Genomic DNA, 67773 nt, shown 5'->3' on the forward strand with positions numbered 1-67773 from the left:
TAGTTAAGGCACGCTGATGGTCTGGTTAAGGCACCCAGCTGGTCTAGTTAAGGCACCTCTGGCTAGTTAAGGCACACTGATGGTCTGGTTAAGGCACACGATGGTCTGGTTAAGGCACTCAGCTGGTCTAGTTAAGGCACCTCTGGCTAGTTAAGGCACACTGATGGTCTGGTTAAGGCACTCAGCTGGTCTAGTTAAGGCACCTCTGGCTAGTTAAGGCACGCTGATGGTCTGGTTAAGACACTCAGCTGGTCTAGTTAAGGCACCTCTGGCTAGTTAAGGCACACTGATGGTCTGGTTAAGGCTCTCAGCTGGTCTAGTTAAGGCACCTCTGGCTAGTTAAGGCACGCTGATGGTCTGGTTAAGGCACTCAGTTGGTCTAGTTAAGGCACCTCTGGCTAGTTAAGGCACACTGATGGTCTGGTTAAGGCACCCAGCTGGTCTAGTTAAGGCACCTCTGGCTAGTTAAGGCACGCTGATGGTCTGGTTAAGGCACCCAGCTGGTCTAGTTAAGGCACCTCTGGCTAGTTAAGGCACACTGATGGTCTGGTTAAGGCACACGATGGTCTGGTTAAGGCACTCAGCTGGTCTAGTTAAGGCACCTCTGGCTAGTTAAGGCACGCTGATGGTCTGGTTAAGACACTCAGCTGGTCTAGTTAAGGCACCTCTGGCTAGTTAAGGCACACTGATGGTCTGGTTAAGGCTCTCAGCTGGTCTAGTTAAGGCACCTCTGGCTAGTTAAGGCACGCTGATGGTCTGGTTAAGGCACTCAGTTGGTCTAGTTAAGGCACCTCTGGCTAGTTAAGGCACACTGATGGTCTGGTTAAGGCACCCAGCTGGTCTAGTTAAGGCACCTCTGGCTAGTTAAGGCACACTGATGGTCTGGTTAAGACACCCAGCTGGTCTAGTTAAGGCACCTCTGGTTAGTTAAGGCACGCTGATGGTCTGGTTAAGGCACTCAGCTGGTCTAGTTAAGGCACCTCTGGCTAGTTAAGGCACACTGATGGTCTGGTTAAGGCACCTCTGGCTAGTTAAGGCACACTGATGGTCTGGTTAAGGCACCTCTGGCTAGGTAAGGCACCACAAAGGTCCCTGGGAAATCATGGAGACCAGGACAGGTCACACAGGTGGCCGGAGCGCGGGGAGGGAGCCCTGATGTCCACCCTCTCTTGATAATTGCATCCTTTCGAAGACATTTAAATTATTTAGGCGGTTGTAACCGAGGCATCTTTAATAATGCACCGAACAGCGGGCACCAGGTGGAAATCAATTAGACTCCACGGCTAAATTACAAGGTAGAAATTTACAAGAGGGCGGCCGGGATGGGGCTGCAGGTGCACAGGCCTGCCAGAGACAATTAGATCAGCAGCCAGATGGGGCCTGCCTCTTCATGGAAACGGCAGAACACCGGCCTAACGCTCCCAAATACAGGGCGATCGTCAGCAATGAAAATGAGGAGGCCCACCCTCTGATCGGGGCTCTGGGTGGTCCAGAGACGTGGTGGCAGAGCAAATCCCTGTGCAAAGACAAGACGGCGAGCGGCTGCGGCCCCGGTGGGGCTATTTGGGAAGCGGGTGCACCCCGCCCTGGGAGCCGGTTAGGCAGACGGGGAGGTCCTGCCGGGGCCTGTCTCCGCGGCGCCCAGAGGGTGACCACCACCTCCTGCGGCTGCAAAGTCTCCCTTTCCGGCCCAGCACGTGGCGGGGCCCCAGGCGCCGTTCCCGCCCTCGGCCGCGAGGGGGCGCAGGGCGCAGGCGCGCTGCTCTCCGGCGCGGGCGGCGGCGACGCGCCTCCGGGCCGCCAGGGGCCGCTGTGGCGCCGCCGGGGCCGCCGGGGCGCCGCCGCCGCCGGGCCCTCTTGAGCGCGGCCTGCCGGTTTGGCGGGGTGAAAGGTTGCGAAGATGGCGACGGCCTTGAGCGAGGAGGAGCTGGACAATGAAGACTATTACTCGTTGCTGAACGTGCGCCGGGAGGTGAGGCCTGCGGCGGGGCGCCGGCAGGGCTGAGGCCGGGCCCTGCCGTCCGGGGGGGCCGGGCCGGCGGCGGCGCCCGGTTCCCGCCCCGGAGGCCGCGGCCGGCGAGGAGGCCGCGTGACCCCGCCTGACGTGCGCGGCCGCCGGCGATCGGGCGGCCCCACCGCCCGGGCCTCGCGCGGGGGTGTCCCGCGGCCTGTGCCCCGCGCTCGGCGGCCGAGGCGCGCGATGCCGTCCGGGGCGGCCGGGGCCCCGCACCCGCGGGAGGCGCAGGGCCCGGGGAGGAGGCGCGGGGGGAGCCCGGCCCCCAGGACCCGGGGCCACGCGCGCCCCCACAGCCGCCCGGCGGAGGGGCCGGGGGGTGTCCTCGCCCCCGGCCGGCGGGATGGGGACAGAGTCCCGGGCACCAAGGTCAAAGCCGCCCGGGCCTCCGCACGGTCTGGGGGCCCTGGAGTGGCCCGGCCCCGGGGACAACCCGCCCGGCTCCTCCCCAGAAGCGGAGGGAGGCCTCCCGGCCCCGCAGCCTCGGTTCGGGGGCTGCAGGTCAGGAGGCAGCGCCGTGGCCGGGAAGGAAGCGGAGCCCCATTCCCACCCCGGTGCCCGCGCCCGGTGCCCGAACAACAGACAGAGCGGGGCCCGGGGGCAGCGCCCAGGAGCGGCCTCGTGGCCCCGGCCCGCGGGCCCGGCCTGGAGGCGGAGGAGCGTTTGTCTGCGGCCCCGCCCGCGGGCTCCTCCTGCCGGGCCAGGGTTTGGAGGGATGGGAAGCGGCAGGGCTGGCCGTCTGGGCAGAGCTGGTCCGCGTGGTGCCCCCGATGCCCAGTGCGCAGGACCACCTGCTGAGCGAACACGCTGCCTCCCGTCATTCTCCGAGCCCTGGAGGGAGGGGGGTGATCCTCTGGGCTCCCGGCGGGGGACACGGAGGCAGACGGAGAGGAAGGCCCGGCCGCAGGCCCGCCTCTGGGAAGAGCGGAGCCCGTGCTGTCACCCTCGCTGCCCCGCCCCCGGACCACAGAGCTGCGGGCCCCCGGACTGTGTTCTGGGGGACCCCGCGTGAAAACCCCTCCGGTGTTAGCCGCTTTGAAACCCCAGGGAAATGCTTTTGGGGATTGGAAGTCATGTCAGGCTGCCATAGGCACCTGGAGCTGAGTGTGACTTAACAGCGAGGCTTTGGGCAAATCACTTCGGCCTTTGGTTTCTTCCCTCAGCGCCTTCCCCCCCCCCCCCCCCATCCTCACCCAAGGACATGTTCATTGTTTGAAAGAGAGACGTGGATGTGAGCATCCGCTGTCCCCCATATTGGCTCCAACCGGGCACTAAACCGTAGCCTGGGTATGTGCCCTGACCAGGAACCGAACCCAGGACCTTTCATTGTTCAGGGCGACCCTCCTGAACTGAGCCACAAGGCCAGGGCTCTCTCCCTTTCAATGAAGCTGTCTGGCCAGTTATTCTTTAAGCTTTCTGCAGTTCTTAAAAAACAGGGCAGGTGATGAAACTAGCTTTTCTGAAGTCATCCTTCCTTATCATCCCTTTATAGTCAGTCTGTGTTATCTGTAATTTAGCTGCCACTGACCTGTTTACCACATTTACAGAATACTAGCTGCAAATGATCAGAACTAGCTATACTAGTAGGCTAAGCCAGACTCCTTGGTAAACATTTGTCAAACGTGTATCTTGAAACCTCTGGAATCTGAGGACCTGTCATTGTTCCTGGTCTGATGGGTGAGAGCCAAAGAAATACTTCTTTTAAAAAGCTTTACTACTACCACCCTAGCGGGTGTGGCTCAGTGGATAGAGCATGGGCCTGAGCTGAAGGGTCCCGGGTTCGATGCCTGCCAAGGGCATGCACCTTAGTTGCAGGTTGGATCCCTAGCCCTGCGGTGTCTCTTCACATCGATGTTTCTCTCTGTCTCACCCCCTGCCTCCTACTCTAAAAATCAATGGAAAAACATCCTCGAGTGAGGGTTAATAAAAATCAAATAAAATCCCCCAAAATGTCTTAGGAAGTTTACTACCACCAATGAGTGAAGGCACTTCCCACATTTGTGACGACGGGAAGTCCCTGTGGAACACGTCCTCTTGATTACGTCATTGTGTGTGGCCTTTGTCAACAGACTCCGTGTAGAGGGTGTGCTGTGCCGACTTTACCTCCTGATTCTGTAAGAGACGCTCTGAAGGGTGGTCTCCGGGCTTGACATTCACTAGGACCTTTTTGTGAAATCGGAAGGCAGCCTGAAGGTGAAACGACATCCCGTAGGAGAGTGAGGAAAAATAGAAGTCTTCTTATTTCTTTTTCTTTTTCTTAATTTAGCGATTGGGGGGGGGGGGAGGCGGGAGCCCACCTCAGTGGGAGGACTGCCGCCAGGCTCTGGCCTTGCTGTCCCTTTTATGGAGACTATGGGGCACACCCATGGCCCTTAGGCAGGTTTGGGGTACACCCATAGCCCTTAGGCAGGTTTGGGGTACACCCATAGCCCTTAGGCAGGTAATAGTGGACTATCATATCAGTAAGTTGCCTCAGGTACGCTGTCTCCATTAGATTTGGCTCAGACCTTCAGAGATAGTCCTTACTTCTTACACTTGTGGCTGGAAGTGGCCGGTAACACCTGTCCTGTTTGCTGCCAGTTGTAGATGCCGAGTAGCATTCCCACCGGACATCAGAGCTTCCCTGGTGCTCAGGACGCTCAGGTTTTCCCCGGGAGTCTCAAATGGAAGCAACCTGCGAGTTCTAGTTAGAAATATAAAAATCAGAAAGAATAAATAGCCGAAACCGGTTTGGCTCAGTGGATAGAGCATCAGCCTGCGGACTGAAAGGTCCCAGGTTCATTCTGGTCAAGGGCATGTGCTTTGGTTGCGGGCACATCCCCAGTGGGGGGGTGTGCAGGAGGCAGCTGGTCGATGTTTCTTTCTCATCGATGTTTCTAGCACTCTATCCCTCTCCCTTCCTCTCTGTAAAAAATCAATAAAGTATATTTTTTTAAAGAAGGAATAAATAGATAAATAAAGAGACAAATCAATAAATAAAAATGTAAAAATTAGAATCAGAATACATAGTTACAATTGAAGTAATTAGAAATAGTCAAAAATCAGTTTAAGAATCTTCCTTCCGCCTGGCCAGCTAGCTCAGTGGGTTGGAGCATCATCCCTGTATGTCAGGGTTGCAGGTTTGATCCCCCATCAGCACATACAAGAGACGCCCAATGAACGAATGCACGGATAAGTGGAACAAGTCAGGGTTTCTCTCTCTCTCCCCTCCCTCTAAACTCAATGAATGAGCCCTGACTGGTTTGGCTCAGTGGATAGAGCATCGGCCTGCGGACTAAAGGGTCCCATGTTCGATTCCAGTCTAGGGCATGTACCTTGGTTGTGGGCACATCCCCAGTGGGAGGTGTGCAGGAGGCAGCTGATTGATGTGTTTCTCTCTGTCTTTCCCTCATCCACTCTCTCTCAAAATCAATGGATAAATATCCTTTTGGTGAGGGTTTAAAAAAAAAAAAAAAAAAAAGAGGCTGAGAAGCAGGAGTTGTAGCCCACGATGCCACTTGAGTGACCTTGAACAAGTCATCGCAAAGACTCCATTTACTGACAGCTGTCCTTCATAGAGCTTACTGCTCAGAGAGCTGCTGTGAGGGTACGGGCTCTGCAGGGGCCTGCTGACTCCCCCTTCCCGTTCCGGGAGCTTCGTGCCCCTGGCAGGTTAGCCTTGCCTTGTCTTTGACACTGAGTGTCAGCATCTAATAAAGCATTAACATGCACTTCCTGTGCCGGGATGCTGAGCGTTGCAGCGGAGAGGGAATGTGCACAGTGCCTGACGGAAGCAGATATTCAGATGGGATTCACTGTTAGTTTTGACATTTGGTAAACATGCAGTTTTGCTGATTTTAAAAAGGCTACACGTAGAAAGCGGCGTTAGCTTTGTCCTGGCTGAGTTTGCTGTCCGTCTGTTGTGCTAATGAAAACCTGGTCCCAGAACTTGGGGATAGCAGCGGGCTCTGACTTCCCAAAGCTTTCTTTGCTCTTTCTGTTCATAGTACCAAGTGCTTTTTTTCTTCAAAAGACCGTCTCTCTCTGAACTCTGCTTCCTGCGAGTCATGAGTTTGATTTGGAGGGGAGGGGTCCCAGAAGCTGGGCTGAGCCAGGAGTGGGGTGCAGGCCTGGTCCACACAGGCAGGGTGGGGCCCGGAGCTACAGCTGTGGGCGCGCTCAGCTCTGACGGGCGGGCAGGGAGGAGGACTACCCGGAGGCGGAGGCTCTGCCGGGCCCTGGCTGGACAGCAGAGCTGGTCAGGGGGGCCGGGCCCAGTCCAGAGGGGCGCCTGGTGGGGAGGGGACTGTTGGGAGACCCAGCGGGTTCCGCTGACATCTCATAATGTGATCGGCAAACATCGGGGTTAAACTGAAAATGTGTTTTTGTTGTTGTTGTTTTTTGTTTTATTTTTTTTACAATTTTTTTATTAAATTATTGTTTGTGTACGTATTTTAACATGTTTTTAAATATATATAAATATAAATTTGAATGAAATGAACACATATCTTTTATTTATTTATTTTTAAATATATTTAATTGATTTTTTACAGAGAGGAAGGGAGAGAGATAGAGAGCCAGAAACGTCGATGAGAAACATCAACCAGCCGCCTCCTGCACACCGCCCACCAGGGATGTGCCCGCAACCAACGCACATGCCCTTGACCGGAATCGAACCCAGGACCCTTCAGTCCGCAGGCCGATGCTCTACCACTGAGCCAAACCGGTTTCGGCAAAAATGTGTTTTCTTTAATGAAAGTAAGGGTTAGGGTTAGGGTTAGGGTTAGGGTTAGGGTTAGGGTAGCTAGTTATTACTCTGCTGCTTTGGGCGTTTCAAGCAATTGCCTCTGGAAAGTTTAATGCTCTGCTGCTGCATTATCTACCCAAATACCTTTCTTTCCCCTCCTGCTTTCTTAAAGGGAATTCGGTGGGAAGCTTTTCTCTTTGCCATGCGCTCAGTGAGAAAACAATGGGTCAGAAATATGGGGCATGCAGGCGGCACGTTTTGTGCAACTATGGAATTTTAGTGTTTACTTTTTCATTAAACTTTTCATTTTACTTATGTATTTTACTTATGTCCTGCCTTGTTCATGAAAGGACTTAAAACAACTTACGGATAAATAAAATAGCGTAAACGTTTGCCAGGGCCACACACAAAAGGCCGCTGGGAAGGGGGCTGTTGTCAGCGCTGTGGGCACCGTGTCCTGAGACCCCTCTCCCGGAGGAGCCGGGCTGGAGCGGCCCCTTCTTCCAGACCAGGATCCTGTGTGGCCCCGGGCCTGCAGCGCCCGGGCGGTGCCCCTCGCTGGTGCCAGCCAGAGCACTCCTCAGCGTCAGAAGGCCAGCAGCCGGCTGCCCGCGGGGCAGGTGGGGCAGCTGGACACGGCGAGGGGAGGTCTAAGGCCAGGCTCTCAGGGAGAGAGAAGCCACGCTCTAAATGTGGAGATAGGATCCAGACCGTTCATTTTGACCCAGAAAGGAACTTGAGCTCATTTCTCCAGGCATTGGCCTTTTTTTTTTTTAACTGCTGTGTCTCAGGGCGTGCCAGGAAGAGAAAGAAAACAGAACTGGCCAGTGGCAGGAAAGTACTGCCCAGGCCCTTGGCGTGACCTCTGCTCAGGAATGAGAATTTCTGCGGTTTTGGCCCGGAGTGCTCACGCTGTGGTCAGCAGAGACGTGCACTGGAGGCCAGGGGTCACCTGCTGCCCCTTCACCCTAAAGGTCACGCTTTTTTAGTGTTTACAGAGGTCCGTCATCACTAGTTGCCTAATACTTTTTTTAAAAATATATTTTATTGATTTTTACAGAGAGGAAGGAAAAGGAATAGAGGGTTAGAAACATCGATGAGAGAAAAACATTGATCAGCTGCCTCCTGCACACTCCCTACTGGGGATGTGCCTACAACCAAGGTACAAGCCCTTGTCCGGAATCGAACCTGGGACCCTTCAGTCCCCAGGCTGACTCTATCCACTGAGCCAAACCAGTTAGGGCTGTTGTTGTTTTTTAATTATTTTTATTGATTTTAGAGAGGAAGGGAGAGGGATAGAGGGAGATAGAAACATCAATAATGAGAGAGAATCGCCAAAACCGGTTTGGCTCAGTGGATAGAGCATCAGCCTGCAGACTGAAAGGTCCTGGGTTCGATTCCAGTCAAGGGCATGTACCTTAGTTGCGGGCACATCCCCAGAAGGTGTGCAAGAGGCAGCTGATCGATGATTCTCTCTCATCGATGTTTCTGACTCTCTATCCCTCTCTTTGCCTCTCTGTAAAATATCAATAAAATATATTTTTTTAAAATAAATAAATAATGAGAGAGAATCATTGATCAGCTGCCTCCTGCACACCCCCTACTGGGAATGGAGCCCACAACCCAAGCATGTGCCCTTGGCCAGAATCGAACCTGGGACCCATCAGTCCACAGGCCAACGCTCTATCCACTGAGCCAAACTGACTAGGGCTTTTTGTTGTTTTTGATCCTTACCCGAGGACACGTTCATTGATTTTTAGAGAGAGGGGCAGGGAGAGAGAGAAAGAAACATAAATCATTGCCTCCTGTACGTGCCCTACCCAGGTCAGAACCAAACCTGTTACCTTTCTGTGCATGGGACGACGCTCAACCAACGGCCACACCGGCCAGGGCATCCTGTACCTTTTTGAACTTACGTTACATTTTGAGGGTTAACGCATTCGTAAATTGTGTAATTTTTTTCCTTCTAAGTGGAACTTACTTCAGGTTCAAAGGTTATTCCTGGTTGTAGAAACCTGGAATTGTTTGATCAGCCTCCCGTCTTGCTTTCCTGGCTCATCCATGATGTGATTGTTTATCTCTCACGCCCACCTGTCCCCAGTGAAGAGCCTGCAATGGCTGAGGAGGCAGCTTCCAGCACACTGAGAGGCGGTGTCCGCCGCCCTTACCCGCAGCCGCAGCGTGGGCGCCGGAACCCCAGCCCAGGCCTCGCGTGCGGGGCGCCGTGAGCCATGGGGGTTGGGGGGTGGGCAGTTACCTGGAAAGCCAGAGACCGGCCCGGAGCTGGGAAAGGCAGCCGCGGCTGGCACAGCACAGCCTGGAAGTCACTGTGAGATAGACTTCCTAGCAGCCCTGGCTGGGCGAGTCCCCTCCCCTCTCTGGCCCGTTTCTTTATCTGCCACGGCCAGACCAGATGTCACTGTCGGGCTGTGGGGAAACTGAGCAAGCTGCTTACCATAGCACTGGGCGCATTACTGTGGAAAGTAATGCAGTACCTCTTCATTACCAGCCTGAGCATAAACGGTACAAGGCTTGCTTTTGTTGATTGTTGGAGTTCTTGGTGTAATGTGGGTGTCTGTTGTCTGAGAGGGGGGTGAAACACCTGAGCCCTCTCGGTAGGCTGCCTTTCACTCCCCAAAGGTGACCTGTTTTATGAACCGGAGTTCGGTTTGAGCCGGGCTACACGTTATTAACTTTAGCCAGCTCCTGGGTCAGGGGTCATCATCAGGTGAACTCCTGCATCGTAGACAAGTCATTTAATCCTGTTTGGCCCTCACTGTTTATCTGTACCATGGGGCTCTAACACCGGCCTGCAGACTGCTTGTTAGTCCCGGACGAGGAGCATCAGGGAGGTGCTCTGTGGCTGTCAGTCTGTCCAGGGCACTGTGACCTCATCGGCCCCAGCAGCTCCCGGTGCTCCTGGTCACCCTGCCGGGCCGGACTCACTCTCCGTCCTCAGAATTCCCCAGGTGCACGCCCACATCTGGCTGGTAACCGCCGTAGGCAAACAGCGCCTGTTCCCGGGCCCACGTGTGTTTTGCATGTGGAATGCGTGTGTTCTTGAGGATCACGTTGCAGTTCTGGCCACAAGTCATTCTAGAGGAACTTCCTGGAAGTATTGGTGTGGAGCCGTCTAAATTTTCCCTTTAAAAGATAGTTACAGCCAGTTACAGAGGAGGAGCAAATTCACACACGTCCTTCATGCTGAGCCCAGGTGAGCCAGGCCCGGAGCCTCCGTCCGGGTCCGAGTCCCAGTCCGAGTGGCCTCCCCGCGGGCTGTCCCTGCCCCGCCGGCCAGACGGGCGGTCTGCCCCATGTCCTCCGGGCCACGCGAAGGGCTGCTGTTGGCCGCCTTTGGTGGCGCAGCAGCGATGGCACTGGGAGTGAGTCAGTGTCCGGTGCGCCGGGTTTTGTAGTTTTGGCTTGTGGCAGGTAAGCAGCTGGGTTTTACCCGGAGTCCTGTCCTGCTGGGAAGCTCCAGAGGCGGTCAGGCAGGGTGAGCAGAGGCAGTCTGCCGCCGGGGCTGGGGGTGGGTCTGTCGCAGTGCAGGCCAGAGCCCCCAGTGGACAGCGAGGGTGACCAGGGCAGCTGCGTCCGCGGGCCGGGTTCCGTGTGAGCCTTCCCCAGATGCAGGAGGGCCTGTGCGGGGCCAGGCCAGGGTGCGCGCTAGTGCGTGGCGTGTGGTGGCCTGTCTCCGCACTGACACCTGTGCCCGCTCAGTGACGCCAGGTCATCCCGCACGCCTGCTCCTCGGCCGTGGGGCCTGGGCTCGCTGCTGACTGGAGCGGAGTCCGTGTTTTCTCTTTAAACTGTATGAGTACCAAGCATCATAAAGAAAATTACAGGTTTTATTAGCTGCTGCAGCTCTGTCAGTCTGATTGTCATGGAGCATATGGACAGTAATGAATCTTCAATTGTGGTGATTAGGCAGACGTCCCAAAACCTAATTGAATATAGTTTGGGGGACTTGGTTGCTGAGATGCAGCAATGTGCACACCGCCTGGACACTGGAGCTTCAAACCAGAGGCGTCAGCAGCACAGGTCCCGGCGGCGTTGCTGTTCTGCTCCTCGGGAGGGTGTGGGCTGAGCTACTCCATTGCTGCTCCCTCCTCTGGTGGGTCTTCCTGTCGGAGAGGCGGCAGCCTGTGGCTGTCCGTGTGTCCACCCGCCTGACTGCTCTTCGAGCCCAGCGCGCGGGAGGGCTGTGCTTCCTGGGGCCGTGGCGGTCGCGGGAGGCCTGTGATTAGTTCTGGCAGCGATGGGAGCGGAAGCCGTGTGTCAGCTCAGGCCGGGCATTTAAATGCCGGGTGACCTCGGCCTGTCCTGCTCCTCCCCGGCCTCGGTGACAGCGAGGTCCTAGCGGCCGCAGGTGGACGTGTGCACCAGGAAGAAGTAACGTCGGGGTCTTTGTCCTGAAACCCAGCAATTCTCAGGCGTCTCGCTGTCAAGACCCCGTTACAGTCTTCAATTCCTGTGGACCCTGAAGAGCTCTGTGTACATGCCAACAACATGTAATTAGAAATAAAACTGGTGGTTGGTAAATGTAAAACAAGACAAAGTGTGCTTCTTAGGTGTCAGTATAATAAGCACGGGAAGACTTAAGGATTTCAAAATGCCTGTGTATTGGAAAATAATGTATACAGACATGTGCAACTCCCAGCAGATATGACTAAGCAGCTGAAGAGGGTGCTCCATTTTTTTTTAATTGGTTTTTTTACAGAGAGGAAGAGAGAGGGATAGAGAGTCAGAAACATCGATGAGAGAAACATCAATCAGCTGCCTCCTGCACACCCCCCACCGGGGAGGTGCCCGCAACCAATGTACATGCCCCTGACCGGAACCGAACCTGGGACCTTTCAGTCCGCAGGCCGACGCTGTATCCACTGAGCCAAACCGGCTTTGGTGAGGGTGCTCCATTTTCTCTTAGAATTCTAGTGCAGGGGCCTCTGAATCGATGTGACAACACGTATTCCAAGAATATGCCCCTCTCTGCTCGGACTCACCATCTCCCCAGAGCAAGCTGCAGCCGTGAGCACCGGTAGCCAGTAAGCACCCAGAGACATAATGAGAGCCGGTGAGTTAATCTCTGAAAACTCATTTATACCTACAGCTACCACTTCAGACATTTCTTAGCCCTCAGAACAACGATGTCATTGATCTCATGTGGCCTCGGGAGGAAAGGGCGAACACAGCAAAGTGTTATTGTGAACACAGCTTTGGTCTGAGGGACTCCCAGGGGCCGCACCCCCGGAGAAGCCTGCCCTGCCCTGTCCCATCCTGCCAGTCCCGTCCCATCCCGGTCAGACACGTGCTCAGGCTGCAGCGTGCCCTGGGAGGCAGGTGAGGCATATTCTTGGGATCCGCGTTGTCACATTGATTGCGGAGAGGCCCCTGCACTCGAATTCCAATAAGAGAAGATGGAGCAATCCCTTCGGTGGTTTAATTATTTAGGGAAGCAAACGTGATGAGCTGGGAGTCAGGAGACTTTTCCAAGCATGATGCCACAGCACAAGTCAGAAAAGACACAATTGATAGCTCTGATTCTGTAAAAATGAGGAACTTCTGAGTGAGTTACCAGAAAAACACTAAGACCTTAAAAAAATCCTAAATACAAAAGACTCAAAGGAATCTGCAATGTGTTTATTTGATAAAAGATTCATGTTTCTAATCTCTATAAAGAACTCTTGGAAATCAGAAAGCAAGGTGGGTACCCTGAGGAGCCCAGTTGGAAGGAAACCAATAGCTTCTTTCTGAAGAAGAAATCGAAAATGCAGATAATGTGGAAGGGGCTCAGCCTCCCTAGTGACCACGCAGGGCCGTTCACACTCGTGTCTCTCTCCCCCTCTCTCCCTCCCGCCCTCCCTTCTTTAAAAATCAGTAAGTGAAGCCGAGGGCCCCTTTTTGTCCTTTTCCGTGGTAGTTCTCAGTGTTGAGGAGCCGAGAGGGGAGGGGTGCAGGAGGCGGGCTCTGTGCCCTGGTTAATCCACCCTGAGCCTTTAGAGTAGGGGTGTCGAACTCAATCAGAGAAGGGGCCAAAATCTAAAATCCAGCCTAAATTGCGGGCTGAATGGTTTACTGAACAGTCATAAACTGACAATGTCATAAACTGACAGCAGAGTGCAGTAATGACAGCGCGGTGCGGGCCACATTGCAAGGCCTGGCGGGCTGGATTTGGCCCGCGGGCCTTGTGTTTGACACATGTGCTTTAGAGCCCAGACAGACACAGCAGAGGCACCCAGCGAAGGCAGGCCGCCCCCAGGCCACTAGTTCTCTGGCGCCCCCTGGAGGGACTAGCTGTCACTGAGGAAGCTCCCACTGACCCTCCCAGGCCCTCCGGGCGCTTCCAGAGCAGCTCGGCAGACCAGGCAGCTCCCAGAGCTTCCCATGGCCCTGGAGCACCCCGTTCCTGGAAAGCGCTGGCCAGAGAGCGTGAGATGGCGAGGGAAGGGTCTGGTGGGAAGTTCTGAGCCCGCATGGACAGTGAGGGGAAATGGCAAGGAAGCGGATGGTGGGGGGGAGGGTTTCAAAACGAGATTGTCCTCAGAGAGACAATACATGCAAGACAGAAGAGCATGCTGGTACTTTCAGAAGACATGTATGAAAAGGGAGCACTTGGAAGTTAAAAACAAGATATGCCCTGGCAGGTGCTCAGTGGTTAGAGCAGTGGCCTGCGCACCAAAAAGTCTAGGGTTCGATTCCCAGTCAAGGGCACGTACATTAAATAAAGTAAATAAGTAAGATGATAAACTAAAACGAAGGGGAAGACATTATTCAACTAATAAGAGAAAATTTCTCCGAATTAAAAGATGGGAGACTATGAAAAGGGCAGTCAAGCAACTCGCACCGATAGGTGAAGGGAGACGGGAGGTGAAAGGCCACGGAGGATGGGAGGTTGGAATGAGCTGGAAGCCAGTGGAGCAAGACAATGAGATCCTGAGGGGAAATGCTCCCAGGCCAATCCCACACTCAGCCAAATGCTTCAAGCCTGCCCTGACCGGTGTGGCTCAGTGGATAGAGCATCAGCCTGTGGACTCAAGGTTCCTGGGTTTGATTACGGTCAAGGCAACCCCAGTGTTGTCCTGGGGGGTGTGCAAGAGGCAGCTGATCGATGTTTCTCTCATCCATGTTTCTCTGATTTGAATTTATATGAGCTCTGCTCTGTCGTGTCTCTTGTCGGTGCTGGGATTTCCGTTGGATTGCATTGGATCTGTACATCGCCTGGGAAGATGTGACCTCTTATGATATTAGTCTCTTTGTGGGAACCCCTTTCACGTCCCGCATGGTTCAGGTTCCGGTTCAGGGTGCGGGTTCTGGAGGAGGCCACACACAAATGAAAAGAGACTAGAAAAATATTTAATTTGGCGATATTGGGGGCTACACTCTGCTCTGGCCTTGCCATCCCTTTTATTGAGACTATGGGATACACTCCTTACCCTTAGGTTTGGGATATACCCATAGCCCTTAGGCAGGTAATAAGCGGATTATCATATCATAGGATTTACATGATTACAAGATGGGTAAGGGGCCTCAGTTACCACTGTCTCAGTGAGATAGGGAGCGGGCGGCTCTGACCTTTCAGGCTTCCAGGTTGACCAGCCTTCTACCTCTTCCTGTCAGTGAGACTGTGCTCGGTTTCCGCATCTCCTGTCCGTGAAGATGGCTTTTCTCTGCATTCTCTCCCGGCTTCTCTGATTTCTCAGGGGTGTGTTGTGGTGTGCAGTGAGCACGTTCTGCACTACTTGATAAATTTATTGGGAACTATTGTAGTTTGCTTTGTTAATGATACTCTTAAATGGTATTGTCTTTCTAAATTTCAGTTTTCTGTCTGTGGAAATAAATTGGTGTTTGCTATTAACTCTGTATCCCTCGACCTTGCTAAAATCAGTAGCTTTTTTGTAGACTATGGTTTTCTGTATATATGATGTCTGCAAATACAATTCTGCTTCCCTTTCCAATCTGTATGCCTTTTATTTCTTTCTTGTGCCTTACTGCGGGAATTTTGTTTTTATATTGTATAGCAAATATTTCAGCAATTTTAACAACCCCTCCCCACAAGCTCGATCGTCAGATTACAGAGGGCCTTTTAACTGCGGATTTATGATTGTAGGTTGAATTTATATTTAGTTTTCATTGAAAATGATTGAGATGAAACTTTTCATACTTCAAACATGATGCATCTTGCCAAAACTGGTGTGGCTCAGTGGATAGAGCGTCGGCCTGGTGACTGAAAGGTCCCTGGTTGGATTCCGGTCAAGGACATGTACGTTGGTTGTGGGCACATCCCCAGTAGGAGGTGTGCAAGAGGCAGCTGATCGATGATTCTCTCTCATCGATGTTTCTTTTTTTAAAATATGTTTTTATTGATTTTTTTACAGAGAGGAAGGGAGAGGGATAGAGAGCCAGGAACATCGACCAGCTGCCTCCTGCACAAACCCCACCAGGCATGTACCCACAGCCAATGCACATGCCCTTGACCGGAATCGAACCTGGGACCCCTCAATCCTCAGACCGATGCACTATCCACTGAGCCAAACCGGTTTCGGCAATTCTCATCGATGTTTCTAATGCTCTATCCCTCTCTCTTCCTCTCTGCAAAAAAACAATAAAAATATTTTTTTTTTAAATGATGCATCTTATAATTTTTTACAGAATTTTAGAAGTATATAATTTAGGTATCATTTTTACTGATAGCACATGTTTTGAAATGATATAGTTATTTTTATGATAATGAAAGTTTTCATTTTCTTTTTTACTTTTTTTTTTTTTTTTTTTGAAAGTTTTCATTTTCATTTAGGAAATATTGAACCAGTGACTTTAGCTATTCAGTTATGATGAAAGGCCTAATCTAACCTTTTATTGAATGTGATATTTATTAAACATGAAACTTCTCATTTCTAGAACTTAATCAATAGGACATTAAGCCATTTATTACTGCAATTAAAGAAGGCCTGCAGACTAGATATTCTACTTCCTCGTCACCCAGTTTAACTTTATCTTTAATTGAATTTATTGGGGTGACATTAGTTAATAAAATTATAGGTTTCAGGTGTAAAATTCTATAATATATCATCTCTGTGTTGTGTGTTCACCCCCCCAAGTCTCCTTCCATCACTTAGCCCCCTATCTAGTTTAGCTTTAACAATCAGGACATAGCACTGAAGGGTCCCGGGTTCAGTTCCTGTCAAGGGCATGGTCCTGGGTTGCAGGTTCATCCCCAGCCTCTGTCAGGGCTTGAATCAGTATGTCTCTTTCACATCAGTGTTTCTCTTTCCCTTCCCCCTGCCCCTCCTTCCTGGGTGGTTAAAACACCTGTGCTCCCAGTATGGCCCGTTTCCCCCTCCGGTTGGCTGCTTAGGAGAACTGAGAGCTGCCTTGTTGGGGGGCCCTTGAGTCGGGGGGCTTTGGTTTAGCTCCAGGAGAGTGAGGAATTTTATCTGCTTCACCTGGCCTTTCAGAGTTAGGGCCTGAGGGGTTGACTTAGATGTGTGAGTTGCTTTTACACTTTTACTCATTTGTCTTTGACCTTCACGGGTGAAATTCATTGCGGTTTTTTGACAGAACACTGACGGGGTGTGTGGCATTTCTGGCTCCTGGCATGTAGTTTCCTTCCTTCCGACCAGACGCCCTGTGGGGCACCTTGCGGTGCATTGTTCCGATAGCTGGGCAAAGCGGCACCCACCCCGTGTTTGGTTTCCGCTCAGACACCCAGTGCCGGGAGGAGACAGCCCGTGCCTCCTCAGGCGGCGCGTCCAGCGGCAGCGGTGCCGTTGGTGTGTATAATCGATCGCTTCGTTAGCGGGAGGAAGGCTTACGGGAACAAAGCATCTCTCACTGCCTCCTGTGCAGCGGCAGGGGGTGGCGAGGGGCCGCCCGACGGGCACCCGTGGGTGAGCTGGGCGGGAGTGCCGTGGTGCTCTAACCGGCCCCTCCCCTAGGCCGCCTCGGAAGAGCTGAAGGCTGCCTACCGCAGGCTGTGCATGCTGTACCACCCCGACAAGCACCGAGACCCCGAGCTCAAGTGCCAGGCGGAGCGGCTGTTTAACCTTGTGCACCAGGCGTATGAAGGTCAGTGCGGGAGCAGGCGGTCGATTTTAAGAGACTTGATTTGTAGCGGACAGCAGAGAGAGTCCTTGGAGGTGTGGAGAAGGGGTTAGCCTGGGCTTCCTACTGACAGCTCTTTGGAAGAGAAGGATTCTCTTTGGAAATCAATGTGTGTCCGGCCGGCAGGAGATGGGCGGGGGTGGCCGCAGGCGGGAGGGAGGTGCAGGGAAACTCAATTTTCACGTCGTCCGCTGGCTGGTCCTCCGAAAGGGAGCCCAGAGATGAAAGGCCGATCGTTAAGACAAGCTCTCTGCTGTCTTTTTGAGCGACATGCGTACGAGAGCATTTTTTCATCTGAAAGTGGATTTATTGACTCCGTAGCATTCATTTAAGGAGAGGTTCTAACAGAAGGGAAAAAACGATATGAAGAAGGCTAACAGGCAATAGAACTAAGTAATTCAGACTTTTATACTTCACCTTATGGATTTCAGAAAGAACGTTAGTGACATGCTTGTTTATAGAATATTGAAGTCGTTAATAGCTACAGTTTCTGTTTGCGATGATGAAATGGTGATGTTTGCACAACAAAGTGAATGTACTTCATGCCCCTGGCCTGTGCACTTAAAAATTATTAAAAGGATCAATTTTATGTTGCGTATATTTTACTAAAATTTTAAAGATACAGATTTGTAAGACGTTAAATCACTTTTAGGATGTATATCAAGTAGAATAAGTTGTTTATTCCAGAGCCATTTGGTGATTTGCTCTTTAATTAGACTAAAAATTAGATGATATGTTCCCTTACAAAATAAAGGCTTCTTATTATAGTTTTATCAAAAAGTTAGGTTTTAATGACTGAGCCCGGGGCCAGGGCTGATGATACGTGTCTTTACCGGATTCGCTCTAACCAGGCCACTCTGTGGGGCCTGGCCACAGGCCTGGGCCTTCGGTGGCAGCGGTCGCCAACCGATGGTCCGAGGACCGCTGGTGTCCGTGAGCTCCGAAAGGCTGGCGCCCGCTGTCCTGCGATGCTGTCCGCGTGGCTGCTCTCGTTTCCCTGTTGTCTGTCACCCGCACAACCGGGCGTGGTCTGGCGGTTTGGGGAGAGTCAGGAAGGCCTCCCGGTGGGGGTGAAATGCTGCCACAGCCCTGCCCGCGCCCAGCCCGGAGGGGGCCACGCAGAAAACTGGCCGGAGAGCCCTCGTTAGGTCCCGGAGTAACTCCAGGGCTGCGCCGTCTCCCAGAGGCCAGCACTTCCTCTGCCCCCGGACTTGAACCTGGACAGGATCGTGTCCATCGTTTTTAAATGAGGCCTAAAACACATGGGCGTCTCCAGGGAGCAAAGATGCAGAGTCTCCACAGGAGCTGGCGGAGCAGAGCAGGAGCTGACGGCTGAGCTTCCCGGGCTCCCATCCGGGGGAAGCTCCTTCCAGGAGCTCTCGGCCTCCCTGGAGAGCCTTTCCCGGCAGCGGCGGATGTGGCCAGTGTCAGAGTGGCACGTGGGGATCACTAAATGGAGGAGAGGGGGAGGAAGGACAGAAGGACAAGTCAGACTTGTCCGGGGTCAGAACCTTGCCCTGACCTTAGCCCACCTCCTCAGAAAGGGCAGTCAGCTTTCAGGCTGCACGCACAGGCCTAGCACAGCCGTCCTCGGTGACGCAGGGGCACCTCTCAGTTCGTGGTGGCTCACTCATGGCCGCCTCTAAATACGGCCTGGTTCGGAAGAAAAGAAAGAAAATAATAAGCAAACACAGTCAGGGCTGGATCTGAGGGCAATGAGGAGAAGGACGCAAAGGGAAGGAGAGCGTCTGTCTGGGAAGAGTGGGGGCGGTGGGAGCTGCCGGCGGGATGCTGTCAGGACTGGGATGCTGCTGTGAGGACCGGAAGGCGAGTTCTGTGCTTTGTAACATGTCCGGCTTCTGTTCGCAGTGCTTAGCGACCCGCAGACCCGGGCCATCTATGACATCTATGGCAAGAGAGGACTGGAGATGGAAGGCTGGGAGGTAAGAGGGAGCCTGTCTGCGCCCCAGCAAGGCCATCTGACCCCTGCAAACTGCCACCCGCCCCACCCTGGGAGGGAGGACTCGGCAGCCATTCCCCAGGCGCCCAGGCCACAGCTCTGCCCAGGGCCTGTTCTGAGTCTCCCTCTGACGCATGGAATGTGCTGGCTGCCTTTTCCCCCTCTCGTCCGTCTGATGGCTCACTCCTGTCTGCTCTGCTCTCTCGGTGTGTCGCACCGGCCGTACGCAGCATCTGGGCCCTTAGCATGTGTGCGCTTCCTCTCACCATGTGACCCTGAGGTCCCGGGCCTGCCCCCGCCCCTGACCTCAGCCAGACCGTCTCCTATCAGGAGAAGAGCGGCCGGGGAGCGCTGGTTTTCTCTCAGCCTCCTCAGCGTGTGCACCCCTGGGAGTGTGCTAACGTGGTCTGCTCTTCATTGTCTCGGCGTTGTTATACTAATGTTCCCTGATGTCACAGCCTGAGCTTCGCGTCATCCTGGAGGGGGAGCGTCCCAAAGCTCATAAACACCCACCTGGGCGTGAGGTCCCGCCATCTGAGAAGCGCGGGCACCTCTGGGGACGGCCCGCACACGGGAGCGGCGGCAGTGCCACCTGGACACTTTGCCTTCGTCTGGATGTTTTGTTTTGTTTTTGTTCTTATTTTTAATATATTTTATTGATTTTTTACAGAGAGAAAGAAAGAAGGATAGAGAGTTAGAAACATGGATGAGAGAGAAACATCGATCAGCTGCCTCCCGCACACCCCCTACTAGCAATGTGCCCGCAACCGAGGTACATGCCCTTGACCGGAATCGAACCTGGGACCTTTCAGTCCACAGGCCACTGAGCCAAACCGGTTTTGGCTTGCCTGGATGTTTAACATTGTTACCTGGAACTCATTAGGGAATTTAACTGAGACGTGAGGTGGTGTTTTCTTTATAAGATTCCTGCAGCCTCAGAGACAAGTTACTAAAAGGATGGTCTGTGACCTTGGTCATTATGAGGGCGCAGAGCTGCGAGGCTGTGCAGGCGAACCTGGCCATCTGCTGTAAAACGCTCACCCCGTTTCGTTGACGTCGCTCGAAGCCCTGGCCAAGGGGTGCACAGCGGTTAGGATGTGAGCTCCGCTGTGTCCTTGCCTCCGGCTTCCTAACGCTCTCCCCTCGGTCCGATCCACCCTAGGTTGTGGAGAGGAGGAGAACTCCGGCCGAAATCAGAGAAGAGTTTGAGCGGCTGCAGAGAGAGCGGGAGGAGAGGAGGCTGCAGCAGCGAACCAACCCCAAGGTGAGAGGCCCCCCAGGTCAGCGTCGTCAGAGCTGCTGGTGTGAACGGTAGTGCCATGCGGAGCAGCCTTCAGGGGAGGGCAGGAGACTCCCCGGCAGGAACGCGGCTCACTCTCTGCGACGTCTGCCTGGTCGTTGCACTCGAGGCCGTGGCCGTGGCCGTGGGGATCGGGAGGTCAGAGTCGGGAAAGGAGGCGGAAGCACCTGGCGGCAGGTTCCTGTGCCAGTCAGGATGGAGAGCGGCGACGCGGAGGGCTGGGCCGTTCCCGGGCATCAAACAGGCCGGTGCTCCTCACCCAGGAAGCGGGGCCGGTGCCAGTCCCAGGCCGCTCTTCCGTGACCAGGCGCCCCTCTAATGGAGCAGGTCCCTGGTGGATTTGTGTCATGTGGTCGGTGACTCCTGAACCTGGGGTTCCGTTTCAGGCCGCACATGCAGGCTTTTCCGTAGGTTTGTGGGGAAGCAGCTTGTTCTGAGTGCGTGCCCCAGCCCGTGGCTAGCGGCTGGTGCATGTGGGCCGGTGACCCTGTTCCTGGCTTCGCCCGGGGACCCCGCAGCGGGCTCCGTCTGTGGCGGGGGGCGGGGGCGGGGGGGGGGGGGCCTGGCGGGCAGCCTGAACATCTGGAGGAGGACAGGAGCGGCCTTCCAGCTGGGGAGCAGGAGGATGGGAACTTTCTAGAAGGCGAAGGCCCCGGCGTCTGAAGGACTGGAGGGTTAGAAACCTGTCTGTTTGAACCCCGCCTTTCCGAGTGCAGAGCACATGCCAGCGCCTCCCTCCCACCCCCACCTCATGCCAACGCCCCTCCCCCTCCCTCCCCAGCTGTGGCCGCTGCAGCGCACCGCTGGCTCTGGTCCCATGGAGTCGCTGCTGCACCCGCTCAGGGCGGGGGAGGTCGGCAGGAGGCGGAGAACTCCGGGTGCCCTGAGCTATGGCTCCCGCCTCGGTCTCCCGCTGGTGCTGGGCGGTCCGGGTGGAAGGTCAGCATGGGCAGATGGAGGGGAGGGAGGGAGCCTGGCGGAGCGGGCTGTGGCTCTGGAGTCTGCTGTCTGGCAGCGTTTGGAGCGGTTCGGGAGAGAGACCGTCCCCGTAGCCTGGCCTGGCCTGGCCTGTGATGAAACCGGCCATCTGGGTGTGCACGGGGCGGCCGCTGGGAGCTGTGGAAACGGGCCTCCGCCGGTTCTGTGGAATGAGGTGCATCAAACATGGCACACAGGCCAGCTGCCGGAGCCCCAGCCCTTGTCCTGCCTGTGCTGCTTCCAATACCCAGGACGGCTGTGCCCAGCAGTGCTGAGCGGGGCCAGACGCAGGCTCCAGTGTTGTGAGGAGGGTTCAAACTGGACCTTTGGCCCCATTTCTGAGTGTTTTGCTTTTCAAGACGAGTGGAAAGGTTAGAACATTCTTATCCTCACAAGAAAGGGTGCTCTCTTGTCAGAAGACCATGGGGAGGAGGACCCCTTCGGGCTCAGCACTGCCTGCCCCTCCCACCCGGGGAGGACCGCAGCTCGTGGGGGTGGGCACATGAGACAGCATTCGCGAGCTGCCACCTGAAACCGGATGCTGTTTCTCTTCGTTGTCATCAACAAGAGGCCGCTGGCAGGGGTTCTTGGTGGGCTGTGTGTGCCAGGAACGGGGAAATCATGGGTCGGGAGTTCGGATCGGAAAGGGATGTGGGACCAGGCAGAGCATCTGACGGTGTGCTTTCCTCACTCACAAAGGAGGGTGTGCGTCCTGGCTAGCACACCAGGCTGTTCAGTGGTTGAGAAAAGAGGAAGTAGATACTGAATGATTAGAGCGAGGCCAGCTGCCAATAAATGCAGAGGTGCTAGGCCTGGGCAAGGCTAGGGGCTGGGTTTTGTGTCAATGGTCCGTGCAGCACTGCCGGGGAAGCCCCTGGCCCACTGGTCAGGCGGCCCCTGGCCTGAGGTGTGACTGTGGCTGTGGCTGGGGTCGTGGGTAGCACTCTGGGACTGGAACGAGGGGAACCCCCGCCCCAGCGTGAAGCACACACACCTGTGCGGAAGGCAGTGAGGCAGAGCTGCTGGATGGGGGTCAGATCTGCCTCCAGCCCCCGCTCAGTTTCTCCATGTGAAAGGAGGGAATAACTTCCTGTGTTTCCGGCTGGGGAGGAGTCCGGGGTCTCCTGGGCCGTCCTCACTGGTGGGGGCGCCCGCCACCTCCCTCCGCCTCAGGTCTGTCTGTGGACGCATTCCGTCCCTCCCTGCCTGTAGGAGACTCAGAGCACGCAGTGCTGCTCAGGGCCGTGCTCATCCGTCTTGGTTATTTCAGTTCCCTTCTGGCAGCATCCACAGTCTGGTCTCCGGGGACAGCGGCCTCGGTGAGGGTCTGTGAAGACAGACGGCAGGAGCCCTGCGGGGCGGGGGCTGCCTTCCCTGTGAACTGCCCGGAGCTCGGTGACACAGAGCTTGGGGAGGCCTCTGGGGAGCTTGATGTGTGTCTGAGGGAGAGCTGCTTTCTGGGTTGACCCTGTCACGTACAGTTTCCTGGAGATTGTCAGGGTTTCCTGACCCCATTATCCGCTCTGGTTTCAAAAGGCCGTCTTCTCAATGGTCTTGTAACAGCTTACAAACAGTTCGGCTCTAGCAGAGACAAAATTAAATCATGCATCAAGGAAGACAGAACCATAAAGACACTTTTAAGTCCCCAACTGTTTTCATAAAGACAGATGAGCACATCGCTCGGTTATTTGGAAAGGACTTGGTGAAGATTGGTTTTGGTTGCCGTGGCTAACGGTTATCGCCATCGGAATGGCCCGCGGTTATGGCTGCCGCCCGCTCTGGAAGCTCCCGGTGTCATACCGGCCGGCTGGCCTGCCGCGGGGTCATCCGGAGGAAAAGCAGCCGGACCCCTCTGCTCATTGTGTGCCAGGCGGAGGCCATTTGCTGCAGCAGCGCTGGGCTGCGACGGAAGAAGCTGGGAAGCTGTCACACAAATGGGCAGAGCGGGCACGTGCTGGGACGTGGGCAGAGCCTCTGCCCAGAGCCGGGGCGCTGGAGAAGGCGCCGAGAGCTGCCCGCCCTCCTGTGAGCATGGGCACTGGTGACAAGGTGTCAGCTCCAGGTCTGCTGCTCAGGCAGAGGGACGTGGGGCCACGGGAGGGTAAGGCTGGGACCCCGTGGTTCTGAGAAGCCTGTGAGGTTTGCGTTTGGGCCTCTGTGACACTGGGGAACCGGGTTCTGCTGGATCTCAGGGTGAGTCTCAGCTGGTGTCACGTTCATCTGCAGTAACCGAGGGAGCGAGCGTCACGTGCCTGGAGCGGAATTGGCTCCCCGGGTGGCATTTCCATCAGGAAACTGCTACCATTGAGACTGCATTGACAGAGATTGCTCACATTATCCTTATGGCCACACAGCAGCACGCAAACACGGAAATGGTTCGGAATGGAACGCTCCTGGCGGGAGAAGAACTGACTGACTCAGTGAGGCTAGCTCAACGGCATCTCCAGCCGCTCAGGCCTCGTCCTGGGGAAGGGCTCCTCCCAGCCTGGCAGCCCAGGGCACCGGGGGTGTTCCATGTGGGCCAGCTCCCCCTGGGCCCGTCCCCAAGGCCCCGTGTATCGTCACCTCCACTGACTTCTCTTGGGCAAAAGCAAGCCCCGGCCAGTGCAGAGCAGGGAGAGGGCCCTGCCCACGGGCCCCAGGGGACCCTGGCGAGGCCGCTGCGGCTCCAGGGTCACTGAGAGCCTTTCCCTTCCATGACATGGCCTGCCAGCTCCATAAAAGTGGCGTCTACATTTAAATGTGACGTTTCCAACATTAATTGACTCTTCTCTGCACATCATAGCATTAATTGAGAAAATAGTGTCTGATTTCTAAATTTCCCCATTCAAGGAGAGGATCCAAGATGGCTGCTCGGGTATACACCTAGCCGCAGCAGCTCACAACAATTTCAAGGGAATACAACTAAAATGTAGAGTGGACATTGCCCAGAGCTACAGGTAGTCGACTGACTGAAAACTCTACAATAGGAAGGAGGGAGAAAACCAGAAGGAAAATCAGAGGAGCTGAAAAAAAGCCTAAGGTACGGAGACATGCTGCGCGCTCGCACGCACGCGCGCGGAGAGGTCGCAGCCAGAGAGGAGGAGAGGGCTGGGTGCTGCCTGGCGTTCCCTAGCAGGAAGGAAATAGAACCCCCAGCCTGGGCTGAACCCCCGAACCGGCAGCGCTGAGCCCCAAGTTATGTGCCAGACCCTGGGGACCCAGGCTCCGGCAGGGGGAGACAATCCCGGGGGACGGCGAAATGCGGGGCCCCCGGAGTCGCGCGCACATGGCGCGCAGAGGACTGAATGTTGACTCTGATGCTGGATTACCCTAGCCGGAAGAAACAAAGCCTCCGGCGGCAGCTCTGAGCCTCAGTCCAGACCGCCCCGAACTCCAGGTCTGGGCCAGTCCCTGGGGACCCAGGCTCGGGCAGGGGGAGACGGAGCTGTGAGGTGGAGTCCTGGGAGCGCGGCGAAAGGCCGAGCCCCCGGAGTCGCGCACACTGTGCGCAGAGGACAGTCTGTTGACTCTGATCCTGGACTCCCCTAGTGGGAGGGAGAAAGAAAGCTCCAGACTGGAGGAACGCCACGAGGAGCAGGAGCCCCTGCCGGACACCGGCCAACCGGGCGCCAGCAAGGAGCCGGGCGACGGGGCCCCCAGTGGGGGGGGTGCCCCTGAGCCTTCGACTGCTGAGCGCTGGCAACGGAGCCAAGGACGGGGGCTGCTTCCTGGGCGGCGCCGACCCCGGCAACAGGCTGGAGCAGCGCGGGAGCCCACGGAGAACAAAGGGGTGCCACAGGCCAACCTGCTGAGCTCCCAGGACAAGGAGGAAGAAACCAAAGAAGTTCTCAATGTGAAGAAATCAAGTGAGAGCAAATGATAGTAAAATTACTTAAGAAAGAATACAAAGAAGATCTTGAAAAATCAAAGACTAAGTCAGAACTCAACGCACCAGCCAACATTGCAACATAAATGCGTTTTGTTTTTTTTTTTAAAAAGAAAAAAAAGAGGAGAAAAAAGGGACAGAATGTTGGAACAGCGGCGACCAGGCCTAGAGTGGCCAGGCACAAGGCAGTGGCAGCTGGGCCCGGAGCAGCAGTGGCCAGGCCCTAGAGCAGCAGCAGCCAGAACAAGAGCATCAACGGCCAGCACTGGAGCAGCCAGACCTGGGGCAGTGGCAGCCAGGCCTGAGGCAGAGGCGGCCAAGCCCAGGGTGGCCAGTCCAGGAACACCCAGACACGGAGTGGCTGGGCCCGGAGAAGCCCGGTCCAGAGCAGCCGGGTTGGGAGCAGCCAGGCCCAGAACAGCAGTAGCCAAGCACGGAGCATCCAGGCTGGGAGCGGCCAGGCTCGGAGCAGCCGGGTCGGGTGCGGCCAGGCCCGGAGCAGCAGCGGCCAGGCTGGGAGCGGCCAGGCCCGGAGCAGCTGGGTCTGGTGTGGCCAGGCCTGGAGCAGCGGCTGCCAGGCTAGGAGCGGCCAGGCCTGGAGCAGCAGCTGCCAGGCTGGGAGCAGCCAGGTCCGGAGCAGCCGGGTCTGGTGTGGCCAGGCCCGGAGCAGCGGCTGCCAGGCTGGGAGCGGCCAGGCCCAGAGCAACAGCTGCCAGGCTGGGAGCGGCCAGGCCCGGAGCAGCTGGGTCTGGTGCGGCCAGGCCCGGAGCAGCGACTGCCAGGCTGGGAGCGGCCAGGCCCCAAGCAGCCGGGTCTGGTGCGGCCAGGCCCGGAGCAGCAGCTGCCAGGCTGGGAGCGGCCAGGCCCGGAGCAGCCGGGTCTGGTGCGGCCAGGCCAGGAGCAGCGGCTGCCAGGCTGGGAGCGGCCAGGCCCGGAGCAGCAGCTGCCAGGCTGGGAGCGGCCAGGCCCGGAGCAGCCGGGTCTGGTGCGGCCAGGCCAGGAGCAGCGGCTGCCAGGCTGGGAGCGGCCAGGCCCGGAGCAGCGGCTGCCAGGCTGGGAGCGGCCAGGCCCGGAGCAGCCGGGTCTGGTGCGGCCAGGCCAGGAGCAGCGGCTGCCAGGCTGGGAGCGGCCAGGCCCGGAGCAGCGGCTGCCAGGCTGGGAGCGGCCAGGCCCGGAGCAGCCGGGTCTGGTGCGGCCAGGCCCGGAGCAGCGGCTGCCAGGCTGGGAGCGGCCAGGCCCGGAGCAGCCGGGTCTGGTGCGGCCAGGCCCGGAGCAGCGGCTGCCAGGCTGGGAGCGGCCAGGCCCGGAGCAGCGGCTGCCAGGCTGGGAGCGGCCAGGCCCGGAGCAGCCGGGTCTGGTGCGGCCAGGCCCGGAGCAGCGGCTGCCAGGCTGGGAGCGGCCAGGCCGGAGCAGCCGGGTCTGGTGCGGCCAGGCCCGGAGCAGCGGCTGCCAGGCTGGGAGCGGCCAGGCCCGGAGCAGCCGGGTCTGGTGCGGCCAGGCCAGGAGCAGCGGCTGCCAGGCTGGGAGCGGCCAGGCCCGGAGCAGCGGCTGACAGGCTGGGAGCGGCCAGGCCCGGAGCGGCCGGGACGGGAGCAACCGGTCCCAGAGCAGCCGGGTCGGGTGCGGCCAGGCCTGTAGCAGCAACAGCCAAGTCCAGAGCAACTAGGTCGGGAGCGGCAGTGACCAGACCCGGAGCAGCTGGTTGTGGAACGAACCAGAGCAACAGAGGCCAGGCCCGGAGCAGCCAGGCCCGAAACAGCTTGCTCCTCGCCTGTATCTGCCCACGGCTGCCTCTCAGACATGGCTGGAAACTTTTGCGGGAACTTGAGGGTCTGCTGAATCAAGTGATGAAGGCTTAGATCTGGATGTGTTGAGTTAGTATAGCGCTGGGGTGTTGATCTGTGAGTGCCTTGGGTGGGGCCTGGATGAGGCTGGTTGACCTATTTGAAAATGTCTTTTGTGTGAAGTGTATCATTGGGCATGTGGAGGTATTATTGATATGAGAAAATGCTAAGTAACAGATCTACTATCTGAAAAGGGATTTACTATCGGGGAAAGGGAGGGAGGAAGAGACTGAACATAAACTGTGCACCTATGGATGAGGACAATGGGGGATGGGGAGGGGGCAGAGGGTAGGGTGGGAACCTGGTGGAGGGAGGAAGAAATGAGGAACCTTTGTAATAATATGAACAATAAAGATTGATTTAAAAAAAAAAAAATAAATAAATAAATAAATAAATAAATTTCCCCATTCAGAGCTTATAAATGTCTTGGCCCACGTACTTGCCCGGGCTTTGTCTTTTTGCCTCCGCTCGGAGTACTTTTCTCTGACAGATCTCTTATAAATCATCTGTGGCTTCTGATGCCTCATCGAATTTAGATGCCACAGAGCTGGAGGCTTTTCAGTTTTGTTCCATTCCAAGACAGAATGTAAGTGTAACTAATTATAAATGACAGCCCCTCCGAAAGATCCTCCCAAAATTAAACTCTTCCTGAGGCCGTTGGGGTTCACAGCGCACCAGCTGCGGGAGCGCTGGCCGCTGGTCTTTGGGTTTTCCCTCAAGAGATGAACTTCGGGGTATTCTCAGCGACGGGCCTTATGTTCAGTGATTGCAGTTTCTTTTCTTTTTAAAATATATTTTTATTGATTTCAAAGAGAAAGGGAGAGAGGAGAGGTAGAAACATCAATGATGAGAATTGGATGGAGCCCACAACATCAGCATGTGTCCTTGACTGGAATCAAACCTGGGCCCTTCAGCCCACAGGCCGGTGCTCTATCCACTGAGCAAACCAGCTAGGGCAGTGGTTGCAGTTCCTTACGTGTTTTTAAAGCCGCGGGCTTATGGTGGTTGGTTTGAAAGGGGCCTCTGCACGGACTCAGACATGCCTACTGCAGCCGGTAGCGCCAGACTGAGGTCTGTGTCCAGAAGCAGCCTCACCGAGGTGACTGGCACTGACTACACAGACACGCTCGTGCCGTTTGGCACTGGCAGCTGTTCTCCGGAGGTGGGCTCTCCAGCCGGTTCTGGCACAGGCGGGCACTATCACCTGTGGCTAATCCCCAGTGTCCTGCCCCGTGTGGGTTCTTGCTTTGGTAAAAACATTTTACCGTGATGGTGTACCTCCCAGAGCTGGTATTTGAGTCCGACCACAAAAACAGGTCTATAGCTAAAACCGGTTTGGCTCTATGGATAGAGCATCAGCCTGCGGACTGAAAGGTCCCGGGTTCAATTCCGGTCAAGGGCATGCACCTTGGTTGCGAGCACATCCCCCTTGATTTTCAGAGACCAAACTGGGGGGGGGGGGGGGGGGGGGAGCGGCGTGCAAGAGGCAGCTGATCGATGATTCTCTCTCATTGATGTTTCTAACTCTCTATCCCTCTCTCTTCCTCTCTGTAAAAAAAAAATCAATAAAATATATTTAAAAAAAAAAAACAAAAAAAAAAACAGGTCTACATTCAGTGACCAAGTTTATAGGCGCAGGTCAGTAGGTCCAGTGATCACGAAGGTTGGTAACTCGGCTGGTTTTCTGTTTGAAGCATCTAATGGAACTCAGGCATCACGTACGGCTGGCCGTGGGGCCTCTGCTAGAACCACACAGAAAGAGCAGCGGCACCCTAGCCAGTTTGGCTCAGTGGGTAGAACATCAGCCTATGGACCGATGGGCCCCAGGTTTGATTCTGGTCAAGGGCACATGCCTGGGTTGCGGGCTCGGTCCAACATGCAGGAGGCAGCCAATCAATGATTTCCTCTCATCGTTGATGTTTCTCTCCCTCTCCCTTCCTCTCTGAAATCAATAAAAATATATTTTTTTTAAAGAATGGTGGCTTCATCTTGCATTCCTGCGCCAGACTTGAAGGGGGAAGTGAGTGCAGTCACGGAGGAACGACCCCGGGCTCGCCCTCAGGTCGCTGCCCAGTGCCAGGGAGCACCCCGTGTTCTCACAGCGGCTGGCGGGGAGGGGGCTGCCGGGGTGAGCCCACCCGGGTCCCTGTGTGCCGCCAGCACTGGTGGTCAGCACTGGAACGGTCGGCTTACCCAATTTCAGGAACTTCCCGGGAAGATGGAAATTTAGTGCTTTTTTTTACCTGAGGACATGCTTATTAATTTTTAGAGAGAGACAGGAAAACATCAGTCAGTTGCCTTCCCATATACACGGGGATCAAACCCGAAACCTAGGTCTGTGCCCTGACTGGGGATTCAGCCTGCACTCTTTTTTGGTGTACAGGCTGCTGCTCCAACCAACTGCGCCACACCGGCAAGACGGTGTTTTTTTTAAACCTACAGTATGGCCCCAGCTGGTGTGGCTCAGTGGGTAGAGTGTTGGCCCGAGGACTGAAGGGCCCTGGGTTTGGTTCCAGTCAAGGGCCTGTACCTCAGTTGCAGGCTCCATCCCTGGCCCTGGTCAGATGGCTCATTTGGTTGGACCATCATCTGTGCACCAGAAGGTGGCCAGGTACATTCCTGGTTGGGCCTCTTACCTATTGGTGTTTCTGCCATCCATGTTTCTCACCTCTTTCTTTCCCTTCCTCTCTCTCTCTAAAACACACACACACACACCATCGTGTGAGGATAATAATAAAAAGATAGGCCCATTTGAAAAGTCTTATGACAAAAAAATAAACATTGATTTTCTGAGTAAGGAGCATTTTTTTATCAGTCAGCAAAATTTTAACTTAGTACCTTTTGAGAATATGGTGGTGTGTTTCTCAAAACTTAATTCTCAAATTAATGTTCCCAGGCGGAACAGTTTTTCATTTGTTCAAATTTTATTTTGTTTGCATTTCTTTACCTTGGAAGGCATTTTTATGTTTTTAAGTAGTTTTGTGATGTGAGAATATTTACAAGAAAACCTTTGATCCGTGTAGCTAGTTTCTGGTTGTTTTATTAAATCTGGAGATGATCTCTTTAGAGCCATGAAGTGGGTCCTGTTTGGTCTCTGAAAATCAAATTGTGGAGATTTTTTTATTGATTGACTGATTTCAGATAGAGAGAAACATGGATTTTTTTTTGTTCCACTTACGTATGTATTTATTGGTTGATTTTTTTTCTTTATTGATTAAGGTATTACCGTACATATGTGTCCTCATCCCCCCATCGCCCCACCCCCATCCTTGGTTGATTCGTGTGTGTGTCCTGACCGGGGATCGAACCCGCAGCCACATGGTGTAGATCTTATTTCTTTCCCTGCCACTTGTCTTTGGCTGCCCTTCACCTCCGGCGACAGGTGTCCCGACTTGAAGTCGGTGGAGCTCTGCCGCTTCTTGCCCTGAGCCTGACGTCCATGCTCCGTGCTCTGTGGGCCTGCCCCCGGGACCAGCCACTGCGGAAGGTAGTGCATTGTCTCCGTCCCCGGCGCCTGCCCTGTGCTGACGGCTCCTTCTCTGCCAGGGGACCATCAGCGTCGGCATCGATGCCACCGACCTCTTCGATCGCTACGAGGAGGAGTACGAGGACGTGTCCAGCGGGGGCTTTCCGCAGATTGAAATCAACAAGATGCACATATCCCAGTCCATCGAGGTACGGACGCCCGAGCGCAGGGGCTGGGTAACGGGGGGGTCTTCCGGGTTTCCTCCTCTTTGTGTCTGAAAGGATGCAGCGAGCCCCTGAGAGAGCTGTAGTGCAGCCTGTTTGTGATGCAGCCGCCGGGCCGGGCAGGGCTTAGCTTCCTGAGGCTCAGTCAGGGCGTCAGTCAGGAAGTGCAAATGGCCTGGGAGCCAAGGTCGTGGTTCTAGGGGGGAGAGCAGACCTCGGGGGCAGGCAAGGACCAGTCCACACTCTCCTGGCTGAGAGCACTATTCAGCTGAGCCCGGATGTGGCAGTGCCAGGCCATCCTCCTGAGGGTACAGTGGTCTCTGCCTCTCACCTCACTTGTTCTCGAGCCCATCAGCCCAGAGCCTGCAGTCCTGGCTCAGTCAGTGGGCCCACCACGGGAAGGCACAGAGCAGGCTGGCGCAGTGGGCACACTGAAGGCCAGCACTCGGTTTGCTGTTTCCCTGGCGTTTTGACATTGCCCATTCAAGCTTTCACAGACCGTGCCCTTGGTGGCCACATGCAGTTCAGGTGGCCAGGAGGGAGAAGTGAAGCCGTTGAGGTGCTTCTGCCTCCCAGCGCCCCTGACGGTGGAGTCGCCTGCACTTGGCGTGTCAGCTAGTTCCTGGGCTGCTGCCCGGCACTTCCTGTCACCGGGACTCACCTGTTACCGCACCTGCCATTCCCCAGGCGCCCCTGACAGCGACCGACACGGCCATCCTCTCCGGAAGCCTCTCCACCCAGAACGGGAATGGAGGCGGATCCATCAACTTCGCGCTCAGGCGGGTCACCTCCGCGAAGGGCTGGGGAGAGGTGAGCATGGCGGTGCGGCCCTTGGACATTCACCCTGAGAGCGGCCCGTGGTGGCCTGGGCTGGCCTCTCGCCGCACAGGGCACCGGGTGTCAGACTTCAGGGAACTCCCCAGGAGAACACGTCTCCGGTCTGAGGGAACCCCGAGGCCGAACAGCTCAGGCCGCACACAGCTTTCCCAGACGCCGCTTCCAGAACGCGAGCCTCGAGCTCGGGCTTTTCCCCTTTAAGCGAAACCTGGAGGCTGGTTCGTTGTCCTCTCAGCCAGCAGGCAGTGCCTCTTTCCCGGTGCCCGGTCCGCTGGTTGGCAGTCATTTAACAGCAAATTGAACAGCATCGAATTAACATTGAAGAGTTGCCTTGAAAGTCACCCAGACTAATACATGAGCAGCCAGGGCTGGCGGCCTCCAGCTGTGAGTCAGACCGCTCATGGTTTAACGGCAGGCCTCGGAGAGCCATCGCCCGTCCCCCGAGACCTGCGGGCTGCGAGGCTGAGCAGAGTGGCAGTGCGGGTGGCCCCGCGAGGGCCAGAGCCCACCTGGCCGCACAGCAGGCTCCAGGCTCCCTGAGCGGGGTGGGGGTGGGGTTGCTGGAGGGAGGGCTCCTTTCAGAAACACGCCTCAGTGAGGTCAGGATGGGCAGTGAGTCTGCAGCCCCTTTCTCGGGAGCCCCCCCAGGCCGGGACCTGGCATCGGGGAGGGATCACAGCGGGGCCGGCCTGGGGCCTGGGCTGCCGCCGGAGGAATCCCCGTTAACGCTTCTCTCTCTCCTTCCTGAACAGTTAGAGTTCGGAGCGGGGGATCTGCAGGGCCCTCTCTTTGGTGTAAAGCTGTTCCGTAACCTCACGCCAAGATGGTAAATATACAGAGATCAGCCCTCTTTGAGGCCTTTGTGGCTTGGAGAACAGGCTGTGTGTCTCTTTGTCAAGGTCATCGGATTGGCCGGCTGCCCTGCGGGCCACTGGGCAGGCGCTGAGGCTGTGAGAGGGTGCACAGGGCCCCGTGGGCCTTCTCTGCCCGGTGGTCCTCAGTCCTCTGTGGGGCTGTGAGGACCCCGAGACTGGGGGAGGCGCCTTCGGGGGGACATTGGTTAGCGTCTGCATTTCATGAGCTCGGGCCCCATCTCTCTGGTCCCGAGAACGAGGGTAAGCTCTGAAAGGGGCCTCTGAGCAGTGGAGCTCGGGAGACCCCGTCTGTGGAGCGAAGGTGCCAGAGCTTTGAGGCCTGGGGCCCTAGTGTCACACTCCTAAACCCTCCCTGTTCCTCTGGACCAGCATGGGGTCCTGTTCCTACTCGGGGTGCTGTGAGCTCAGATGAGGATGGAGGGGAAGATAACTAGTATTTTCCTGGGCAGTGACATGTAATCCCAGGAGGCCTGGTGGGAGCCGGTCCAATGCGGGGGGGGGGGTGCGCGCCACACTGCAGGGAAGACCGGCCCTGCCCTGTGGTCCGTAGTAAAAGCAGCTCCGAGGGTCCACCCGATACACAGGACACGGAGCGGGGGGCGGGGGGGGGGGGGGATAGAGGGCGCCCCCTGGGCAGAGGACTTGGGGAGGGGCTCCAGGCTCCCGTAGCCTGTCGGTAGAGTCCAGCTTCCCCACCTCTGCTCTAGGACTGGGACCAGGGTCTGGGGAAGGACAGGATTCATACTTTTAACCAGAGCATCCGGTGAGCACTGCTATGCGTGTGGGCGTGGCCCTGGCCTTGTCTGCCTGGGGGTGTCACCTCTGCCCAGCCCCTAATCTGAGCGAGCAGAGCAGGGCACTCTGAAGATGGGACACGTGAGGAGACACGAAGACAATCCATGGGCCATGTCGTCCAGTTGAGCCTCGAAGTGTGCACAGAGTGGTCCCGGGCCTAGGGCCAGCTTGCCCTCAGCTTTGCTGGTGTGCAGGTTCCATCAGAGCCCCCGGGCAGCAGGCCTGCATGGAGGGCATAACAAGGACACTGGCTCTGAGCGCCCTGTGAGTCCAGATCAGTAACGAGAGGTTTATTGTGTGGAGCTGGCCCTAGGAAGGCAGCACTGTCTGCGGAAGGTTCTCGGTCTCCGTGCAGGGACGGTCCCCCGCAAGGCCTGTCTCTTCTCTCTAGGACATGCTAGGTGAAAATCAAGACACTTTCTATACTTTGGTTCTTTTAAATGTCACTGTCACTCTCTTGAAGTCCAGGGGTGACCTCTCTCTCCCTGCTTACTCCCATTGTGACTAAAGCAGAAGTCGTAGCCTTTGGGTGTGACATGAGGGTGAGCTAAATGCGAGGGGAGGGGAGGAGGGGAGGTTGGGCCTGAGGAGGGCAGGCCCATTCACTTGGCTGTGGAAGCCATTTGAAGTCTGAGAGGAGCGGATGTGATCAGAGTTACCAACTTTGTCATTTTAATGGGAAAAGGGATGCCTCCGAGCTTGGGAAGAAGAGAGAAACCAAATTTAGGCAATCTAGTGCCTGGGCTGCGGGGCACCCTATCTGCTCACCTCTGAACACCTTGAGTCAAAGGGTGTGAATTCCTTTGCTTCCGAAGTGAAGTACCCCTTCTCACCAGAAGGTGGCGCTGGCTCCCTGGAAACTACAGTTGCTGCAGAGGCCTTTCTGGAATGGCCGGCCTTGCCGGTGCCGGGCTGTGCGGTGCTGGCGTGAGGTCGCAGCCGCACACACTTTCCTTGTAGCTAATGAGATGCCAGGAGTGGACTCCGCTTGTGTCGGCCAGCCTGTGGGAAGGCTGGCTTCCTTACCCGTCATGTGGCTTAACAGCCACAGGGCCTGTTGGGGACCCTGAGGGCGGGCTGCGGCACCATCCCCGCCAGCTTCAGTCTGTGGGTGGCCGTCCATCCCGTGGGCACGCTTGTCGGGCCTGGGCCCCCGGACATTCGGGCTGAATTGGCCTGGGTGGACTCTGGACAGTGGTTCTCAAACTGCTGCCGTTAGTCACCTGCCGCGTTTAACGCTCCAACCGGAGCCCCGGCAGGAGCCCACCGCGGCGTCTAGACTCTAGGTGAGGCTAGAGTGCGGCTCCCAGGCAGTTCTGACTGGCTGGGGCCTGGCTGCCCCTCTGACTCCCTCTTATGATAGAGGCTCGGCCTCCTGCTCTCCGTGCTGGGGAAGCCCAGGGTAATGGGCGTGCTGTGAGCAGGGTCTTCGCAGAGAGGAAGGGGCTGGGAGCAGCTGAGAGCCGGTGTCATCCGGGACCTTTCTGTCTGCCCCCTCCCCCCAGCTTTGTGACAACCAGCTGTGCGCTGCAGTTTTCGTCCCGGGGGATCCGGCCCGGCCTCACCACGGTCCTGGCACGGAACCTGGACAAGAACACCGTGGGCTACCTGCAGTGGCGGTGGGGCATCCAGTCCGCCATGAACACGAGCATCGTCCGGGACACCAAAACCAGCCACTTCACCGTGGCCCTGCAGGTGAGGCCGCGTCCGCCGCTCCCTCAGCGTGCCCCTGCAGCCTGCCCCATCTGGCGGTGCCCGAGGGACTCAGGGGGCGTGTCCCGGTCACTCCCTCTCGGGGGCCGGCATGCCGTGTTCTCAGGCTCCCAGGGTGGCTTAGCATGTGCAGTGTCCTAAGCCAGAGGCGCCCACAGAACCGGGGAGGGGCAGCCCAGGTTGGCGGGTGACCCAGAGCAGAGTTTTGCACTCAGATGCCACTTGGGCTGGGCAGAGGAGTGAGACAGGCCGCCCCTCAGGGACAGCTCGGTGTTACCAGGTGTACCAGTTACTAATGCGGATTTTGTAATCAAAGAAAACACGGTAATTTCAAGAGAAACATCAAAAGTGCTTTATTCAAAGTAATGTCCATCGCTAGCTACACATTTCCCCATCTTTCAGGGATTTTGTGGGTACCGTCCCAATAGAACTTTTCTTGTTTTGAGGCAAACCATTCAGAGACCCAATTTTCCACTTCTTCATATGCTTTGACGTGCTGCTCAGACAGTGCGTGTGCCATCGATCAGAACAAGCGGCCATCTGAAGGAGCAAGGTCTGGTGAACACAGCGGGTGGATTAATACTTCCCAGCAAGATCTTTTAACGTGTCTTAACTGGTTTTGAAGTGTGTGATGGTGTGTTATCATGAAGCAAAATTACTTTGCCGTGCCTCCTGGCACATTTTGGTCGTTTTACGATCAAAGCATGGCTCAAATTGATTATTTGTTGTCATTAGCGATCAGTATTAATGGTTTCACCTGGTTTTAGAAGCTCACAATACACCACACCTTCCTGATCCCACCAAACGCAGAGCACTGTCTTCTTTCCGAAGAGATTTGGCCTGGCAGTTGATGTTGATGGTTTACCTGGATCAGCCCATGATTTTGTGCGTTTGGGATTCTCAAAATAAACTCACTTTTCATCGCCAGTCACAATTCCATGCAAAAAAGACTTTCTTTCGTACTGTTGAAGCAACATTTTACTGATTACTTTTCGGTTTTCTATTTGTCTTTCTTTCAGTTGATGTGGCACCCATTTCCTTCCTTTAAAATCTTTCCCGTTGCTTGTAAATGATCGGAATTATTTGCTGAGCAACGTTTAATCTTCAAGTTGTTTTTGAGTTTGACACGCATCTTCATCCAATGCTTGTAATTTTTGGTCTTCAAACTTTTTCGGTTGACCTTTTTCAGTTCTTTATCTTTCACATCAAAATCATCACTTTTAAAGTGTTTAAACCAGCATTCACAAGTATCTTGAGATGGAGCATGTACACCATAACCTTCCCAGAGTATATGATAACTTTCAGCAGCACTTTTCTTCAAAATAAAGTAATGAATTAAACTTCTCACAAATGCTCTTATTTTGGCACGAAATTTGACATTTTTTTAAGCGTAAAAATATATGATGTTAACACCTTCAGAAAATTTGACATACAAAGTTTTGAATCTTGTCAATACAAAATAGCATACATATCAAATCACATATATATCAACATATGTGTAACTCTATTTAAAAAATCCGCATTATTAACCGGTACAGCTGGTAGACTTCCTTCTCAGGAGAAGCAGGAAGCTGGGTTTTATGTGAAATCTTCTTGTGTAAATATTGGCTCCAGGTAAGTTTCCCCACACCTTGTGAGCTGCCAGGTGGTGGCCCTGCCGGGAGGCCGGCCTGCGGTGTGTGCCCAGCGGCCAGTCAAGGGCAGTGCCCTTTTGGCCACAGGGTCGCGGCCACCGGCCATGTCTCTCTCCCTGTCTTCTCAGCTCGGAATCCCTCACTCCTTCGCCCTGATCAGCTATCAGCACAAATTCCAGGATGATGATCAGACGCGGGTGAAAGGGTCCCTGAAGTGAGTGCTGGCCCCTGCCCGGAGCCTGCCCACGGGTCTGCAGGTGGAGCTGGTTGGCGGAAGAGCCGCTCTGGCCACCTGTCATGAGTGACATTCTCAAGCGCGCCCTGCCGAGAGGCAGTGGGCTTCACGCCTGTGTGGGCCCAGGGGTTGAACTGGGGAGTTGAACGGCCAACTTGGATGGTCAGTGTCCCGGCTCTGTTCCGTCCGCTCCCTGTGGTGGTGGCAGGGCGGGCGGGGGCTGGGTGGGACCCACCCTGTTGTGATGACAGTGGTGGGGCCGGGCGCTGAGGCCCTGTCCCATCTGCCCCCAGGGCCGGCTTCTTCGGGACGGTGGTGGAGTACGGGGCCGAGAGGAAGATCTCCAGGCACAGCGTGCTGGGGGCCGCGGTCAGCATCGGCGTCCCGCAGGGCGTGTCTCTCAAAGTCAAGTAAGTGGCACCCAGATTCTCGTGACCGCCAGTTACCTGGCTCCCGTGCTCCCTGGGCTTGGCCGACATGAGACAGATTTCACTGAGTGATGCTCTCAAAGGAGCGGCTGCCTCTTCCGTCCTCAGTGTGTAAGCAGATGCCAGGGAGCCCATGAAGCGCCCGCAGTGAGTGAGCCCAGCTTCCACGGGCCTGTGTCTCACTACCCTGCCTCCCCGGCACCTGCACACCCAGCCAGGTGCCAGCCCCGTGCCCCTCACTGACACCACACACGGCCCCAGCGGCCTCGGCAGCACTGGCAGCGGCACTTGTCCCTCTGCCCCGGTCCTCCTGCCTCGCTGCCTCTGCTTCGCCTGGCTGGTGCCTTCTGCTGGCCCCGCCTGAGAAATGGCCCCGCCGCCTCCTGTGTGGAGTGACGGGAGCCCTGGCCGGCCTGCATGCAGACGCGGGTAGCTGCGCTGTGAGGCAGTGGAGGCCCCCCGTCGGCTTCAGCCCCGCACCGCCTCCGGGGGCAAACCAGCGCCCCTCCGGCCCTGTGACCTGCCGTCCGGTCAATGGGGACTTTACTGGTCAGAGAACCAGGTTTTGGCTTTGCTGATTTTCTTTACTGTTTTCTGTTTCACAGATTTCTGATTTTTTTTTTTTTTTTAATATATTTTATTGATTTTTTACAGAGAGGAAGGGAGAGAGATAGCTAGAAACGTCGATGAGAGAGAAACATTGACCAGCTGCCTCTTGCACACTGCCTACCGGGGATGTGCCCGCAACCAAGGTACATGCCCTTGACGGGAATCGAACCCAGGACCTTTCAGTCCGCAGACCGACGCTCTATCCACTGAGCCAAACCGGTTTCGGCTCTGATTTTATTTCCTTTTTTCTAACTTATTTTTGTTTAATTGGCTCTTCTTTTTCCAGCTTTTTAAGGTCAAGCCTTAGATTATTAATTTTAGACTTCTGTTTTGTTGTTGTTAATCCTCACATATTTTCATTGTTTTTTGTTTTTTTAGAGACTGGGAGGGAAGGAGGGAGGGAGACATTGATGTGAGGAGGTGTCCATACTGATCGGACCTGCATCAGTCGTGCTGCTTTTGATTGCTTGCAGCATCACGGTGTGTAGCTGTCCACATCTGTCCATCGGTTTAAACATGTTTCTATTGGGCCCTGCCGGGTGGCTCAGTAGTTGAGCATGGGCCTAGGAACCAGGAGGTCACAGTTCGATTCCGGTCAAGGGCACATGCCCAGATTGCGGGCTCCGTCCCCAGTGGGAGCATGCAGGAGGCGGCCCATCAATAATTCTCTCCCATGGATGTCTCTATCTCCCTTCCTCTCTGAAGTCGATACAAATATATATTTTTTAAAAAGACGTTTCCATTGCTTACAGTGTTTGATGGCTACAAACAAAGTCTGTCAGACGTAGGTTTGTGTGAACAGTTTTGATTTCTCTGGGGTGAGCAGGAGGAGCAGCTGCTGGTAGCGGGAGCTGGTATCAGGGAGCTGGGCGCTTACTGTACGCCACTGCCCGGCCTCCTCCGAAGCAGAGCTTTCTCCACTTTCCCAGCCGCGGGCTGAGCGTCCCGTTTCTCCGCTGCCTCGCCAGCCTTTGGATTCGGCCTTAATTTTGCCTATTTGAGTGGGTGTATAGGTATATCTGGTTATGGATTTTTTTGTGGTTTTTTTTTTTTTTAATATATTTTTATTGATTTTTTAGAAAGGGAGAGTGATAGCTAGAAGCATCAATGAAAACGAGACATCAATCAGCTGCCTCCTGCACACCCCCTACTGGGGCAAGGCCACAACTGGGCTGTGCCCCCAACTGGAATGGAACCTCGCAGTCTGCAGGCCGCCGCTCTGTTGAACCACAGCGGCAGGGCTTCTGGTGGGGCTTTGATTTGCATTTTCCTAACAGCTGACGGTGGTGAGCGAGCACCTTTCCTCAGCCCGCAGCTGAGCTGTGGAATGGGCCCGCACAGGACGGTCCCTCCGCCCGGCGTGCGGCGTGTCTGAGGCTTCCCTGGGGCCGAGACCCGCAACGTCCCTGGAACCTGACTCACCTCCCATGTTTGCCTTCGTTTTCAGGCTAAACAGGGCCAGTCAGACCTACTTCTTCCCCATTCACCTGACGGACCAGCTGCTGCCCAGCGCTGTGTTCTACGCCACCGTGGGGCCGCTCGTGGTCTACTTCGCCATGCACCGCCTCGTCATCAAGCCGTACCTCAGGGCCCAGAAGGAGCGGTGAGTGAGCGTGCCCCAGACAGCTCTGTGCCTCAGTGTCCTGACCTTCCAATGGCGCTGACGCTAACAGAGCCCGCCCCATGTTTGTATCAGGAAACATTTAATGTGGGCAAGTGCGCAGGTGGGCCGTGGCCCGCAGGAAGGAGCCAGCAAACATTAGTTGTTCTGGAAGGGCCCTCTGAGCCTGCGTCATTCATTCCTGCTTTCAGGAGGGATTAGGTCGTTTACAGAATTGGGGAGACTTTGAACCAGGGGTGGGGAACGTCTAGCCCGCGGGCCCTGGGAGGCCCCGGGAGGCCTTTGGCCCGGCCTGCCACGGCATGAGCGGGCGCTAAGTCAGGGAGCTCGGTTCCTGCTTTCCCAGGAGGTTGAGGCTGAAACAGGATGTGCTGGTCACGGCTTCTGGCGGGAGAGTGCGTGCCGCCCGGGTCCCTGTGCGTTGCCGAGGGGAGAGGGTGTATGTGGCGTCCTTCCCAGAACGTTAGGGGTAAGCCCCGAAGGTTGGCGTCCCCTGTGACACACCTGCTCTGCCTCCCACGTCACTGCAGCTGGGGCCTCTCCCCGGGGACCGGCGGCGGGAGCCATCCAGGACACGGCGGAAGCTGCACGGCCTGTGACAAGCAGCTTGGCGCGAGATTGTCTTGGAATGAGAGCTCTGACGGCGTGCAGGAGGCTCACAGGCTGTGTGCTGGGCACGGGTCCAGCGCGGGTAACGCTCGCTAACGTGCGGCGTGTTTGTGTCGCACAGGGAGCTGGAGAAGCAGAGAGAAAGCACAGCCACCGACATCCTGCAGAAGAAGCAGGAGGCGGAAGCCGCGGTAAGTGCCGGCCGCCCCGTCCCTCCGCCCTGTGTCCGCCCCGTCCCTCCGCCCTGTGTCCGCCCCGTCCCTCCGCCCTGTGTCCGCCCTGTGTCCGCCCCGTCCCTCCGCCCTGTGTCCGCCCCGTCCCTCCGCCCTGTGTCCGCCCCGTCCCTCCGCCCTGTGTCCGCCCCGTCCCTCCACTCTGTGTGCTCTGAGCGCTGCGAGCAGCCACCTGCTCCTCTGGCTCCGGCCACGGTCCCGCCTCGGTCTCAGGCCTCGGGCTGCTTCCCCACAGCTGCGCTCACACCGGTCTGTATGTCGCCACTGGCGTGTCGTTCCGGGAGCTGCCGGCTGTTCCGAGGGTGAGACTCGGTGGCCCTCGGAAGGCACAGCCAGGTGTTTTCACACGTGGGTGGTGCCCCCTCTCCCTTCCCCTCACGTGGCTTGTTATACGTCCAGGATGAGTGGCAGCACTGCCGGTGCCTGCGGGCAGGGGAGGCTGTGTCTGGACAGAATGGTGCCCGGCGAGGGCCCTGATGGCCGCCTGCCCATTCTTTGCAGGTTCGGTTGATGCAGGAATCTGTCCGAAGAATAGTCGAGGCAGAAGAATCCAGAATGGGTGAGAAGGCGTGGCCTCTCTGGGACAGGGTGTTCGAGGGGGTTCTCAAAGGAGCACCCGCTCCTGCAGGCCGGCTGCGGGTGGACGGGGCGAGGGTGTCGGCCGGGGCCACCGCTCTGACCGAACCGGCCCTCAGGCCTCATCATCGTCAACGCCTGGTACGGGAAGTTCGTCAACGACAAGAGCAAGAAGAGCGAGAAGGCGAAGGTGATCGACGTGGCGGTGCCCCTGCAGTGCCTGGTGAAGGACTCGAAGCTCATCCTCACAGAGGCCTCCAAGGTAGACCAGGCCCAGGACTGGACAGAACGGCCTCAGGGCAGCTGGCCGCTGGGAATGGCCCTGTGGCCATTTCATCGCATCACAGTCCTGCCCAAGCTCACACCCACGTTACGTCCACATGGGAGCAGTTTACTTCTTGTTTCACCCATTCCTCCCCTCAGCAAGCATTTACTGAGCACCTGCTGTGTGCAGTCAAACAGCACACAAACCCTCTGCTCCCTCTCGGAGCGCCTCACCTAGTGCGGCGGGCCCCTCCTCTCCCCGGGGCATCGCCTTGGCCTCTCCCTCTCCTGAGCTCCCAGGGCCCTTCCCTGGCTCCTGTCACGTGTTTCCAGCTGCCTCATTCTGCTACCTTGTGCTCTCCGCATGAGCTTTCTCAGAATCTGAAAAACAAAACACAGTACACATCCTGCCTTTGTGGAGCTCACCTTGGGCCAGAGGCATATGAGGTCACGCTGGAGCCTGGGGTGTGGACAACGAAACTGGGTTAAAGTGCAGATTCGCACCTTGGCCTGTGTAGCTCAGTGGTTAGGGCACCAGAGGGTCCAGAGTTTGATTCTTGGTCAAGAGCACAGACCTGTGTTGCAGGTTCAATAATTGGTCCTGGTCCTGGTCCTGGTCAGGGTGTGTGTGGGAGGCAACCAATCTGAGTGTCTCTCTTTCATTGATATTCCCTCTCTCTGCCTCTCCCCTCTCCCTCCCACCTTCTACAATCATTGGAAAGGATAGCCTCTGGGGAGGATTAACAAATGCATATAAAGTGCCTCGCTCAAGGCCAAGAGCATCCCCGGAGGCCTTCCAGTGTGTTCCAGGAGGCCTTCCAGTGTGCCCAGGGTGTCCGTCTGGGCGGGGTTTCTGTGAAGACTGGTGTGTGGGGGGGGGTAGAGAGGGAAGGCTAGGACTAAATAGGCGATTTTTTCAAATTCTCGTTTCTTTCTCCTCAGTGGCCAGAGTGCGCCTTCCGAGGGCGCCCCGCCTGAGGGGGGGGCAGGAGGGGGGACTGGGGCGGGGGCGTGGGGGGGTAGACGGGCAGCGGGTGTGCGCATTCAGACGCCTGTCTCGGCCCCCCTCGATCCGGGTCTCTGTTGCAGGCCGGGCTGCCCGGGTTCTACGACCCGTGTGTGGGCGAGGAGAAGAGCCTGAAGGTGCTCTACCAGTTCCGGGGCGTGCTGCACCAGGTGATGGCGCTGGACGGCGAGGCTCTCCGGATACCCAAGCAGTGTGAGTGCCGCCCTCCCCGCTGCGCGGACCGGGGCCTCGGGTGGACCCACAGCCACAGCCCGCCCCTCCTGCAGACACGGGGACGGGCGCCCTCGGCCTGGGAGGCGCTGCCCTGGGGCAGGGGGCAGTCTGGGGCGGAGTCACAGCGGGCGCTGCCCTTGAACTGCCGTGAGGATGGCAGGGTGTGAAGCAAACCCAGCTGCTCCTTCACGTTCCAGAACCTCCTCCGGCCTCTGGTCTGCTGGTGGCTGAACCGAGTAGAGGCCGCCGAGGGAACAGCTGCCTTTGCTGCACTGAGTCTCTTTTCTCCCACAGCCCACAGGATCGACACGGACGGATAGAGTGCCTGAGAAAAAGGATTAAAGAGGCTGCAACAGCTTTTCCCGGGAGTGTACACATTTGGAAGCAGGAAGCCCAGACGTCAGAAGTTTATTTTATATTATTCCTCAGGAGGTGGTCCCGCATCGATTATGTGAAGGGGCGCAGACACCTGCTTGGTGGGCGCAGCAGGCAGGCTGTGGCCGCCCCAGGACCGAGCCCCGCAGCGTCTGCCCCAAGGATCATGCCCCGGGGAGGGCCGCGTGGCGGCGGCCGGAACGCCCTGCCTCCGGGACCGCCTGCCTCCTGACGCCACCTGACCCGGAGGGAGGACCACAGGGCTCCGGTCCGGCGAGCACCTGGGTGGCCGGCCTCCAGAAAGGCCCTTTCCTGCTGAATGTGGAGGAGCGGGGCTCATAAATCTGCTTTTTATCTGAGAACCAGTGGCTCCGGGAATTAATTAGTCTCTGTCTCCCAGAACTTCTCTGATCATTCCACTGGCCCCGGCTCGGGACAGACCAGTGACCTCTGTTCCAGGCCCACCCGTCAGCCTCCCTTCCTTCCACCGGCTCCGCCTGGCCTGCCTGTGCCCCTCCCTCCACCTGCAGCGCTGGGTGAAGAGGGCAGGAGGCGGAGCCGGAGGCGGAGGGGGAGGTAGAGGCCTGGGCCACCCGCAGACTGCCAAGCCCGCCCAGCAGCTCCCAGGCCGCGCCTCGGCCAGGAGGTGGCGCTGCCGCTCTGCGCACCCCGACTGGCCCAGCCCCCTCAGGAGACTCCTTTCCGGGCCGCTGCCCCCAGACCTCCCTCCTCCCACGCCCCTTGGTGTAGGAGCCAGGAAGCTGCGAGCAGCAGGTCTGTCACCTGTCAGGCTGGTGGGCGGTGGTTCCACAGCTCAGGCTTCACCCGGCGCTGGTACCAGTGGATTCATTAGTAACCCCTCCCTCTGGTCCCTCCAGTTTTTACAAACCATTCAAAGTGTCCGACTATGAAATACTTACCTCCATTTTAGAGGCCTCTGAGCTGCTGCTCCGATGTGAATCGTGCAATACGCGTTGACTCTGGACCCACCCCGTTCCCTCCGAGCAGGTGCTCCTCTGGGCACCGACTTCCTTCTGCCTGAAGGGACTGCAGGAGGCCTCCCCCCAATAAACTTCCTGAAAGCGGGGGTGTGGCGTGCCTCTGTATGTGAGTGAGCGGGGGGGGGGGGGGGTGCATCTGAACACGGGAGTGAGCAGAGGGGGGTGCATCTAACACTGGGAGTGAGCAGAGGGGTGTGCATCTGAACACGGGAGTGAGCAGAGGGGGGTGTGCATCTAACACTGGGAGTGAGCAGAGGGGGGTGTGCATCTGAACACTGGGAGTGAGCGGGGGGGGGGGTGTGCATCTGAACATGGGAGTGAGCAGAGGCGGGTGTGCATCTGAACACTGGGAGTGAGCAGAGGGGGGCGTGCATCTAACACTGGGAGTGAGCAGAGGGGGGTGTGCATCTGAACACGGGAGTGAGCAGAGGGGGGCGTGCATCTAACACTGGGAGTGAGCAGAGGGGGGTGTGCATCTGAACACTGGGGAGTGAGCAGAGGGGGGCGTGCATCTAACACTGGGAGTGAGCAGAGGGGGGTGTGTATCTGAACACGGGAGTGAGCAGGGGGGGTGTGCATCTGAACACGGGAGTGAGCAGAGGGGGGTGCATCTGAACACAGGAGTGAGCAGAGGGGTGTGTGTATCTGAACACGGAGTGAGGGGGGAGGCACGTGCACTGTACACTGGGGGAGTGAGCCACCAGAGGGAGGGGCCTCCTCAAAGGCCATCCCCCCCTTAGCCAACACCGCCCAGCGTCGGACCCTGCGGTGCGCTGGGACGGTCGCACGGGGACGGACCGGCCTGCTCTCCGCGCTGGGCGGCCCGCGGGCAGAGTCCAGGCCGGAGCTCGGGCAGCTCGCTTGCTGCTGGTCATTCTCACTGAAAGCGCCTGTTTGTCAGGTGGCCGGGCCCTGCCTGCTCTCCAGCGGGACCGGAAGTCAGTCTTCCAGCAACACCAAAGCGAGGGGAGAACTTCGAATTAATGCTTGTTTTCATTTTTTTTTAATATATTTCATTGATTTTTTTACAGAGAGGAAGGTAGAGGGGTAGAGAGTTAGAAACATCAATGAGAGAGAAACATCGATCAGCTGCCTCCCGCACACCCCCTAGTGGGGATGTGCCTGCAACCAAGGTACATGCCCGACCAGACTCAAACCTGGGACCCTTGAGTCCGCAGGCCGACGCTCTATCCACTGAGCCAAACCAACCAGGGCTCATTTTTATTTTTTTTTAATATGTTTTACTGACTTTCACAGAGAGGAAGAAGGGAGAGGGATAGTTAGAAACATAGAAACATTGGCCAGCTGCCTCCCGCACGTCCCCCACTGGGGATGCGCCCGCAACCAAGCCACATGCCCGAAATCGAACCTGGGACCCTTCAGTCCGCAGGCCAATGCTCTATCCACTGAGCCAAACCAGTTTCGGCTTGTTTTCATTTTTTAACTTTAAAAATATTTTATTGCCGAAACCGGTTTGGCTCAGCGGTAGAGCGTCGGTCTGCGGACTGAAAGGTCCCAGGTTCAATTCCAGTCAAGGGCATGTACATTGGTTGCAGGCACATCCCCGGTGGGAGGTGTGCAGGAGGCAGCTGGTCGATGTCTCTCTCTCGACATTTCTAGTTCTCTTTCTTCCTCTCTGTAAAAAATCAATAAAATATATTAATATATATTTTTTTGTTGTTGTTGACTAAGAGGGGTAGGTAGAGAGAAACATCGATCAATGTGAGAACGAAACAGATCTGATGCCTCCCACAGCCCTCTACCAGGGGTCAAACCACAACCTTCTGAAGCATGGGATGACACTTAACCGAGCCACACCGGCAGGACTATTTTTAATTTGTTTAAATGTATTTTTTATTGGTTTCAGAGATGCAGAGAGATCATCAATTATGAGAATCATTGATTGGCTGCCTCTTGCATTCTCCCCACTGGGAATGAAGCCCACAACTTGGGCATGTGCCCTGACTGGGGATTGAACTGTGACCTGGTTCATAGGTCAACGCTCAACCACTGAGCCCCACCAGCTGGACCCGGGACTATATTTAAATTGAGAGAAACATGAGTTTGTTGCTCCATGGATTTGTGCACTCACTGGTTGCTTCTACTATGTGTCCTGATCGGAGGTTAAACCCCCAACCTCGGTGTATTGGGATGGTGCTCTAACCACTGAACACCCCAGCCAGGGCCACCGTCCCTTCCCTGCAGTGTAGGAAGATGCTCGGTCGCCTAGTTCCATCAAACCAGGCCGGGCAGAAGCATCTTCAGCACAGAGGCCGCCGTCAGCCGGAGCTGGCTGGCCAGGCAATGGGGGCCCGGCCTGCTGCCCGAGTCCTCCGTCCCCCGGTGTGGTGGCAGTGACCCCTGCACTAAGTCCCTCCCCACGGGTGTCTGCCACTCGGCCTGCTGGTTCTGAGCACGCTGGCCTGGCCCGAGCCGAGTGGACAGCTGGGGCAGGCACTGGGTGACCACGGTTCTCACGTTCACAGCCGGAGGCCGCGCTGGGCTCCGCCTGGCGTGCCTCTGCCCCGTCCTGCCCGTGGAGGCTGGAAGGCTCCCGGCCAGGGCCCCGGGCCGCGGCCCCCCGCCCAGGCTCGGGGAGAGCCGGGCTCAGCTCCGCTGCTCCGGCCGGGGGTCTGCCCGGGGGCCCAGCCGCCCTGCCCCGCGGGCCCGCAGGCGGCGGCACAGCCTCCGCAGCACCAGCCGCTGGGCCTGCAGGCGCTTGCGGAGCTTCTCGTTCTCCTTCAGGGTCACAAACAGCTTCTTCTTCAGGGCGCCCACGTCCAGCAGCGCGTAGCTGTGGTCAGAGGGCTGCGGGGGGCCGGCCGGCTGGGCAGGGGCCTCGGCTGCGTCCGGGGTGCATGGCAGGACCTGGGGACCGTGCGGAGGTAAGCCCGGAGGCCGCGCCAAGCGCCTGCAGACCGCCCTCCGGGGAGGCGGAAGGGCCTGGGTCTCCCCGCGGCTCTCCTGCCCCCGTCTGCCCACCTGGTGGTGCCGCTGTCACCGGGAGGCCTGATGGCAGGGCCACCCCCAGGTGCTCAGCCTGGGCGCTGGTTTTCCTCACTGGATTTGAAACAAACCCCCTCTTACTGTCACCACCCGCCACGTGGCACCTCGGCGCCTGCCTTACCTGCCCTGCGGGGTCTCCGGCGCCGGGAGGCGGCTGCGGCCCTGTGAGGGCAGGATCCGCCTTCCTCTGCAGCCTGTGCTCCCGGGCCTGCGCTTCGGGGAGGACCTGGGAAGGCAGGGAGGGCTGCAGGCAGACCGGCCTTGTCCTCCTCAGAGTCGGCACTCCCACCCTGCCGGCCGGGTCTGTGTCCTCCCTCACCAGCTGGGGCAGTGGCCTGATGTTGGGCCCAGTTGTCGGGGTGTAAGAGACCTGCACCCCAAGAACCTAATCCTCAGGCCCATGTTTATCCAAGTATCCGGGGCCTTGAAACCCCACCCACCTCCACCCCACCCACTGGCCTCTGTTCTCCCAAGATGCTCCCACACCGCGGCCAGAGGCCCGGGAAGCCAGCGGCCTGGCTTGTGTCGCCCTCGGGCTGGCGTCCTGTCACTGAGCGGCCGCCTGTGGCACAGACGCCCGCAGAGCCGCCCTCGGCCAGACCAACTCCAGGCACAAGCACATCCCCGTGTCCCCCCACTCCCCCCGCCCCCGTGGTTGACTGCAGTCCCTCCGGGACACACAGGACCACAGGGAAGGGCCCCAACTCCTCCGTCAGACGCGCTGGGGGGGGGGGGTCGCTGATGGGGGCAGTTCGCAGAGAGCTCTCAGCCAGCACCCGCCGCCCCGCAGGACCTCAGGCAGGAGAGGTGCTGGATGGCAGTGCGGCCTCTGGCTTCCTGATCCCAGGTGCCCAGGCCCCGGCTGGCTACTAGGAAGGGGTCCGAGTGCAGCTCAGGGGCTGCCCCTGCTGGGAAGGTCTCAGGTCTTCGCTGCACGGCTGGAGCCCGCGTGGGACCAGCATGAGTGAACCGCTGAGGGCCAGGCTCCGCCACACGCGCAGTCACCGCTCAGCAGCCTCCTGGCGCGAGGCGGGCTCATCTCTAAATCGGCTTTATGTTGGGGACCTCCTGAAACGGAGGTCATGGCCATCCCGCCCCCTCCTGGACGGTCACCCTCCCGGAGGCAGCACCCCGCATGGCGCCCAGGCAGCACCCCGGGCCTCGGGTGTCCCTGGAAGCCCGCCCCCTGCCGCCCTCTGCCGGTGGCCCGCAGGCTGCTCCGGCGGGCGCTCACCGGCCTGGCGTCGCGGAAGGCGAACTCGGTGGGCACGGCGTTGTGCTTGAGGTTCTTGCGGTTCCCAAAGGCGCTGAAGCACTCGGGGCGGAAGTGCTCCGAGCAGATGACAGTGTGCTGCTTGGGCTCGAAGTTGCCCCGCCCGATGTTGAGCACCCATTCCTTCAGCAGCTCCGGCCGGCTGAACGGGAACCTGCGGCAGAGGCGGCGGGAGGGGTGAGCGGGCACCCGCACAGCTGGGCCAGGCCGGTGCCCTCACTGTTAAACCACATCCCATTTCCGGAAGCTTCCGTCACGCAGTCTACAGCATCCTTAGGAAACGTGGGACCATGAACGTGGCCCAAGAGCCGGCCCCAAAGCTGCATGTGCCAGGTGAGCCTCCATCCGCCCCCGGGAGCCCGCCGGTGCGGGGCCTGCGCTGGGTGCCGGGGGGCGGGAGAGAGACACCGGGCCTCGTGCAGCCAACGTTCCAGAGCAGCGCAGACAGACAGATGTACAGAGGCCGTGGGAACGGAGAGAGGACGGTCCGGGAAGCACCTGAGAGCTGTCGTTCGAGCCCAGGTTGCCGGGAGCGGGAGCGCAGGCTGTGGGAGCTCACCGGTGTGGGTGTCAGCAGGGGAAGCAAGCGGCAGGCGTGTGCCTGGTGGTTACAGGAGCGAACAGAGCAGATGTGGCTGAGACAGCGAGCGTGGGACCGAAGGACAGGAGTCTCAGGCAGATCTGGACAGAGGGGGATGCCCGAGCCCAGCCAGGAGGGCAGGAGACAGCTCTTTTGTGGAGGGGGGTGGGGTGGGGGGCAAGAGTCTGAGCGGAATGGGTTGGAGAGTGAACCCAAGGCTACTCCACCCCCAGGCAAGCACCTGGCTGAAACATACGTCCCAGCAGCACTGCTGAGCCTGGTGGTCGAAACACTGAGGCACCCAAGGCCCCGCAGTGGGACAAGTGAATCCTGGCTCTGCATCCAGTGGAAAACTACGCAGCAATGAACTGCCACTGAGCACGACTCACAATTACAGACAAAAACAAGGGGTTCTGTGGACTCCCAGGTGACCTGATGGTAAATCCCTAACTGGGCGGGTCATGCTGGGCAGTCACGCCCCAAACCCATCATTTCTTTAGTAAAAGGTTGGCCTTTGCCTTGGCCTTTATTTTTATGCATCTAGTTAGCACACCGTGTTATCGATCTTGTAATCTAATCCCCCCCTTGCTTTCTCCCACCCTCACGGGATCTCTACTTTCCCTCCTGAATTTCGAATGCAGAACAGAAACCTGGAAACATATAAAACCCTCTCAAGTTTGGTCATTTCTTACATCGACATAAAGGTAACGGTGAGAAAGCAAAGTAAAGCTCTGGCCAGTGTGCTCAGCTGACTGGGCGATGTTCCATGCCCCCAGAGGGCGCGTGCGGGTTGCAAGCCTCCAGAGTTTGGCAGATGCCCGCCGGGAGGGGGGCGGGGGGTGCGGGCCTGCCCGGGGAGAGCCAGCTGGGCATTTGTCTTTAAGGGGCTAAAGGCTGGGGCTTTAGGTCTTGAGGGTCACAGAATACTTATCAGCCTGATGCTGACGGCCCACACCTGTCCTTCGTGTGGCTGGCAGTGCCCGGGGGAGCGGTGCCACCTGGGAAGCGCACACCCTTCCTCCTGAGTGTCCCTGGGGCGGGAGACGGGTGGCTGGGAGGCTGCACACTCCCGCCTGCGATCTGGCTCGGCCCCCGGCCCCCGGCCCCCGGCCCCCGGCCCCCCGGCTCCCCGGCGCCCCCTCCGCTCGCCCCGGCCCCCGGCCCCCCGGCCCCCCGGCGCCCCCTCCGCTCGCCCCGGCCCCCGGCCCCCCGGCGCCCCCTCCGCTCGCCCCGGCTGACCGCCGGTCTCGGCGCCGCGGGGAAGCCCCAGCTCCCAGCGGCCGCCGCCTTCCCCGCTGGGCGCTGGGAGGCTGCGCCCTCGGGCGGTGACCCGGCCCTCCCGCTCCCACGCGCCCCCGCCCGCCCCGCGCCCCGCCGCCAGGCCTCGGGCTCCTGCGGGGCCCGGGCGGGGCGAGGCGGGCCGGGCAGCCGGGACCCGCGCGCCGGCCTCACCGGTGGAAGGTGAGCTGCTTCCTGCGGCTGCTGTAGCGGTTGCAGCACTGCCGGGCCGCGCACGACTTCGGCATCTCCAGCCCCGGGCCCGGCGCCCCGAACAAAGATGGCGGCGGCGCCGGGCGGGGGCGGGGCCTGCAGGGCGCGGGGGCGGGGCGGGCCTGGGGTGGGCGGGGCCAGAGGGAGGGGCGGGGCCGCGGGAGGTGCTGGCAGGCCAGGCTCTGCTCCGCGGCCCGCATCCTGCGTGCTGCCCCCCCCCCCCCACGTGAGTTGTCTGATGGGCTTCCCCTCCGTGAAACCCTGATTCGCTGAGGACCGTCGCCCTCACCCCGTTCGGGGCCCCTCAAATTTTATTCCCACCAACAGCTCAATGCCCAGCCTGGCCAGTATTTCCAAGACTTCAGGAGATGCTGAGATTTGGGGGCTCGAATGTCACTACAGGTGCTAGTTGGTCCCAAACGAGTTCCATCCAGCTGACAGAACAGGCTCAGGCCCTCCGGGTGCCAGGTGGAAAGGGGCCGTATGTGCACCCCCAGATCCCAGTCCTGCTTAGGGAACCTGAGGCTGCAGCTTTCACAAAGCCGGGTAACCACTCACTGGAATTTAAACAATTTGATGAAGGAATTGTGAGCCCTCATCAGTGTGGCTCGGTGGATAGTGTCGGTCTGCGGACCGAAGGGTCCGAGGTTTGATTCCAGTCAGGGGCATGCAGCTTGGTTGCAGGCACATCCCCAGTGGGGAGTATGCAGGAGGCAGCTGGTGGATGTTTCTCTCATCCATGTTTCTAACTCTCTATCCCTCTCCCTTCCTCTCTGTAAAAAAACCAATAAAATATATGTTTTTTAAAAAGAAATTGTGAGCTTCTCATGTCTATTCATACTATAATTTCTGGAGAATTTACTAGCAAAGGAGGTTGAAGGCTGTGAGCATTTTTCATCCGGCTAAACCGAACTCAAACTTCCCAAGTCCTGTCGTCGTGGTCTGGGGAAGTGACGAAGGCAGGTGGAAGCACCTTCAGCACAGACAAACACACCTGAAGCTAGACATCAACCTCAAAGTAGTAATATCTTTATTTACAAAATATACAGTTTCACAGAAACAGCTTCGCTTTTTACACAAACTTTACAATTACACAGAACCATGTAAACGATGTTAAGTGTCTGGCCCGGCCAAAGCCAAAGGGAGGGACCTGCTTTTGGGGTGACATCCTTCCCTCCTCACTTCGTCAGCCACCAACCAAGAGCCCTAGCTGGGCCAGGCCTGATTTGCATAAAGCTGACTGCAGCTGCCAGCTCAATCAACACAGCACACACAAAACGAGGTGTCCTGACTCCTCAGACACCACCCACAGGGATGCACCTGCTAAAAGTACCAGGAGGAAATGAAGAAACAAATTGAGATGAATGTCCAAGCCTTCCAGGAGCCCCCAGGCCTTGAACCTGCTCAGTCACCAGCGCTGGCTGTCCCATTGTGAAACCACAGGTGCTCTGAAGCGCACCTCAAAAACTTTGTGCGTTATTTTTAAAGAAACAAGAGAAACACTTTGGAACTTTGGCTATTCTCATGGTGAAGACACTGGACAGGCAATGTCCTGGGGCAGATCTTTGGCAAATTCCTCTCCCAACTTCTCCTGCGTTTGCCCTCGCCAGAGTCAGAGCCAGCTGTCTGGGGAGGGGCCGTTTCTGACCATTCTCTCTACTGCACACCTTCTCCTCTGGGGATCTTGACAATAAACTGGGTTTCGGAAATTATGCCTACTTTTGTGTTAATAAAAGCAACAGGATTAAAAACAAAACAAAGGCAGTTGGCTTGTCAGGCACGAATGCTGCCAGGACAGAATGTGGGCTCGGACTGGCCTCCAGCTCAGTGCGTGGTGCTTCGGTGAGAGTGTGGAGGGGAGACGGGTCCATCTGCTGTAAACAAATATGACCGACCTGGGCGTTCTTCCCTTCTCACGCTTTTACAAGAAACAATGTTTATTAAAACACACCCATTGATTTACAAAAAAACAAACAAAAAATAAAAACATCAACTTTCAAGAACCAGTATTTGAGCTGCTGAGCGCACTGTCCATCTGGGACAGCGCTGAAGCCCGCCCCCCGTGGGGCCCTAGGACCACCGGTGTCCCAGGGTCCAGAGTCCGGGGCCCACAGGGGGGTCCCCAAGTCCTAGGACCTCTGCCCCACTCACTGGTGCACACCTGGAGGCCAATGCTAACATATCTCCCTCACCAGCTCAAACCAAAAAGGCTCCAGTCCTCCTTGGCCTGTGGGACCAGCAGGCCAACCTGTCCGGGACACTAAGGACCACCCGTGGGAGAGGCCTCCTCCGGTTTCCTCCACCCCCTCCCCCTCCCCCGGGACTGCCTAAGCTTGACGCTGCTCCTGGAACAATGTGAGGGGAGGGAACACCTTGCCTGGGCGCCCACAGGCCCCCGTACACCCATGGGAGAGAGGGCACCCGGGCAAAACTCTGCCAACACTTTTGGCTGTATCGTGCAAAAAGACAGTTTTTACTTCGTGCAAAACGGGAAACGGTTATGAACACGGGCTGCTTCAGTCTCCCTACCAGCCCTCTTTCTACAGAGACGCGGCCACACCAGACCTCTTTGAACAAACAGAAGGAAAACGAGGGACCACGGGCTCGCCCCCGCCCCTGGCTCCTCTCAGTGAGGCCGAGGAGTCCAGCAGGCAGCCCGGACAGCGGGCCACCACGGGAGGGGCAGCGGGTGGCTGCTGTACAGACACTTACGGTAAAGTTTGCACGTCTGGCTGTTCGTTACCGGGCCGGGAACCAATCGACCCCGGCGCAGCGGGAGCAGGAGTAACAGCGCTTGTTCGGGTTGGCGGGTGGTTCTGAGGGTTCCTGGGGGCACAGGCCCTCGCGGGCGGCTGGCCCACCCGCCGCAGAGCAGCTCCGGCAGCGGCTTTGGCCTCAGGACTGGCTCAGCTGCCGGCTATGTACAGTCTACACCGTGGACGCCTGTCCTGCTTAGGCACCTGAATGGCAGGGGTCTGGCTGCATCAGAGCGGGGAGTTCTGTGCTCGACTAAGAAAGGGGCCCAAGAGCCCACCGTCCGTCCCCCCCCCCGGCTCCCCGCGGCCCCCGGCGCCAGCAGTCAGTCCAGGAAGAGCTTCCGGGAGCCCATGCGGGAGCGGCTGGAGCGGCGGATGTCGAACTTGGAGTCCCGGCACTTTTGGCAGACGAACACTTCCGGCACGTTGGACTTCCGGATTTTGGCACAGGACAGGTGGATCCAGGTGTGGCACTCGTTGCACTCGATCATCGGGCGGCCGGCAAACGGCTTCATGCAGAAGCAGGTGACGAGGTCCCACGAGTCGTCGTCTGAGAGAGAGGGACGCGTAAGAGGGAGGAAGACATCAGGAGCCGCCCTCCGGTGGGACGGCAGAGCCACAGCCCAACTGCCCTCCCGGTGCCGCCTCCCCGCGAGCGTGTGGTCGGGCACCGAAAGGGCGCCCAGCGCTGTGGACGGGCGTCGGTGCCGTGGCCACCAGGAGCCGCATTATTTGTGTACATTGAGGTCGGGCCTCTGCGGTCTCTGGCGGCGATCACCCTCCCTGAGCACTGTGCCCCCCTGCTGGCCCGTCCTCCCCGGAGGCGGTGGCACTGGGGCAGGGACCGCCCGCCCGCTCACCTGAGTCCACCATGATGTCCTCGTCGTTGCCGGTGCTGTCCTCGTCGCGGAACACCACCTGCTTCCCCTGCCGGACGATAGTCCGCGTGCCCTCAGTCTTTATCTCCGTGGCCTGGTCCGGCGACACGGTGGCGCAGGAGCCGCTGGACGGGGTGTCGGAGTCCCAGCCCGAGCAGGGGTCGGCGGGCGCCGCGGGCAGGCCCTGCAGCGGGGGGCTGGTGGGCGTCTCTGCGTACGGGTCGGCGGGCTCCAGCTTCAGCAAGCCGCCCACGTAGCCCTCCTTCCCGGGCGCCTCGCTGTCCCGGCGCCTCCTCTTCTTCTTCTTCTTCAGCTTGTCCGTCTTCTTCCTGTCCAGCAGGAAGTTGCTGGGCTTGGCGCGCTGCAGGAGGCCGGGCTGCAGGTGGCCGAAGCAGCGGTCTCCCGGCAGGGGCACCCCGGACGAGATGTCAGCGAAGCCGGTGTCCCAGCCATCGCTGTCCACGGTGCCCGCGGTGCTGTTGGCGGGGCTGGGGCTGCTCCTCAGAGGGAGTTCCTGAAGGACAGGCAGAGGTTCCGGTTACTTCCAGGAGCTCTCCCAGGCCCCTGGCAGCAGGCCGAAGCCCTGCACTCACAACCCGGCTCCCAGCTCTCCTCAGCACCGCTCTTTAAGAAAATGGCATTCGCATTTCATTGCAACCGTCCAGACCACATGCCCCCAGGAGGGGACCTCCTGCCCTGCCTGGGGGACCCTCAGGCACCTGGCTGGTGCTGGGTGGACCCTGTGGGCGGAGGGGAGACCCGCTCTCCAGCCAGGATCCTCCCCTGCCTGGAACCTCTCCCTCCCTGGCCTCCCACAGGGTGCATTTTTAATTAAGTGAGTTTAAATTAGTTTTGAGAATTTCCCAGTACATTTTTTAAAAACTGGAGATAGCTCAAAATATTGCAAAGATTAAAGTGGGTGATTATTGCCCCAAAGCAGTGAGTGAGCTCCACTCTGGTCCCTTCAGACCATTCAAGCATTTTATTTGCAAATAATGGCCACGTTCTGCATGGCACAGAGCAGGTAGGATCCCGAGAAGGCGATGAAAGGGGTAAACCAAGCTGGGCCTGGCCCCTAGGAGCACTGGGTCCCTCTTCTCAGCCTCGGTCAGTGTGAACGAGGCTCTGAAGTCTGAGGACCATGGCAGGGCTGCTCCACAGTGCTGCCCACTTATCTGCAATGGGGGGAGGGGACCCCTGAAATCCCGTGGGATTCTGTACGTGTGCAAGCAACCAGGAGGCTGCTGCCAGACCCCAGACTCCACCATTCACTGGGCAAGGCGTTCCCTGCCTGTGCCCATGTCCGAGCTTTAAAATGGGGACAAATAACTTCCCCTACCTCATACTGTAGGAGCCAAAACCAGTGCCTGGCCATAGCACTCAAGAAATGCTGGCCATTAAGAGCCAGCAGACAGTAGCACAGGACAGGGAATACAGGCAGTAATTTTGTAATAACTGCCTTAGGCATCAGGTGGGAACTGGAATATGACTGATTGTCTATCCACTATGCTGTACTGCTGGTACTGGTACGATACCATACTGAATGTAAACTGTGATTGAAAAATTAAACATAAAAAAAGAGCAGGCTGATAGCAAATAGTTATTTTCTTTTCCTTTTTGTTTTTAATAATATCTTATTTGTTTTTTTACAGAGAGGAAAGAAGAGAGAGATATAGTTAGAAATATCGATGAGAAACATCGATTCAGCTGCCTCCCACACACTCCCTATTGGGGATGTGCCCGCAACCAAGGTACATGCCCTTGACCTGGGACCCCTCAGTCGACAGGTCGATGCTCTATCCACTGAACCAAACCCACCAGGGTGCAAATAGTTATTTTCAAGCAAACTAACTCATTTCTAGACAAGCCTGCATTTTATTTCCTACCAGTTTGAGGAACCATTTCCCAGGCTGGTCTAAGTTTCCAAGAAAGATTTTTGCCCAACTCTTCTCTGAAGTCCTCCCACACACCCCGGTTTCCCTGCCAGAAAGGCCCCCCCACCCCCTGCTGAGCATTACCTCCTTGGGATAAGGGATGTAGCCGGCATAGGCCAGGACAAAGGTGCAGAATTTGTTGAAATCCTCCACGGTCCTCCTCCTCTTGTAGCCGGGAGAGTATTCCTGTGAGCAGGGAGAAGGGGTGGGTTTGGAAGCAGACACTGGTAGGTGGAATCACACAATGAGCTCCTATTGCTGCCAGCAACTCACGCTACAAGGCATATTAAACCCTCAGACAGCACCAGGGGAGCGCAGGTCAGGAAGAAACACTTTCCAGAGGCTGGAAGGGGGGTTGAGCCAATCCCGGGAACTGGCCGCTAGGAGATACAAGCTTGTCCAAAGCCATTCCTTAGCACTCCGGCTGGTTCCGGTTATCTGCTCGCCTCCTATCAGTGCAGTAACTGCTGTTTGCTACAGGTTTTCCATTTGGAAAATAAGCTGCCGCCGCCGCGGGAGCTGAAGCCTGGAGCGACTTCAAAGGCCATGCTCACTCCGGCCTGACCCTCCCGGCCAGGCTGCTGGGGGCCTCCCCCGGGGTCCCCCCTGGGCAGGCACTTCCTGCGGCCCCGGCTCCCGGGATAAAGCAGAACCTCCGGCCGCTCTGAGTTCTGGCTTCGGACCGGCCGGTCCGCATCAATCTCAGGACGGCCTCGCCGACAATGAACTTCCCCCAAGCGCAGCGCAGCTCCAGGAGAGGGAGCCTGTTTGCTCCGGTCTGTGACCGGCGGACTGAGGTTTTCTTTAAGGTTTTCTCCCCGCACCGGCCCCCTTCGCACGGCCCACGGGCCCGGGTGACTGGGGGGATGGGGGCGGGCTCAGGCCCCCAGGACAGGGCGGGGGCAGCGCGGCACCAGCGGGTTCCCTCCAGGATTTTCCCAACTCGGTCCCAGCAACCCACCTCCCCCTCCCCGATCCCCGATCCCCCGGCCCGGACCGGCCCGGCCCCGGGGCGCAGGGCAGGGAGCGCCGGGCGCCGATCGCGCAGGAAGCAGGGACCTGCCTCCGCCGGGAGCCGCCGCCGCCCTCCCTCCGCCGGTGGCGGCCCGCGGCCCTCCGCTCCGGGCAGAACTTTACTCCGGCGGCGGGGAAGGCGCGGGAGCGGGCCGGAGCGGGGCCGGAGCCGGACGCCGGGCCCCGGGGCGGGGGGACCGGCGCCGCCCCCGCCCGCCGCCCGCCGCCGCCGCCGCCGCCGCCTCAGGAAAAGCAGATGGCGGTGCGGCCCCCTCCGGCCTCCGCGGAAGCCGCCCCCCGCGCCCCCGACCCGGAAGGTGCGGGGCCCAGCCCGCGGGGAGGGGGCGCGGGACGCCGGCGGGGAGGGGGCCGGGGCCCGCGGGGCCCGCACACCCCCGGGCGGAGCGCGAGCCCGGCGCCGCCCCCGCGCCCGACCCGCACCCGGACCCGGACCCGCGGCCGCGGGAGGGGCGAGGGGCCGCGGCGGGGGCGCCGACCGGGAGGACCGAGGGCCGAGCCCCGGAAGGAGGAGCGGGAGGCGGGGCGAGCCTGCGGGCGGGGGCCCCGGAGGGGAGAGCGAGCGCGGAGGGCGGGGGTCCCTGGGCCCGCAGGGTGGGACCCCGAGACCGGGCTCCCGGGGCCGGGGGGGCGGGGCGCGGGCCGCGGATGGGGGCAGCGGGGCGCGCAAGGCCGGTCCGGGTCCGAGGGGGGTCGGGGCCGCTCCGGGAGGAGGGCGAGGGGGCTCCTCCGAGAGGCGAGCGCGGGGCGCGGCGCCCGGCCCGAGGCCCCGGGGCGGGAGGGGGTGAGCGAGGCTGCGGGGCGGGGCCCGGGCGCAGACAGGTCCGAGGCCACCGCGGCCCGGGAGGGGTCGCCGAGGGGGGCCGGGTGGGGGGGACGCCGAGCGGGGCCCGTGGGGGGCGGGGCGGGGCGCCGGGGGGCGCCGACGGGAAGCTGGGGGGGCGGCGGCGCTCGGCGGCGGGCCGGGCTCCCGGGGACGGGGGACGGAGGCGGGGGTGGTCCGGGGACCGGGCGCAGCTCTTACCTCCGGGTGGAAGGCGGCGGCGCAGGAGTCGGAGTCCATGTTCAGGGTGGGGGGCGGCGGCCGCGGGAGTGCCGGGCCGGAATGCGGGCTCCGGCCGTGGGCCGCTCGGGGCCGGGGGCTCCGGCGGCGGCGGCGTAGGACCAGGGCGGACCGGGGAGGGGTCGCCCCGGCTAGAGGCGATGGGGGGGCTCGGCGTGTCGCGCCCCGGACTCCGTGTTCCCGGACCGGCGGCTCCACGGCCGAGCGGAGTTCGCGATGCAGCTCCCGCGGCCGGCGCGGCGGGAGAGGCGGGAGAGTCGCAGCGGGGGGCGGCGGCGGCGGCGGCGAGCGGGAACCCGACCGGCTCCCCGACCTGACGCCCAGTTCGGCTCGTGTCTCAGGAGGGAGGGCGGGAGATCCGCGAAGCCTGTCGGGAAATGTAGTCTGAGAGGAACTGGACGCCGATAAGGAGGGGGCGGGGCGCCGGGGCGGGCGCGGGGCATTGTGGGAGCCGAAGTCCCAGGCTCCGCGGCTGAGGCGCACAAAAGCCGCCTCAGGGACTCCAAACCCCATAGAGCTCCGCGGCGCCGCGGAGGCGGTGTCTCCGGGACTGGTGACCGCCGGAGCCGGGGGCTGTGCGGGGGCTCGCGCGGCCGGGGTGGGGGAGGGGCCGCGCGGGCGGCAGCGCCTGTGTCTCCGCGGGGGCGGTGGGGGCGGGGCTGGCGGCCTTGGTCTGGGAGCGCGGCGGCGGCCGACGCCTCTTCCTCCTCCTCCTCCGCCTCCTCCTCCTCCGTTAGGATTAGGGGTTCGCGCTCCTTTGTGGGGCCGGGGTCCCCGCGCGAGAGTGAGGGTGGCGGCGCTGACGTCGGGCCACCCCCGGGCTCGGCTCCCCGCGCGTCGTTCCGGGGAAGCGAACTTGGCTTCGCGGCCGTGGGCTTTCTGGCCGAGTCCCCCGTGCCCCGCGGTCCGGGTTCCGGGGCCGCGGGACCGAGACCCTCGTGGTCCCCGGAGGACCCACCGAGAGGTGTCGGGTTGCAGCGTCCGAACCCTCCCGGCGGGACCGGTGTTTGGGAAGATGTTTGCTTTCCGCTCCCTCCCCCGGCCCTGGCCGTCCTCACTCGGAGTGCCTCCCAAGCTCGCTCCGCACAGGATCGCAGTTGAGGCAGAAATGGAGATCTTCGGGGCTGCCTATGCCTCTGGGTATGGATATGGAACAGGCGTCTGCAGTGTGAGTTTTACAACTTCGATGCAAGAGGCTGGTCGCCTGTGAACACCTCGTTGAAAATGAACTCCTCTGATCAAATTTCCAGGAGGAGGCCCGGCGTTCTTTCCCGTTTTTTGAAAGAAAAATCTGTGTGCCAGCGGCTCGGTGGCATCTTCTGAAGCTTGGAAGACGAACGCTTCATGTTAGAGGAGTGACGTTAGCATTTTAAGTTTAAATCAGAAAACTGGCTTTCCGATGCGCTAAGTCAGAGGGATGGTTGGAAGAACCCCCGAGAGATGAGGTGGTTTCCGAGGAGGGAGCGCAGGCCAGCTGGGTGGCCACGGCCAGGCAGGTGGTGGGGAGAATGCTGATGGAGACGTGCAGTGGTTAGGGCCTGGCTTTATTTTAGAAATACTTTTCTTGAGCCTCAGTTTCCTAGCCATAGGGATTTCTGGGTAGCGCTGGCCTCAGGCGGCGGTAGTTTACTCTTGTTATTTGTTAACGTTATTTCAGCAATATCTCGGCAGATTGGAGGGCTCCCTACAGGTGATAAGGGCCAGGCACCTGGCGCTCTAAAAAGCTAGCGAGGTAACAATAGGCATTGGGCTTGGTCTGTGGAAACAACATGGAAAACTTTTTCCTTTTTTACTTTACAAACAAGGACTTTTATTATTTGTAACATCGGCACCGTTAGTTAAAGTTAACAGATTGTTATTTAAGGGATTTTACATGTTCTGAGTCCTTCCACTGCCTTAGTTCCTCCTGAGTTTGAGTCCTAATCACCAGGGTCAGGCTCACCAGGAGCAACTTGGTTTGCCTGAAGAAGGAGGGCCAGGAAGGGTACTGTTTGAAAGTACAGATGCGGCCCTAGCTCGTTTGGCTCAATGGATAGAGTGTGGACCTGCAGACTCAATGGACCCAGGTTCGATTCTGGTCAAGGGCATGTACCTTGGTTGCAGGCACATCCCCAGTGGGGATACCCAGTGGGGAGTGTGCAAGAGGCAGCTGATCGATATTTCTCTCTATTCCTCTCTCTTCCTCTCTGTAAAAAATCAATAAAATACGTATTTAAAAAATAAAAGTACAGATGCCAAAGAAGAACTAGTAGAGGTGGAATCCAAAGGGAGAAAAGGGAATTACTATTATTATTATTACTATTACTATTATTATATAGAGAAGAGGAAGGGAGAGGGAGAGAGAGAAACATGGATTGGTTGCCTCTGGTACCCAGTCTGGTTGTGTGCCCTGACCAGGAATCGAACCCGCCACCTTTTGGTGCATGGTACAGTGCTCCAACCAACCGAGCCACACCAGCCAGGGCAAAAAGGGATCATTATTCCCTATGAAACCATTTTTACGATGTACACATTCACACCGCCTCGTTAAGAAACGGAAATTAAGAACTTGTTCATAATAATGACTGGATGGCAGACAAACACGTAGCACGCAGGGACCACTCGGGCACACTGAGGAAAGAGCCCCAGCGGGGACTGTTCACAGGACAGTGCTCGCCTCGCTCACCAGGGGTCCTCAGCTGTTTCCTGGGGCTTCGTAAAGAGTCCTTCTCAGCAGGGGATGTGACCGGACCACCGGCTTGTCTCCCTGCCTGACACTCCAGGGCAGCGAGTTTCTTCCTTTCCCTTCCTTCCTCCCTCCCTCCTTCTCTTCCTCCTTCTCTCCCTCCTCCCTCCCTTCCTTCTTTTCTTCCTCTCTTCTTGTTTGAATCATTACACATAGTAGTACATATATCTATCTCCTTTTCCCCCCCTTGACCTCCCCCAGCTTCCCCTGCCCCCCCCCTCCCCCCGCACGTGCCTTCACCTGCCCTCCTCCCCTGTCTGTATCCCTTGGTTATGTTTACATGCATGCATGATCTCTCATAACTGCCCCCCAACCTCCCTTGCCTTCCTGCTATAGTTTGACAGTCTGTTCCATGGTTCTTTATAACTATTTTTCCCCATTTCTTTTCTTTGAAAAATCTTGCAACTGCAGACTAGAAATAAACATATAACAACAACAACAAAAAAGTTTGAGTCCCAATTTCAATGTCTAACAGTTCTGAGGCCCAGTTTCAATGTCAAATAGTTCCTTATGTGTAGGCAGCGATTATCAAGCTTTTTTCATTTAATGGCGCTCACAAACTACTAAAATTCTGTGGCACACCCAAAAAATATATATTTTGCCGATCTGACAAAAAATAATAGGTATAACTCTAATGCAGGGGTCTTCAAACTACGGCCCATGGGCCACATGCGGCCTGCAGAGGAGTCTGATCCGGCCCGCCAGGTTTTTTGGGCAGTGAGCGCAGCCGAGGTGTTACAGTAGGAATTAGTAGTTCATATAGTCCGGCCCTCCAGCTCTCTGAGGGACCGTGATCTGGCCCCCACTTTAAAAAGTTTGAGGACCCCTGCTCTAATGCATTCACACCAGACAGCTATTACAATATTGGAGATATATATATATATATATATATATATATATATATATATATATATTTTAGAGAGAGGAAGGGAGAGGGAGAGAGAGATGCCAATTAGCTGCCTCCTGCAACTAATCCCCCCGCCACACACACACACACACACATACCATACACACACACACACCACACACACACACACACACATACCAGGGATGAAACCTGCAACCTGGGCATGTGCCCAGACCAGGAATCCAACTGGCAACCCTTTGGTGTACTGGGTGACACCCAACTAACAGCCACAGCAGCCAGGGCTGGTGCTTTTGACAGTCTAAGAGAAAAGAGATCACCCTCTGACTAAACAGGTAATTGCATCTTTTGTTTTGCTTTTTATTTGATGTGATTGATTTTTAGAGAGAAGAAGGGAAAGGGAGAGAAACATCGATTGTTTGCTTCCTGCACGCCCCCTACCAGGGATCAGGCCCGAAACACAGGCCTGTGCCCTGGCCTGGACTTGAACTGGTGACCTCTCGGTGCATGGGAAGACGCTCAGCCAATGGAGCCACACCAGCCAGGGCAGGCACTGCACGTTTTCAAAGCTCTGGCGGCACACCAGTGGGCCGTGGCACACCCGCTGACACTGCTGCTCTCGTGAAACAGGAAACGTCATGGAGAAGGACCCTCTTTGTCTCTCCTTCCTTTATTTCCCTTAGAAACGTCACCCTTTGGAGAAGGTACAGAATTAATGCTTACCGCCCTGGCTGGTGTGGCTCAGTGGATAGAGCGTCGGCCTGCGGACTGCAGGGTCCCGGCTTTGATTCCTGTCAAGGGCACACGCCCTAGTTTCTGGTTCCAGTGCAGGAGTGAGCCGATCGATGGCTCTCTCTCACCATTGATGTTCCTATCTCTCTCCCTTTCCCTCCCTCTCTGAAATTAAAATATACATATACTATATATGTTTTGTTTTTGTTTTTTTAAAGAGGCAACTGGACTATTTCAGGTGAAGAGCACTGCTGGCGATTTTTTTTCAATTGATTTTTTTTTTGCAGAGAGGAAGGGAGAGGGATAGAGAGTTAGACACATCGATGAGAGAGAAACATCCACCAGCTGCCTCCTGCACACCCCCCCATTGGGGATGTGCCTGCAACCAAGGTACATGCCCTTGACCGGAATCGAACCTGGGACCTTTCAGTCCTCAGGCTGACGCTCTATCCACTGAGCCAAACCGGTTAGGGCAAAATATACATATATATTTAAAAGTATTTTAAAAAAAGAATACTTACCATCCAGTCCCTAAACTCAAAAAAAAAAAAAGGACTCTAACGCCAGTAATTGCCTCACACTCAGTGGCATAATGCATGGATAACGAAGCGGATCTCTGGGGCCGACAGGCCTGGGTGTCCCCAGTGTATCCGCAGTGTAGGTTTATTTCTCGGGGGTGCTGCGCGCTCCCGGCCCCGGGGCACCTCTGAATTCCTGGGTTCAGGCAAGAGCATGAGCCACAATAGCCAGGCCCTCGGAGTTTATGATTTTTTTATTTTTTTATGCTTTTAAAAATAAATTACACCTCCTGCTTGAATGCTAATTCTCAGATGATTATTGTTTCTTAGGAAAGAGGAAGAAAAAAGCCAACATTAGCACAGGTTGTGACAAGTTTAAAAATACTGAGAATACCACGGTTTCCCAGTAAGTAACTTGAGAAGGTAGTTATTTCCATCTGGTTACCAAATATAGCCTCACCTTCCTAACGCTCACCGGCGCTGTGTCAGGGAGGGCTGCGCCGCCCTCTGTCCCTCTGTGTTTGAGTGTGGACGTGAACTTAACCAAGGGTTTATTTTCCCTGAAATTATTGTCTGGTGTTGCAGCTTTTTGTTTTGTTTTGTTTGTTGTTGTTTTTTAAGAGAGAGAGAGAGAAGGGAGGAAGAAACGGATGTTTTTTGTTCCACTCAGTTAAGAACTCATTGGTTGATTTTTGTATGTGTCCTGACCAGGATCGAACCCTCAGCCTTGGCCTATGGGGACAATGCTCCAACCAACTGAGCTACTGGCAGGACTTAATATTCTTACGGAATTTTTTTTCTACCCTCAGTTTCCTGCCTTTCTCACTTCCATTTCCAGGAGAGGAAAAGAATGAAAATCCATCAAAATATTATTTCAGCCCTGACCAGTTTGGCTCAGTGGATAGAGCGTAGGCCTGCGGACTGAAGGGTCCCAGGTTCTATTCCGGTCAAGGGCATGGACCTTGGTTGCGGGCACATCCCGGGTGAGGAGTGTGCAGAAGGCAGCTGATTGGTGTTTCTCTCTCATTGATGTTTCTGACTCTCTATCCCCCTCCCTTCCTCTCTGTAAAAAATTAATAAAAATATATTAATATACATGTGTATATATATATATTATTTCAACTTTTAGTACCTTGACTACTGTCTTGATAAAACTTAAAATCATTAATAGCACTCCCATGCCATCCCCTCCCCCCCACCAGGCACATATCCCCTAATCTCTGAGCGACCCCATGAGATTTACAACCGAGGGAGCCCTGGGGGGAACCCCTGAACTGTCTGCAAGGCCCCCACTTCCCAGTGAGCTAAAGCAGCCCAGCCAAGCTCTCCTGTGGCCTCCCCTATGCCCGACCTCATTTCATTGCCCTAGGTGTGTTTTTGCTGCAGCCAGTGACTTCTTGCTTGCTTTTAAATAAATAACACGAGCCGTTTGGGCCCCGGGGGCAGAGCCTTGGCCTGCGGAGTGAATGGTCCCTGGGTTGGATTCCAAGGGGCACATTGGTTGCAGGTTGCAGGCCCCTCCCAGGCCTGGGGCCTCATGTAGGAGGCAATCGATGCATTTCACATCAATGTTTCTCTCTGTCCTTCCTTCTGTCTTCCACTCTCTCTAAAACTCAATAGAAAAATATCCTCAGGTGAGGATTAAAACAAATAAAACCATTAATAAATAACTCCTAAATTATATACTGTCAACTTTTATTTTTTTCTTTTCAATATATTTTATTGATTTTTTTACAGAGAGGAAGAGAGAAGGATAGAGAGTTAGAAACATCGATGAGAAAGAAACATGTGCCCACAACCAAGGTACATGCCCTTGGCCGGAAGCAAACCTGGGACCCTTGAGTCTGCAGCCCGACACTCTATCCACTGAGCCACACCAGTTTCAGCTGTCAACTTTTCTTACACTGAGGAAAGTAACCTATACAGAGAAGAATCAAATGCATTTTTTTAAAAAACACTCCCACCATCTAGCCTGATATTCTTCAGGGCTATCCATCCAAACTCCCTTTTTATTTTTATTTTATTTTGTTATAGATCTTTTTATTTTTCACTTAATATATTTTTATTGATTTTCAGAGAGGAAGGGAGAGATAGAAACATCAATGATGAGAGAGAGAGAGACAGTGATTGCCTGCCTCCTGCACAGCCCCCTACTGGGGATCAAGCCCACAACCTGGGCATGTGCCCTGGACCAAAATGGAACCCGGGACCCTTCAGTCCGCAGGCCAGAGTTCTGTCTACTGAGCCACACCAGCCAGGTAAGGCTCACATCCATTTCTTATGGTTCCTACAGGAAAAAATATAAAAATTAATAGCAACACCGTGTGCCAAACACCGTAAATATTGTCGCTTATAGTATCTCATTTACATATAATAAAGCACTTAATGGATAGAGAATACTGTAAAATTCCTTAATGAGAAAAGTTTATGTATAATTAGTGTATTACACTCCACCTGGTAGGCAGCCCAGAATCAGGAAAAAATCCGTGTCTCATAGGAAGAAAAGGTGGAGTCTGTTTTTGACTAAATGCTAAGGTATGTGTTCCCAAATGTTCCCCAAGGAAAAGAAAGAAAAAATAACAACAGCCTTTAAAACGATCTCCGCACTTCTTGTCCCGCCACCTAAAATTAGAATGGAAATATCTCCGGGTCAGGGCTGATAGGAGTCAACCAGTGGGTACGTGGGTAAGCGGAGCAGGTCAGCGTTCCTCTCTCTCCCTTCTTCCCTCCAAAATCCAATAAAAATTAAAAATAAATACCCAAATTAAGTAGTTTGGATTTTCAAAATTGCATAGCACCATCTTTTTTTTTTTTTAATATATTTTATTGATTTCTTACAGAGAGGAAGGGAGAGAGATAGAGAGCTAGAAACGTGAATGAGAGAAACATCGACCAGCTGTCTCTTGCACACCCCCACTGGGGATGTGCCCGCAACCGATGTACCTGCCCTTGACCAGAATCGAACCTGGGACCCTTCAGTCCGCAGACCGACGCTCTACCACTGAGCCACACCGGTTTCGGCCATAGTACCATCTTTTGTTAAATTACACTATCATAAAGAAGTTACTTAGGCAAAGATGATTTCCTCCTTTTAAAAAAGGTAAACTTGCATGGCTGAAGTTTAACCACTCAATACAAACATTTCCCCACCACGATTGCCTGTGCCCATTATTTTTCAATAAAGCTGGGAAGGATCGTCCTGCTGGTGTGACTCCACTGTTTGGGCGTCATCCTGCGCACCACATCGTTGCTGGTTTGATTCCCGGTCAGGGCACGTGCCAGGCTTGCAGGCTTGATCCCTAGTAGGGAGCATAAGGAGGCAACTGACTGGTGTTTCTCTCTCACATCAATGTTTCTCACTCCCTCGCCCTTCTTCTCTCTCTAAAAATCAATTAAAAAATCTTAAGAGGAGAAAAAAAAAATGGAAAAAACAAAAACTATTGTTTGGCAAATGTTAACATCTTCGCCACCAAACAATACAGTAGCAGCAGCGTTCCAGTGCGGCCAGGGGCTGGGTGCCGTCTGAAGGATGCACGTCCCCTTAATTAATAATTAATACAGTTTGCTGACTGTGTCTGTCACACTGTCATACAGCAATGAGTGAATTTCTCACACTTCCGTGCTGACCTTAGGAGATTGACGAGAGAAAAACAAAACAAAACACACAATACAAAACTAGAGAGCACACCGGATTGGTAGGTCATTAAAAATTCCAAACAGCTGGTACGTCTAAATCTGTTCCTTTCTTTCCTAACCACATTCATTTACTGACTTAGGTATACCCACCTGGTTTCAAATACTTGTCTCCTAGGTCTGAGATATTAATAATATAGCTCCCCCCCATAACTGGATTTTTAAATTTTATTTTGAACTTGTATTCTTTCTTGAATGCACAGGTTATGTATTTAGTACCACCCAGAGAAAACGTCACCTTCACAAGTTTTTGTAAGATCTGAACGTAACACATTGGGTCATATCGTGGGTGACATTTTTCCACTTGACCCTACAGCGTGGACATCTTTCCATTTCAATAAGTATCGACATTATCCTTCCCAGTCAGACTCAAACACGATTTGCTGAAATAGCCCATGACTGGACTCAGTTCTTAACGACGGAGCCATGACTGGTTTCAGAAAGACGATTCATACAAGGTGGGCGCGTTCTGTCTGACCCCAGGGACCTCAGTACTTTTCCCTGCAAACGTCCCACTTCCTGCTACTCAGCTGCTGGTCACAGGGCCCTGCGAGGGCGCGATTGGCCAGCTCCTGGGCCAGGAATGCTGCAGCCGCTCCTGGCCGTGTGAACAGGCCTTCTATGGGCAACGGCAGCGCTGGTACCTGCCTGCTCTCCTCCTCAGGCCTGTGCTCCCCGCTGGGAGTCAGACAGGGAGAAAGTCCGGAGCGGGAGAGCCGCAGCTCTCCTGCAGGCCCGCAATGAAAACAAGATGCCTTTCGCAAGAGCTGTGCACCCTGGGCTGGAAGCAAGCAATGACAGCCACTCCCGGGGCGGGCGGCTGGAGGGTTCATCCGGAATATTTATATATTTTTAAAATGTATTTTTATTGATTTCAGAGAGGAAGGAAGAGAGGGAGAGAGAAACACCCACGATGAGAGAGAATCAGGGATCGGCTGCCTCCTGCAAGTCCCCCACTGGGGATCAAGCCCACAACCTGGGCTTGTGCCCTTGACAGGGACTGAACCTGGGACCTTTCAGTTCGCAGCCCAACGCTCTATTCACCGAGCCAAACCGGCTAGGGCAGGAACGTTTTTGTGACGCTCACAGGGCGAGGGGGTGGGAAACTATTAAATACAAAACTCAGGTTTCATGTGCAAAACCAGAGGCTGCCGGCGACCGAGGGATCTTGTGTAAAACTCACAGCACACGTTCCAGGAACCGCTCTGCAAGCCGGGGCCGCCTCCTCTGCCGGTGGGAGCGCAGCCCGGCCGGTGCTGTGGCTGCTGGAACCCAAACAAGACAGATTCCTTTCTGACTGAGACAGGTTTCTCCCTCCGTCACCCACCAGCGACTGAAGCCACTGCAGGCCGCACTCCTGCTCTGTAAGCAGAGGGCTCCCCTCTGACCTTGAGCTGAGGGCCCTGTCCCCGGGCCCCCGTGTCCCCTTTTGGAACAGGAAAGCTGCTTTTTTTCCTCCGGAATGGTTTCCCAGTGCTTTATTTGTTTGGTATTTTGTTTGTTTGTTTGTTTAACTATTACCCTTAGGGCTCTCTCCTACCCTCCGTCCCCTGCCTGCCTTCCCCACGTCCACCGCCGGGGGAGGAGGCGGGGGGCCGGCGTCCAGGGTGTCCGAGCCCAGGGCAGGCCCGGCCCCTCCGGAGCCGCTCCGGAACCTGAGTCCGAATCGGAAACCGAAACCGCGCCGCGAGGCTGACGGCG

General features: G+C 56.8%; 3 protein-coding genes across 4 annotated transcripts; 1 reads left to right on the forward strand and 2 right to left on the reverse strand.

The window, feature by feature from the left end:
- Positions 1 to 1823: 1823 nt before the first annotated feature.
- Positions 1824 to 58764, forward strand: DNAJC11 (DnaJ heat shock protein family (Hsp40) member C11). Of its 2 annotated transcripts, none has more exons than XM_084875799.1 (16): positions 1824 to 1972; positions 16676 to 16805; positions 18711 to 18784; positions 19964 to 20065; positions 30338 to 30466; positions 31169 to 31291; positions 32071 to 32144; positions 34494 to 34683; positions 36464 to 36549; positions 36864 to 36980; positions 39055 to 39210; positions 39959 to 40028; positions 40572 to 40629; positions 40766 to 40908; positions 42000 to 42129; positions 58622 to 58764. In XM_084875799.1, the coding sequence occupies exons 1-16, from the start codon at positions 1901 to 1903 to the stop codon at positions 58747 to 58749; spliced, it is 1782 nt and encodes a 593-aa protein (XP_084731925.1). In that variant the 5' UTR covers positions 1824 to 1900; the 3' UTR covers positions 58750 to 58764. The 2 variants fall into 2 exon arrangements, with proteins under 2 accessions (XP_084731925.1, XP_084731926.1); XM_084875800.1 differs by lacking the exon at positions 58622 to 58764 and adding an exon at positions 42445 to 42887.
- On the reverse strand, positions 45139 to 49964 carry THAP3 (THAP domain containing 3). The gene is made up of 4 exons (XM_084875847.1): positions 49838 to 49964; positions 47767 to 47959; positions 46654 to 46758; positions 45139 to 46394 (listed from the first exon to the last, which is right to left on the reverse strand). Exons 1-4 carry the CDS (start codon positions 49909 to 49911, stop codon positions 46134 to 46136), a joined length of 633 nt encoding a protein of 210 aa, XP_084731973.1. The 5' UTR covers positions 49912 to 49964; the 3' UTR covers positions 45139 to 46133.
- On the reverse strand, positions 50884 to 57871 carry PHF13 (PHD finger protein 13). The gene is made up of 4 exons (XM_084875835.1): positions 57501 to 57871; positions 55529 to 55630; positions 53493 to 54024; positions 50884 to 53182 (listed from the first exon to the last, which is right to left on the reverse strand). The coding sequence occupies exons 1-4, from the start codon at positions 57537 to 57539 to the stop codon at positions 52956 to 52958; spliced, it is 900 nt and encodes a 299-aa protein (XP_084731961.1). The 5' UTR covers positions 57540 to 57871; the 3' UTR covers positions 50884 to 52955.
- Positions 58765 to 67773: the final 9009 nt, after the last annotated feature.

Source organism: Pipistrellus hanaki, assembly GCF_964339955.1.
Source record: "Pipistrellus hanaki genome assembly, chromosome: 2".
Lineage (NCBI taxonomy): Eukaryota > Metazoa > Chordata > Mammalia > Chiroptera > Vespertilionidae > Pipistrellus > Pipistrellus hanaki.

Coding starts and splice junctions, on each gene's coding strand:
- PHF13 (XM_084875835.1), bottom strand. CDS start 57,539: ATGGACTCCGACTCCTGCGCCGCCGCCTTCCACCCGGAG. Junction 54,025..55,528: donor ACATCCCTTATCCCAAGGAG/GTAATGCTCAGC, acceptor CCTGTCCTTCAG/GAACTCCCTCTGAGGAGCAG. Junction 53,183..53,492: donor GGACATCATGGTGGACTCAG/GTGAGCGGGCGG, acceptor CCTCTCTCTCAG/ACGACGACTCGTGGGACCTC.
- DNAJC11 (XM_084875799.1), top strand. CDS start 1,901: ATGGCGACGGCCTTGAGCGAGGAGGAGCTGGACAATGAAGACTATTAC. Junction 16,806..18,710: donor TGTGCACCAGGCGTATGAAG/GTCAGTGCGGGA, acceptor TTCTGTTCGCAG/TGCTTAGCGACCCGCAGACC. Junction 30,467..31,168: donor ACATATCCCAGTCCATCGAG/GTACGGACGCCC, acceptor GCCATTCCCCAG/GCGCCCCTGACAGCGACCGA.
- THAP3 (XM_084875847.1), bottom strand. CDS start 49,911: ATGCCGAAGTCGTGCGCGGCCCGGCAGTGCTGCAACCGCTACAGCAGC. Junction 46,759..47,766: donor CCTTCCGCGACGCCAGGCCG/GTGAGCGCCCGC, acceptor CTGCCTTCCCAG/GTCCTCCCCGAAGCGCAGGC. Junction 46,395..46,653: donor CCGGAGACCCCGCAGGGCAG/GTAAGGCAGGCG, acceptor CACGGTCCCCAG/GTCCTGCCATGCACCCCGGA.